The 72,089-nt window shown below is 35.1% G+C and overlaps 1 protein-coding gene across 9 annotated transcripts; it reads left to right on the top strand.

Annotated features, from left to right (window-relative positions):
• Window positions 1-31,674: 31,674 nt before the first annotated feature.
• LOC111879582 (transcription factor MYB36) lies at window positions 31,675-37,007 on the top strand. Of its 9 annotated transcripts, none has more exons than XR_002846176.3 (10): window positions 31,686-31,961; window positions 33,085-33,175; window positions 33,337-33,657; window positions 33,745-33,850; window positions 33,973-34,111; window positions 34,232-34,320; window positions 34,457-34,507; window positions 34,588-34,729; window positions 34,919-35,043; window positions 35,121-35,235. XR_002846176.3 is itself a non-coding variant. In XM_023876049.3 (10 exons), the coding sequence occupies exons 1-9, from the start codon at window positions 31,826-31,828 to the stop codon at window positions 34,678-34,680; spliced, it is 930 nt and encodes a 309-aa protein (XP_023731817.1). In that variant the 5' UTR covers window positions 31,687-31,825; the 3' UTR covers window positions 34,681-34,729; window positions 34,919-35,235. The 9 variants fall into 9 exon arrangements, 5 of the variants coding, with proteins under 5 accessions (XP_052621141.1, XP_042752398.1, XP_023731816.1 ...); XM_023876049.3 differs by having other exon boundaries at window positions 31,687-31,961; window positions 33,337-33,418; window positions 33,515-33,657; window positions 34,919-35,235; XM_023876048.3 differs by having other exon boundaries at window positions 34,919-35,235.
• The last annotated feature ends 35,082 nt before the right edge of the window (window positions 37,008-72,089 follow it).

The following is a 72,089-nucleotide window of genomic DNA, read 5'->3' as shown; positions in this document are numbered from 1 at the left end:
GAATATATGCATGCATGTCCTTTGTTATCTTTTGTTTGTAAAAGTAAAGTGAACGTTCCCAGAAAATCCAATACTTTATGATGTAAGAAAAACTGTAGTCTTAAACCCTAAGACCGGAAGTGTACGGGACTGAATACTTGAAAAATGATTTGCAGTTTTATAGTTTAATAAAACTGATGAACTGTAAGCTCCCCGTAAACCAAAATTGTATTGTTATTCCCTATGTGAGTCGCTATAACCATGCTTGATGTGACTGATATGTCTGTCATGACGTTCTTCAGGCGTCAGTTTCGGTAAGATATTTGTCACCCTAGGTTGGCCCCGTCTAGCTGTAGCGAACAACTCATGTGTGGGGGTGTCAACCTCCTATAGATCTATACATAATTACCTCGCTTTTCCTCTAGGAGAATCTGGTTATAACTACAGGACTTACGGTGTACGCTAGGTAGGTATAGTGAAGGAAAGTCTCACAAGAGCCTTTACAGAATTACGCGACCTTTGACTCCCATTACTGAATAATGAAAATGACGGTACTAGTGTAAATTTATGACTGAATTTTTATGATACGCGTTTTACAGCTTTATGACATACAACTTATAACACATGCTTTAACTGCTTTATGATAGACAGGTCATGACACACGAATTTTTCTGTCACGAATTCCGATTTGTGTACCATTTTGGTTAAATTATTTATAATACTTTTTATAAATAATCATTAGTGAACATATCTAATTGTAACATAAGTTGTGAAAATAGCATAATGACTCTGATTTTAAGCCATCAAAATAGTGGGTACAAGTTTACGACTATTTTATGTATAAAATCATTTTTAGTAAAATATCACGTTTTGTATTTTGTTTTATATCTTGTTATCGGCTTGAAATTTTTGTGCCAAAAATATTTTTATGCTGATTTGACTCTAGTTAGTCATGATTTTTGACGACACCACATTTGATAATTCCAAAGATTTATTTATATCAAACATTTGTGTAAAGTTCAAAAAGGTGAACATACATGAATCCATTAGTTAAACATGCTTGAACCTACATATGCATGTTTTTGCCATTTTTGAGTGAACAACCCTAACCACGAAATTTTTGTGTAACAAATATGTTGTCAAACACGTACACCATGATTTTATGTAGCTAAAACATGATAAAAACCTTCTTACCCAAGAATTTGTTCCGTTTTCAACACATAACTAAGATGCATGAAATTATCCAAAGGTTAAACACATAACACATAGGTGCATGCAAATATCCAATGGTTAAATGAGATTTGAATTGTATCCTACCCCCGAAAAGTATGAATAACACGAAAAGATGGGAGTATGAAGCTCACCTTGAAGATTTTGTGTGGTAGAAGAGAGGAAAGTGAAGAGGTTTTGAGCCTCGTCTTGCACCTCTTGAAGGTATTCTCGAAATTTCAAGTGTTTCTAAGCACAAATGACTAAGATTTTTCCTTGAAGTGAACTCCTTCCTTAAAGATGGTCTCGAAAATTCTAAGGAAAAAATGAGAGGATTTGAGAGAGTTTGGAGTGGGATGAATTGCAAATGGGTGTTGTGTGTGTGGTGGGGGGTTTCGGCCGAGAATAAGAGAGAGAAAGGGGGAGGGTTTGACTTTGTTGATTAGAGGCTAGAGATGATATTTTCTTGGAAGCATGGAGGTTAATTTCCTTGTTATTTGAGGGATAAAAGTGAAGTGGCAAGGGTTTTCTCATTTCTTTTTCTCTTTTTTTTCTTTTTTTTTTTATTCAAGCCTTTGTCGAAACTAAGGGGGTTTGCGGCCTTAAGGCCTCTCAAGGGTTTTCAGTTTTAAGGGTGGCCGAAAACACCCTAATTCCTTAATGCATTTGTGGTTTTTGATGTGTGTATGGGTCTTTAGGTGTTATTTGATCCAATAGAAGGGTTTTTGTCCCAATGGAAGGCCCATAAGAAGTTTTCGACTCAATAAGGCCTAAAGAAATGCTTTTCGGTCCAATAAGGCCCAAAGAAAGGCTTTCGTCACAATAGGGCCCAAGGAGAAATTTTCGGCCCAATAGGGCCCAAGGAAGGATTTTCCGGCGCAATAGGGTGTTGGGCCGAGAATTCTTGGACCAAGACCAAAAATTGATTGGGCTTAGGTATTGGATCAAGTTTTTGGGCTTGTATGAGGCTATTTCAAGTTGAATCACAATGTATGCACATATGAATTCGAATAACATTGTAGTTTGAATTTTATTAATAAGATGCAACAACATTACATAGAAGAATTTGTTGTGAACAAACTTCACAACTTAAACCCGAAATTGCTAGTTGTGACATCATCCCCCCGATAGAAGGAATTTCATCCCGAAATTCATTCAAGAGTAGCCTTTAAGAGCTAGAGAAGAGATGGGGCTACTTTTGCATCATCTGGTCTTCGCGCTCCCATGTGAATTTCGTTCCACTTTTGGCACTCCATCGAAATTTCACAATAGGAATGTTGCTGTGACAACCCAAAAATTTCCGTTAGTTTTAACATCGAAATTAAGTACGTCAAAAATTAGCCAAATTTATCCCAAAATATTTTTGACCGGATTTAAACCCGTTGGAATATTTTAAATAATATTCGTCAAACGAACCAAAATTTAGGAGATATAATTTTAAAATTTGCCGCGTTTAACCGTAGTCGTGAAAAACCCCGTTCGCGGTTGGTGTCAGGTGGACCCCCAACCAGGCCATAAAGTCCACCCTATATAAGGGCTGAGTGGGTTTCATCCCAACCTTTTTCCCACCTTCTACACTTTCTCTCTCTACTTTCTCTCTCTACAAATCGGGTTTTGGTCAAAAATCGCCCCTTCGAGCTTCAAATCGGTAAGTTAACCTTCCTAGCTTGTTGTTTATCTTATGTAGCTTGCAAATTCGTGGCTTAAACATCCAAAAACCCCAAGAACAATAGTTTATGGTCTTGGGAGCATCCCAAAACCGTAAACACCTTGAAAGAGGGTTTTGGTGCAAAAAAAACCCTTCCAAACCACTTTTAATGCTTAGCAATGACTTAGAGGCTTGCATGAAAGAACTTAGAACACCAAAATCGTAACAAATGGGGAGTAAACATGAGTTTACGGTCTAAGAACATTCTTGGACCGTAAACCCATCTTCAAGGACCTTAAACACCTTTTTGAGTGTTAAACTACTCCTTAAACACCTCCAAAAACTTATATGAACTTCCTTGAGTGCATAGAACCTTATATTCCTTCTTGAGATGCACCAAAACATACACAAGTGAGTCACACTTGAGTTTATGGCCCAAGAAGGTTCTTGGACCATAAACACCCTTTCTTAGACCATAAACACCCCCAAAGGGTGTTAAAGTGCCCTTAACACTTTGTATGGCTTAGAATTGGACCTAGAACTTTGTATGCTTAACCTACAACCACCAAAACACATGATTCATGAACTAACATGATTTTACTACCGTAAACTCATGTGTTTAAGGTAGTAAACTCCCCAAGAACACCTTCATAGACCGTAAACACCTTTCCAAGGTGTTTAAGTGCCTTTAACACCTTCCTATGCATATATAAGTGACTAGAACCTTGCCTACATAGCCTAGAACCACCAAAGCACAAAAGAAATGGACTAACATGAGTTTACTACCATAAAATCATGTGTTTACGGACGTAAAATCCTCAAGGAGTGGACCATGGACCGTAAACTCCCTATTGTGTCCATTTTGAGCCCCAATCACTTCCTTAGTCCTTGATTCGACTCTAGCATGATTCTGTGAGTGAGATAAGACCTTTAAACATCCCATGACACCACTACCATGAGTTTACGGTCGTAAAATCATGGGGGAAATGGTCTTGAAACCGTAAACACACATAAGGGCCATCAGTTGAAGAGTAAACTCCAATGTGAGTCCATACACACCTTATATGCAACCCTTGGTACTCCTAACACTTGTAGCAAAGTGTTTTGATGTATTAGGACTTCATTACTTGCTTAATTAGTTATTAAATGACTAATTAGATACCTAAATGTATCATTACATGTTAAATAGGATTCGCGTGTGTGGTCAAGTCCTCACTTGACACTTAGCATCCTATACCGTCCATTCATCCGAAACGGCAACGTCAGGTGAGTTCATACCCCTGAATCAACCTTTTAAATGATTTTAACTACTTTTATAGGGGGAATACAAGTTGACCTATACAGTTATTATATAAATCACATGTGATTAATAACTGTATAGCAAAATAGATTTTGCATACTGAACTGTTTATCCAGCTTAAAGGTTTCCAAATCATGTTTTCAACTCTTGATAAAGTATGAAAGGTTTTTCAAAGGACTCCAAAGATTTTCAAAACTTGTTTTACAAACTGACATCAAGTCGTAAATTTTTCTTATGTGTAAAGGTTTTCATCATAGTTTTCTTCTATGTTTTTATTTCGTTAAAATACATGCTTATATTTGTATAGTTATATAAATAATGTTTAAAAGACTTAGGAAGGCTAGTTCACCCTATTTCCTTTTCCTCGTTGGGATGTGGTCTGGTGGGTATCCGTATCCGTCCGAAGGTCATTTAAACATTAGTTGTATATTATGTATACATGTATAGACATAAAGGATTCCATCGAACAGCTCACTTCCCTTGGGTAGCAAGGGCATTCTTCCATTCATCATTCATAGACTTTTCGTTAAATGCATGCCTGTATTGGTATAGTTATATAAATAATGTTTGAAAGACTTAGGAAGGCTAGTTCGCCCTATTTCCTTTTCCTCGTTGGGATGTGGTCTGGTGGGTATCCGTCCGAAGGTCATTCAAACATTAGTTATATATTATGTATACATGTATAGACATAAAGGTTTACATCGGCCAGTTCATTTCCCTTGGGTAGCAAGGGCATCCTTCCATTCATCATTCATAGATCAGAGACACTAGTAACTATTATAGGAATAGTTAGGAAGCTCTATTTACTCTTTCTAGTATGAGAATTCCAAAGGAGTCAGTCCATTGTGAATCTCTATCATTAGTCCAGTACCTACGTCAGAACTCACTATACAAGATGCATCTTCAGGACACGGATTTCCCCGTTGTCATGTTGGTAACCAGAGTCTCCTATAGGGAGAGCGGGCATTGTGTGTATAGATCTATACGGGACTGACACTCCTGCATCCTGACTGCTAGCTACAGTCCACGGTCTACCAAGCCAAGGGGTGACAAATGTCATATTTATTCTAACGCTTGCAGGGCATCAAGTACTCTATTGTCTATCAGTATGGTTACGACTATCTCGATGTTTACCTTATAATTCATGGCCTTAAGGTAATGAGAATCTAACACTGTATTCTTGAAACAACCCACTTAGGATTTTTCCCTTTGTTTTAGACCTTGCTAGTTGTATCTATCATTTGATATTGTCTGGGGTCTTTGTTTATTTGTTTTAGGCCTTGCTAGCTGTATCGTTCATTTGATACTGTCTAGGGTCAGTGTTTCATTGTTTTAGACCTTGCTAGCTGTATCGTTCATTCGATACCATCTGGGGTATGTGTTTCCTTTTGATAGACTGAGCCAGACGTATCATTCATTCGATACTTTCCTGGAGTCTATGATTTCTTTCGCCTTAGTCAGCAGTATTTCTGTTGAGGTATATGTTATTTTCCCCTAGTATTTTACTAGTAATATTCTCCTACTTTCTTTAAAGTCAATACCGTATTTTGGTAATGATAGTTTTTAAGGGAAAATTACTCTTTAAAACATAACTCTGTCGAGTCATGGTCGAAGACTGCTTTTATTTAGAAAATATAGGATTTTTTGGAAAGGACATTAATACACCGTAGATTCTAAACTACTACTTTTCATAAAGTTATTTTGAATAAAATGCTTACTTACACAAATGACACTAAATATTTATGAACTCACCATCATTTATAAAAATGTTGATACTCGCTTTCAAAATAACTTGTATTCTCAGGTCAGCAATAGACAGGTACACCCGGGAGCTTTTGTAAAGCCAGCCTAGAATCGAGCTGCATCTATACTAGTTTCTGTATTATTTTGATGTCTCTATAAAACGTAACTTATGTAAAACTATTACTATTAATGCAATGGTTGTTGTACTTTGATTAATATACTACATATGTTGTGATACTTGACATGACGTCATCCACCCCAAAACGTTTCCGCCGTTCCGGTTTTGGGGTGTAACAGATTGGTATCAGAGCATTGTTTATAGTGAGCTAAGTATATCAATTCATAAAAGAGATACAGCCTATAAATACATAGGGATAAAATACTCTGACCAAAAATTATACTTTAAAATATAACCATATTTTACCAAAGTATAAGAACATCCAGAACCTAAACACTCGAACACAAGTATCACAAGAAGAACAAGAATAAAAGTCTTCGGATGTTGAGCATTACCGTCAAACCTGGGCAGTTATGTAATCGTAAGCTGGAATAAATGTAACCTGATCAACTACATTTATTCGAGATGCGATGAACGTGTGCTTGGGAGTGATGGTGGTGTTGCAACGAGTCTGAAACTTACCAACTAAGAATAATAGAGCCAAACATAAAGTTTAAAATACTAAGGGAGTATTTTGGAATACTAAAAGACTCACATTAATCCCAGAATCATGTTCTAAAGTTAAGAAACAAACAAGAAATTAAAATACCATAGGGGTATTTTAGGATCCATAGATAACCTTGTGTGAAGAACTAAAAAGATCCTTATTGATATACCTACAATTACAGAGGGTATACTCCCAAGGTTATATATAATAAGGATCCCATAGAATAAGAATGTGTGGTTTCGCTCTACTTCCTTCCATCCCGACTTCAAGAAGACCATACCTAGGAAACCTTCCCTACTGCAGCAAGTGTAGCTACCATCATCATGGTATATGCCGAGAACTCTTTTGTGCTAGGTGCAACATGAAGGGGCATATTGCTCGCGTCTGCAGAACTCCGGTTGAGTTTATTACTGTTAGATTAATGTCTAAGTCCATAACTATATTTGGTATGTACTTGACCCGACCCGGCATGGTCCATTTGGGTTGCACTTCACCGACACAATTTATATGGATAATCTTTTGAGAATAGTATGTTTATGATTAATATTAATATATTATAAGTTCTAATATATTAATATGGAATCATATTATTTAATTAGTATTGATCAAGAATTAATTTATAATTAATTAAGTGATCAAAAGGAACTAATTAAATATGGACTCTTATATATATGGAATGGGCCAAGTTCATTTAGGTTGGGCTAAGATTTCATGGATATTCCATGGAGTGTTTAACCCATGGATCCTAGGAAATGAAAGGTCATGGGTATTAGAGTTTTACCCTAATCCTCCACACTATATAAAGATGTCCTTGGTTGGTGAAATGGGGACTAGTGTGGTACACTAAGAAGGGCTAGCCAATTTCACTAGAGAGAACCAAGTATCCATATTCTCTAAAGTCTTCCATGGTGTTTTGGTGATTTGTGATTCCATTTGAGGCTTCCACACTATTGGGGCTAAGCTCTTAAAGCTTGAAGACATCAAGCTACATCAAAAGGTATGTCATCTAACTAGTACTTTGTAGTATAAGAACTTCATAATATGCTAGTTAGGATTAAAGCCTTGGAGCGTGTGTGGAGCGTGTGTGGTTAACCGGCACATCGATTGAGGGGTAAACACTTAAGGGTACCAAGTAATTTGCATGGTTACTTCACACCTTGTTTTGTGATCCTCGGCATCCCAGTCACAAAACCTGAAGGGCACACTCGAGATTGAAACATGCCATTGAACAGTTCAATGAATCTCAAAGATCTAGGAGTTTCAAAACCAATTAAAAACCTAATTATTATTTCGTTTTTCATGGTGGAAATTGGTGAATCGACATTCACCTACCTTCAAATATTTTATAGTTTGGATAACGGCATCCCTCTTCTAAGTTATAAAATAGTTTGTTGGGTCCTAGCCTTAATATTTCATATTGGGTGTCATATTAAGGACTTTAAATCAACTGTCTTGAATATCTCCCAAAAACATGTCTGGTTTAGACATTTATGATCTTCCCAAATCTCTTGAAACAAGCTTTCCTAAATGAAGATGATGTCCCTTGGAAATCATACTTCTTTCACCTCCTCCAATTATTCTCCCTAACCCACAAGTTCTTGAAAAGTTTAAGGTCACTCAAGCCCTATTGACAAGTCAAGGTCTAGGTGTGGTCACATCTTGGAGGTGTTGTCACATATTGACAAGCCGGGAGAGTTGGGTGTCAAAGTCTTGAGAAAGTTGGTGGTTCAATCACTTTCTAAGTCACATAGTGAGTTCCTTTGGGACACCTATGAAACAGACTATGACAAGACCCTTAATGATCTTATCTATTTGTTAAGATCAACTTCCTTAAAACTTGATGGACATTGACAATAGTGACACGGTAAACCCAGAAAAGCATTATCTTCCCAATGGAAAGGGACCGGCCATAGTCAGCTCGGTTGACCAAATGGTAAAGAGAAAAACTAAGTCTGTGATAGTCCCGTGTACCATTATCAAAGGGTCCATATGTTTATATTGCCAAAGAAAGGGGAATTGATTGCGAAGCTGCCAAATTTGCCTAAGGATGTTAAAGTCAATAAGCTTGACTCTACTTCAGGTAAAGTCCACTATCTAACTCTGCTAAGTTTCTATTCTGAGATTCTTGATACATGATGTGACTGGGTCACATGGTGATGTTTTAAGAATCAAAGAAAAGTGAAGAAACTTAAAGAAAGAATATGCTGAATCTAATGGCATAGATGGATTTCTATCGCATAGTTTGAAGATCGGATTCTTGAGCTACTTCTTAAGAGTTAAGAGATATTGCTTAGGAATAGATAACAACAAGTTTTCATATGGATTTTAAGGATACGTTTTTCCGCATCGTTTTAAAATAAAAGGAAATTTTTGATTTTATTTATTTTAAAATATCCTTACAATGGCATCTGAGGAAAAAAAATTGTTGCTTATATGATTCCATTAATAGCAAGAGTGGAAATATGAAATTGATTCTTTCATTTGCGGTAATGTCTAAATTTACCAAATAAGGAAAGATTCTCATCACCCAAGTTTCAATTGCAACGGAACTTGGAATCATGCAAGTTGTATAGCATGATGAATGAGAACTTTCAAGTATTGGAAAACTAAGACTAATTACTTGTTCACATGGATGTGTGAGTCAAGTGAAGGACTAAGGGATCGAGTACACAGTCTTGTGCACTGATTAAGTCCACCACAAAAGATCGATAAGATTATTCGTCATAATTTACTATAGCTTAGCAAATATGGTTATACTTACAAGCTTAAGTGTAATTCTGAGACATTGGAAAAGGTTCCAATGTATGGCAGAGCGAATAAGAAGAATCAAATTAGGCAGAAGGATAAAAGTTTCTCAAATCTGAAAAGATGGGAGAGAGTACTTTCGTATCAGTTTTGTGATCATCTTAATGATTTAGAGACCTTATCACAATTCATCCTCTAAGAGCCTTCTTATAGCTAAGAAGAGGAGCTTGAATTGTTGAAGTGGTTAAATCAAGAAGATGATTCATACTTCATTCCAAAAACAGTTCTTAGAGTTATACTCTAAGATTGTAACTTGAGTGACATGTCTTAAAGAAGGTTTAAAACACTTGTTAAATGTAAGAGTAAAAGTTTTCTACTCTTGTACATTTGAAATTGGTAAGTTGTTATGTTTTGGATAAAACAAAGACCAACTAAAGCCAATTGTGTGAAGTGTTTGTCTTGATTAGAATCCGCACTATCTCTTGGATGTTTGACAAGGGAGTCTTATATGTCAAGAGGACAGTGGGAGTCTTAAAGGTCTTGAAAGTCTCAAGAACTAATCAAGAATAAACCTGAAGTTCTTCACTAGCACACGACTTGAGGTTTATAACCTATCGTGTTGACATATTCTGTGCCCATTCCAGTTAAAGTTGACTTTGCATATGAGTTCTTAGAGTTCTCAATTTGTTGCACAACAACTTGGAAGCAATGGTAGGCCCTTGAGCTGCCAGGTGGCAAGAAATTAAGATTGAGTTCAGTCCATATGAGTTTAGATTTGTCATTATCCTTGTCTTGCGACTATGGTTTTGATAATTCACATGGATATCACATACACCATTAAATCTAAGTGGCATAAGGTTTCTCTCCAATTCATGAAAATGATGGTGAGGAAACACTTTCACTAAGTAGATTTTAGCTTAGATAGCAATCGTGATATTTGCATTCTCAAAGTCGTTAGTGGAGCGTGTGTGGTTTACCGGCACACTAACTTGGACTTGTGAGAAGTGGCAAAAAGGTCTAACCATTATGATTACGGCATCCCTCTTCATAATTGTTTAGACACACAAGTGTGCTATCTAAGGGAAGGTGTATGATTTTGATAAAGTTTTATCAAAACAATCTAGTATCAGAAATCTGAACTTTGGTAAGAAAGTCAGCTGATTTCTGAGTACATGTCAAAGCTAGTGGGAGCATAAGTGTTATGTGAATAATCATCATGTTAGTGGGAGCATGATAATTATGATAAAGGTTGCAAGTTAGCAATGTTAATTATAGAAAACAAAAGGTTTCAATTGGGAAAAAGGTTGTTTTGCTATAATTAAGGGAGAGGAAATTATACTTCATCTCAAATCTATAAGCTTAGATCGTGAGGTTTTAATCATTTAGTCAAGGATATATATATGAATTTCATGTTGGAATGGCTCAACATAAGGAAATTCTATATATGGGTCCATTATTTGCGTTCTAAAATTCGATTATGATTACGGCATCCCTTTTCATAATCTGAATTATGAGAACTTGGCAAATTGAAATGGTAATGGTATAGCAAAAGACTGGTTCAGTCTTTATGTGAGACATCATGAATCGTTTCCCATATGCTTTGGATATAGGATCGATTATATGTGCTATATTCATCCTTTCTAAAATTTTCCAAATGCCTGGGGCATTAAGAAGGGAAAAGGTTTAGAACTGGATATGACTAAAAGGATTCGTTGCTCAAGGACAGTTGGAAGTATAGTGATAATTCTGGAAGAACCATATTGACATAATCTGTAAGGAGGCAACTCTTGTTCAGAAGTGATAGTCAAAATGGAATCTGGAAATGTTTCAAAGTTAGAATTTTCAATCTGTTTAAGATTAGGAAACTTAATGCAAGAAGGATGTTCCCAAGGAGCTGATCTCCTTTGGAATGGTCTGTAATGGTTGTTGTCAAGTCCTTCTGACTTTGTGCATAATCATTACAAGAGGTTCAATGCATATAAGTTTAGAATCTGACAGATTTCAGTAAATGGCATGAATTTGGAATTCTTGTATTTGCAGTAAGGATTTGGGAGTGTGAAAAGAGAATCATTGAAGTTATGTTCAATTGATCTAGTTCACAAAGTAAAGATCATAGACAAACATAGTATGCATACTTGGTGTGTGGCATGACTAGTGTTTACAAAACATAGTGTACATGCTTGGAGCATAGGACAACTATTGTTTTAAATTCAAGAATAAAGTTGATAGCTGAAACAGTATAAAATGAATAATGTGTAATCATATGGTGATAAATAAAAGGTGTTTTATTTATGTTCATAGGTTTTGATACCATATTGGATTCAATTATTCTTGTGTTTCATTTTGCATGTTTTGACTTCCCGAATAAACTAGGTTATTCTTTCAAAATGACTATGTTATTCAAACCATCCACAGTCGGTCATATGTTGGAAGTAGATATGAATTAAGACTGTCATGGGTTGGCTTGTAGAGGTCTAAGGTGTTGGACAAAAGGCTACAACACTCATGAGTGCTCATAAGTTCTGAGTATTGGATTCAACCCGCACTCATTGGAATCACTTCATGGATTTTATCACAAGTGATCATGAGACGATAATATCTTATATTCTTTAAACCTAGAGATATGAGTTGTTACTATGAGTTGGTTGTACATTGATTACACAGAAACGCATTCGGTAACTCGGTGTTATAAAACGTGCCATTGTGTATGATTCAACAAATAGTAGAACAAGCCATATGAGTCGAAGTTTATCCATTCCTTTTACCTTCGGGATAAAAGCGATATCTGTGGGCCCCTCGATGATTTGATGATGACAAATGGAAGTGCTCGGCCGGGCCAGGACTGATTTGATTTGTTCAATTAGTCAGTCGTCATAAATCGGAAATCGGGAAACAACAAATGGATAGAGAGAATGATTATAATCCATGTCTCAGTCCATATGATATCTAGAATGGAGGAATATATGACCCCTTATCTAGTGGACAAGTTGGTTGACAAGATCAGAGTTCGACAGTGGCTTTAAGAGCTACGATTGCCAGTTAGGTTTGAAGTCATACGCAATAATAGTTTTAGACTTATCCAAGTGGGAGACTGTTGGATTAATGTCTAAGTCCATAACTATATTTGGTATGTACTTGACCCGACCCGGCATGGTCCATTTGGGTTGCACTTCACCGACACAATTTATATGGATAATCTTTTGAGAATAGTATGTTTATGATTAATATTAATATATTATAAGTTCTAATATATTAATATGGAATCATATTATTTAATTAGTATTGATCAAGAATTAATTTATAATTAATTAAGTGATCAAAAGGAACTAATTAAATATGGACTCTTATATATATATATATATATATATATATATATATATATATATATATATATATATATATATATATATATATATATGGAATGGGCCAAGTTCATTTAGGTTGGGCTAAGATTTCATGGATAGTTCATGGAGTGTTTAACCCATGGATCCTAGGAAAGGAAAGGTCATGGGTATTAGGGTTTAACCCTAATCATCCACACTATATAAAGATGTCCTTGGTTGGTGAAATGGGGACTAGTGTGGTACACTAAGAAGGGCTAGCCAATTTCACTAGAGAGAACCAAGTATCCATATTCTCTAAAGTCTTCCAAGGTGTTTTGGTGATTTGTGATTCCATTTGAGGCTTCCACACTATTGGGGCTAAGATCTTAAAGCTTGAAGACATCAAGCTACATCAAAAGGTATGTCATCTAACTAGTACTTTGTAGTATAAGAACTTCATAATATGCTAGTTAGGATTAAAGCCTTGGAAAGTTCTTATTTGCATGTATTATAGAGAAAACATAGATCCAAGGTTTATAGGGTTGCATGTACACCATAGGAGTGTTAGAATGCTCAAAACCCAACAATTACATCAACCACCAATGTGGCGACCAATACAGTTTGCCGTCTATGTGGTGAGATTGGACACTTCAAGAAGGACTGTCCAACGGAAAGAAAGGACAAGGACATAGGAGGAGTCCAACTCTAACGCTTGGGGAGAAGCATCAAGGAACCCGATAGATTTTTGGTACGTCTCTCAATCTCAGATAACTAACCAAAAACATTAAAAAGGCTAATTCTAAATGTAAATACTTCCCCATTAAGGCGAAAGTCGCAGCACGGTTATAAAATTTAAAATTTCATCAGGTAAAACTATAATGGCTAGACATATACGTTACGGCCATGTATAATTGAGATGGATAGACCTAGAGTGAGTGATGCCGCCTCATTTCATGTTCCTCGTTTGGTTGTGGATTTAGGGCGGAGTCGCTCAGTCAACAGTCCTTCCCACCTTAATTATACATGACTAGTATATGTTAGGAGATTATAGAAAGGCCTCGTGAGAATTCATTCATGAAAGGTACCCTATTCAGAAACACTCAGGACCCTCTATAGTTCTGCGTTGACTCTATCGGTCCAAGTATCCGCGACAGGGATACACGGAACAAAACCCGAGACGCCAAGAACTTTGTGCCCGTTCAGCACATGGCCCTATTGATCCTCATTCTATATCATGTCGAAGTATGCCAACTTCGACGCCTCTATCAATCATGGTTCGACTTCGTGCAACCATGTGTAAATCCTTAGTGTTGTGTAAAAAGAACTTTCACCGTAGCCATTTCGGCAAATAAAGGTTCTTCCGAACCTAAACATAATAAAATATAATAAAGACTAATGCGATCTGTCAGTCGTCACTCTTATTTCAAACCTTCCGAAGTACCCAGGAGAAGGGTATCGTGCGTTGTTAAACAACCCTTCTTAGACAAATAGAAACTGAAGCGAAAGACACTACAGGCATTCCAGAAGACGATAACCACCCGAAGCCTACTCCGTAGATCTTCCAGAAAGACCCTTCACACCTCACAATCAAGTTCGTGAATCAAGAGGATAGAACTCATGGGACTGACTACTATAACTGAGTATATGCATAAGGGTGGTATATAATTGAGATCAAAAAGATTTAAGATGTGTGCTTCCTCCCTACTCCCTGTTCCTCATTGGGTTGTGGATCTGGGGTGGAGTCGCACAACAGAACATCCTGCCAACCTGAATTATATATGGCTTGTATACAACAAGTATTGGTGGTTAAGCCAAGTATGAGCTCTACCACGAACCTCATAGTAAAACCCTTAATCCTATTCCATAGAATAGGAGCTAGAGTCAAGAGAACCACGGCGGGTTGAGCTACTATAATGACCACAAATCCGAAATTTGTTGTCGTCCCAGTTAAGCCAATATAGTACCTAACACCCTCGGTTGGTAAGGAAATCTGAGTCGTAAGAGTCAAGGACATTGACTACAACCATCCACTCACGCTTAATCCCCCGAATTAAGCATCTCAGCGGATATCCTGGAAATCCAGAAGCTGCGATACGTTAACTCTTGAGAAGAGTGGATGAAGAGCTTAAAAGTTCTGAGTGACGGAACCCTATACTTCTAGACTTAACCTAAATCAAGAAAACTCAGAACCACTGGAAGAGTAGTTGCAGAAGATGTTCGCACTACTCAGGCATTTCGTCCACCCCGTTACCGACGAGAAGTGCCCAGGACACTCCGCCCCCTCACGTGGAAGAAGTCACCGTCACCTTGTAGACGATAGAGTGCATTCTCCGAAGTGAACACTAGAATGCCAAGAACCACAGGATAACCTCGACAGCCAAGAATACTTGATTAAAGTGCGAAAGTAGGTTGCGTTAAGCCCTATAACCCAGATCCCGAAGAGATTATAGACTTGACACCAATCTAGGTGTTAGTCGATGGGTTATACAAGAGCACGCGCTTTCTGCAACTGGAATAAACCGTTACCTTAGAGAATAGGGCATGTCTTAGAGATTCACTGGACTAATAGGTGTTCCAAGGATACTATCTCGCGTAGAAATAGTAGAACAACCTCCCGAGATAGTCCAACACTTCAGAAAATCTCTAAGGACTAAGTTAGCCTGAGAAAAGGCTACTATCCATGAAATAGCGAAGCAAGTAAGAGCGTGATTCCTTCCAAGTTAAGAATCATACTGTGAAAGCATCTGTTAGATGACAAAGAAATCTAAAACCCTCTAACCATCGTCTGATAAGGCCTTATCTCATTAACTTTGAGAGTTTCCGTTAGAAACGCCTCAAGAATAAAAAGTGCAAGTCCATTTTGCACTAAGTTGAGATAGATTCCACAAAACCAATTACATGCCAGTGTGTAGCCAATACATCCGATGATCCAGAAAACCTCCAAAAGCCAATCAGTAGAAACACAAACTACACCCCCAGTATAAGAGAACATTTGGAACTTCAAAATGGCGATCACACCAATGATGATCTCACCATATAAGTGTATATGCTCTGAGAACCGAAAAGCTCTATCTTCCCAAGAGCTTAGGACCATCCGAGATTCTCTATAAGAATTGGTCCAACCCTTGTCAGACCACAACTACTTTTGAAATTCCATAAATTCCACCATGGTCTATTCACGTCCCCAGCATGGACAAAGTATTTGTCCGATGTGATTTTTATAAACCCACTTGTCTTAACAGCAATCTTTGGGAACCCTAACTTCGTAGAAAAACCCGTAGGAAACTGTGTACCGAGGAATCAAGCGAGCGTAACGAATCTGCATCCCACTAGTGAAGGTTCGCTGGATCGCCAAGCGAAGACTAGACTTCACTTGGGAGCATGAGGACCATTCAAATAGGAAGTACCCTCATCTCATTAATCGATCGTTCATACCTACTTCTTTGCCTAAACTCTAATTTCGGGACGAAATTCCCTCTAATGGGGGGATGATGTGACAACCCAAAAATTTCCGTTAGTTTTAACGTCGAAATTAAGTACGTCAAAAATTAGCCAAATTTATCCCAAAATATTTTTGACCGGATTTAAACCCGTTGGAATATTTTAAATAATATTCGTCAAGCGAACCAAAATTTAGGAGGTATAATTTTAAAATTTGCCGCGTTTAACGGTAGTCGTGAAAAACCCCGTTCGTGGTTGGTGTCAGGTGGACCCCCAGCCAGGCCATAAACTCCACCCTATATAAAGGTTGAGTGGGTTTCATCCCAACCTTTTTCCCACCTTAGACACTTTCTCACTCTACTTTCTCTCTCTACAAATCGGTTATTGGTCAAAAATCGCCCCTTCGAGCTTCAAATCGGTAAGTTAGCCTTCCTAGCTTGTTGTTTATCTCAATCTAGCTTGCAAATTCGTGGCTTAAACATCCAAAAACCCCCAAGAACAAGAGTTTACGGTCTTGGGAGCATCCCAAAACCGTAAACACCTTGAAAGAGAGTTTTGGTGCCCAAAAACCCTTCCAAACCACTTCTAATGCTTAGAAATGACTTAGAGGCTTGCATGAAAGGACTTAGAACACCAAAATCATAACAAATGGGGAGTAAACATGAGTTTACGGTCTAAGAACATTCTTGGACCTTAAACACCTTTTTGAGTGTTAAACTACACCTTAAACACCTCCAAAAGCTTATATGAACTTCCTTGAGTGCATAGAACCTTATATTCCTTCTTGAGATGCACCAAAACATACACAAGTGAGTCACACTTGAGTTTACGGCCCAAGAAGGTTCTTGGACCGTAAACACCCTTTCTTAGACCATAAACACCCCCAAAGGGTGTTAAAGTGCCCTTAACACTTTGTATGGCTTAGAATTGGACCTAGAACTTTGTATGCTTAACCTACAACCACCAAAACACATGATTCATGGACTAACATGAGTTTACTGCCATAAACTCATGTGTTTAAGGTAGTAAACTCCCCAAGAACACCTTCATAGACCGTAAACACCTTTCCAAGGTGTTTAAGTGCCTTTAACACCTTCCTATGCTCATATAAGTGACTAGAACCTTTCCTACATAGCCTAGAACCACCAAAGCACAAAAGAAATGGACTAACATGAGCTTACTACCATAAAAATCATGTTTTTATAGCCGTAAACTCCACAAGGAGTGGCCCATGGACCGTAAACTCCCTATTGTGTCCATTTTGAGCCCCAATCACTTCCTTAGCCCTTGATTCGACTCTAGCATGATTCTATGAGTGAGATAAGACCTTTAAACATCCCATGACACCACTACCATGAGTTTACGGCTGTAAACTCATGGGGGAAATGGTCTTGAAACCATAAACATACATAAGGGCCATCAGTTGAAGAGTAAACTCCAATGTGAGTCCATACACACCTTATATGCAACCCTTGGTACTCCTAACACTTGTAGCAAAGTGTTTTTATGTAGTAGGACTTCATTACTTGCTTAATTAGTTATTAAATGACTAATTAGATACTTAAATGTCTCATTACATGTTAAATAGGATTCGCGTGTGTGGTCAAGTCCTCACTTGACACTTAGCATCCTATACCGCCAACGTCAGGTGAGTTCATACCCCTAAATCAACCTTTTAAATGATTTTAACTGCTTTTATAGGGGGGAATACAAGTTGACCTATACAGTTATTATATAAATCACATGTGATTAATAACTGTATTGCAAAATTGATTTTGCATACTGAACTGTTTATCCAGCTTAAAGGTTTCCAAATTATGTTTTCAACTCTTGATAAAGTATGAAAGGTTTTTCAAAGGATTCCAAAGATTTTCAAAACTTGTTTTAGAAACTGACATCAAGTCGTAAAATTTTCTTATGTGTAAAGGTTTTCCAAGGTTTTCATCAGAGTTTTCTTCTATGTTTTTATTTCGTTAAAATACATGCTTATATTTGTATAGTTATATAAATAATGTTTAAAAGACTTAGGAAGGCTATTTCACCCTATTTCCTTTTCCTCGTTGGGATATGGTCTTGTGGGTATCCGTATCCGTCTGAAGGTCGTTTAAACATTAGTTGTATATTATGTATACATGTATAGACATAAAGGATTCCATCGAAGAGCTCACTTCCCTTGGGTAGCAAGGGCATTCTTCCATTCATCATTCATAGACTTTTCGTTAAATGCCTGCCTGTATTGGTATAGTTATATAAATAATGTTTGAAAGACATAGGAAGGCTAGTTCGCCCTATTTCCTTTTTCTCGTTGGGATATGGTCTGGTGGGTATCGGTTATCCGTCCGAAGGTCATTCAAACATTAGTTATATATTATGTATACATGTATAGACATAAAGGTTTACATCGGCCAGTTCATTTCCCTTGGGTCGCAAGGGCATCCTTCCATTCATCATTTATAGATCAGAGACACTACTAACTATTATAGGAATAGTTAGGAAGCTCTATTTACACTTTCTAGTACGAGAATTTCAAAGGAGTCGGTTCATTGTGAATCTCTATCATTAGTCCAGTACCTACATCAGAACTCACTATACGAGATGCATCTTCAGGACACGGATTTTCCCATTGTCATGTTGGTAACCAGAGTCTCCTGTAGGGAGAGCGGGCATTGTGTGTATAGATCTATGCGGGACTGACACTCCCGCATCCTGACTGCTAGCTACAGTCCACGGTCTACCAAGCCAAGGGGTGACAAATGTCATATTTATTCCGACGCTTGCAGGGCGTCAAGTACTCTATTGTCTACCAGTATGGTTACGAGTATCTCGATGTTTACCTTATAATCCATGGCCTTAAGGTAATGAGAATCTAACACTGTATTCTTAAAACAACCCACTTAGGATTTTTCCCTTTGTTTTAGACCTTGCTAGCTGTATCTATCATTTGATATTGTCTGGGGTCTTTGTTTATTTTTTTTATGCCTTAGTAGCTGTATCGTTCATTTGATACTGTTTGGGGTCAGTGTTTCATTGTTTTTGACCTTGCTAGCCGTATCGTTCATTCGATACCATCTGTGGTCTGTGTTTCCTTTTGATAGACTGAGCCAGGCGTATCATTCATTCGATACTTTCCTGGAGTCTATGATTTCTTTCGCCTTAGTCAGCAGTATTTCTGTTGAGGTATATGTTATTTTCCCCTAGTATTTTACTAGTAATATTCTCCTACTTTCTTTAAAGTCAATACCGTATTTTGGTAATGATATTTTTTAAGGGAAAATTACTCTTTAAAACATAACTCTGTCGAGTCATGGTAGAAGACTGCTTTTATTTAGAAAATCTAGGATTGTCTGGAAAGGACATTAATACACCGTAGATTCTAAACTACTACTTTTCATAAAGTTATTTTGAATAAAATGCTTACTTACACAAATGACACTAAATACTTATGAACTCACTGGCATCTATAAAAATGCTGATACTCGCTTTCAAAATAACTTGTATTCTCAGGTCAGCAATAGACAGGTACACCCGTGAGCTTTTGTGAAGCCAGCCTAGAATCGAGCTACATCTATACTAGTTTCTGTATTATTTTGATGTCTCTATAAAATGTAACTTATGTAAAACTATTACTATTAATGCAATGGTTGTTGTACTTTGATTACTATACTACATATGTTGTGATACTTGACATGACATCATCCACCCCAGAACGTTTCCGCCGTTCCGGTTTTGGGGTGTGACAGTTGCTTTGTTTTGTTCGTTTTACTTCTCTATCCATAATTTCAACTGGTTCCTCGACGAAGTGAAGGTTCTCATTCACCCCAATCTCATTAAGCGAGACAACGAGAGTTTCGTCAGATAGGCATTTCTTTAGGTTTGACACATGAAAGACATGGTGTATATTGCTGATTTCAGGCGATAGTTGGAGTTTATAAGCCACCGGACCAATCCTAGCAAGGACTTCCAGGGTCCGATGTATCTCGGGTTTAATTTCCCATGCTTTCCCAAGCATATCATCCTTTTTCCAAATGAGAGACCATTAGCAGTACGCGATCACCGACTTGGCATTCCAAGGGCTTCGATCGCTTAGTTATATAACTCTTTTGTCAGTTTCTAGATGCCTCTAGTCGTGCTCGAATTTGCGTGATCTCTTTGGTTGTCTCTCTGGTGGTCTTGGGCTGGTGACAGTGCCGTCGGGTACTTGCCCTTTGGCTAGCTATGTGTTGGTCATCTCAACCCAACACAGAGGTGGTTTGCATTTGCGTCCTATATAGGGAAGTGAATGGATAGTTATGACTAATGAGGATTGTGTACTTGACGCCCCAAAAGCAGTGTCTCTAAACCTTAAGGCAAACACTATTGTAACCAAAGTTAAGGTCGCGTGTCGATTAGTTGGCCTTGCAATTCTTAGGTTGTCTTGTTAGTTCCTTAGTACGGGGTTCTGAGCTAGTGGGATGTCGACCTTTGCTTGTTTATTAAAGTTGGTCAAATAAGTCTTGGATTTGGGATAGGGAATATCGATCCTTGAGGATTGGTTTGTTTGATTCTTAGTAGTCTGTGGTCCTATGGACAATTAGCCTTTCCTCTTTATGAGTCGAATGGGTGTTCTCTGAAGTTCAAGTCTTGGTCCGATAATTCCCATACTTATTGGATTGTTCCATCATACGGACACTTTCTGGGTTTATGTTGGAGCTAAGTGACCTAGGGGATTTGGCTATGGAAATGGCTCCAAGAGTTAAGTCGATTTCTAAACTGAACTTCGCACATAAGTGATATTTCCGAAATGCCTTCTGGAAACTACTTTAGAAAGGTTTTAAGTCTCTTGGTTACCCTCGACGTCTTTTGCTCCTTGTTTCTTATTTCTATTGTGGGTCAGGAAAACGTGTGGTACCTCTTATATAGATACTTCTGAGTCTATATGCATAGGATGGTTTGAATGGTTGTGTCGGTTTTGTCGCTATAGATAACACGAGTTTCGTTATTTAGTGAGCTAAGCCGAACGGTTTCTTGTAGCATATGATGTGGATTTGGCGAGGATTCACAAAAAACATGAAAATTGTCATTTTTGAAGTTTCCTATTGTTACCGACACTAGGCCGTCTTAGAAGGAATGTTTGCTTAGAGCTTAGTATGCATCCTAGGTGTGTCAACGATGGTTTTGGTTTTTTCCCCTAATTATCTCTACCGGAAATATTTTCATGAATGTTTGAGGGTTTTGATTAGTATGCAATTATACTTCGTGATTTATGAGTCTCCTTTTTGTACCTCTATTACAAAAGAATGCATGCGAATGAGTTTGGAGGGAAGAAGCATACCGATAATCACAGTAGGGTCTTTCGTTGCCTCCTCGTGTTCTATGCTTCCGACATTTCTGACATTTTTTTTTCTTAATCTTTGGACACTCCCTCTTGAAATTCCCCGTCTCCCCACATTCGTAGCATGCCTGACTTCTCCTAACATTAACGGCTTGGGTGGCTCGTCGAGTTGGCATTCTACAATAGCGAGTGGTATGCCCTTTTATGTTGCACTTCTTGCAGTGCGACTTTCGACAGGACCCTTGGTGATGGAAGTTGCACTTCTGGCATTTTGGGAGGCTTCCAGCATATGGTTTTTTCGGTGTTGAGGTAGTAGGGTCAGTGGGGGTATGGGTTGCTATAGCTTGTGGCCTTTTGGTAGGTCCTCCCTCATTTCTTGTTCTCTTTCTATTGTGACTATGATTTTTACATTAATGGATTTTATTTTGTGATTCAAGTTCATACCCTACCTCGATATAGCTACTAATTCCTTTGTTTACTTCACGCGCAACGATTTGGAGCTTCACCGAAAACGTACACCACCATATTTCAAGCGAGTTCATTTGTATGGGTAACTAACTATCCCAGCTTATTTTTTGACATTTAGTGTGTGTGTGTATATACACACACACACACAACAATGTATGGATATGTATGTGTATTTTCAATGTGTATATGTAATTTTGTATGTATATTTGTATGTGTAATTTGGAATTGGTGTTAGAATCATATGAGCATGTTGATCTCTAAAAGTTTGGAATGTGTATGTGTAATTTGGTTTGTGTATTTGTATATGCTATTTGGAATGTTTTTATTTAATTTGGCTTGAATATTGATTAAAAATAATCTTAAAAAGATTGTCAAAATCTTTTTTTATGTGTATGTTTTATTTGGTATACGCATACATAAATGGAATGTATATGTATATTTCTTATGTATATGGGTAATTAGTATGTGTATTTGGTATATGTATGTGTAATTTGGAATGTGTGTAATTGGTATGTGTATATGTATTATATATTTGGGATATGTGTATACATGTATTTTTTATGATTTAATAAGAAAAAGCCCTCAAAAGTACATAATGTGTAAAGTATGATTTAATAAGAAAAAGCCCTCAAAAGTACATAATGTGTAAAGTAGAATTCTATAATAGAATAAAAAGAAAAGTAAGACGCTGTGATTCACAATGCCATATAAAAAACAATACTACAATTGGAAAAAAAACATAATATAATTGTTTAAAGTTTAATGCTATATTAGAAATAAAAAACTATAAATAAAAAATATATGCTAAAGTACAATGCTCAAATAGAATAAACAATTTATTTACAATACAATGTTATTATAGAAAACTTAAAACAAAATGAAATGTCATAAATATTAAAAGAAAGTACAAAAGTAAGATGCTATAAATGACAAAAAAAATCTTCCAAATTATATTCGTTTGTGTGTCTTCTTTTTAATCATCATGTACTTAGAAATACCCACCTAAAATTAATTTAGAAACTAATTTCGGTTTGTCCCCATTTTGGGACTGATTTGGAGTACTTTATCTCATCTAGATGTAAACATGTACTATATGATTGTTTGTTTTAAGGTAGATTCGATTGTCATTTTATCTTTGCTCTTCGCACGTGTATGTGTCTCTCTCTCTCTGACTCTTTCTCTCTCTCTCTCTCTCTCTATATATATATATATATATATATATATATATATATATATATATATATATATATATATATATATATATATATATATACTTTGGAGCTAAGGGGAAATGCTGCCAAAATTTTCATAAATATATAATCATGTAATGTCGTCGTCACATATGCGATAATGTATTTAAAAAGTGTGTTTAGAGACCTACCCTTCCGAATACTCATTCATTTCTTTCGAACTATTGTTCTTTGGGGATACTTTTGACTCGTCTACTTTATGATAACTTTATCTGGTTTTTGTTTTCCACAGAGTAAACCCTAAAACCTAAATTATGTTTTAGTTGCATCATATCTATTGACAAAATGTGGACTACTAATCCACATCATAACTATCTTGAGTTCTAACGATGACTCAACTCTTTTATCGAGATATCTAAGTCTGATGCTGATAGTAATGGTAAAATTTGATGTTCGTGTGAATAATGTGATAACCATAACTTCAAGTCTTTAACAATAATGAAATGTCATATATTTATAAATAGTTTCAATAAGTTATACAAAATGTGGATCTATCATGGTGAACCTTTAAGTCCTCTAATTTTGGATGCCATATCGCCATGGAACGAGATGGCTGATGTTATCGACGATATTATGTGGGAGTCGAGAGAAAATGATACCAACCTCAATGAAGGGACCTCAAATACAGGGGGTAGCGGTGTGGATGATGATTTTGTACAGTTGTTAGAATAATTCCAAATTGAATTATATCATGGTTGCACTTTTACTTCCCTTGATTTTTTAGAAAAGCTAATACATATCAAGTTGAACAAAAAACGTCCTGATAGTTCTTTTGATCAACTCGTTGCCAGAAAGAAACTGAAGAATATTGGTTTGGGTACGAGTCAATAAAGGTTTGCAATAACGATTGTTTTCTCTTTTGGAAAGAACACGATTCATTGCAGATTTTTCCTGTTTGTAAAGAGAGTCAATGGATAGATAAAAACACCAAGGGTAAGAAAGTAGCTTACATGGTGTTACGGTACTTTCGTTTGACACCTAGACTATGGTATTTTTATTGTTCGAGGTACACTGCCAAAAATATGATTTGGTAGAGTACCAGATGATTAAAAGATGGATCTCATTGGAAAGATTTTGATATAAAATAGCCTAAATTCTCGAAAGAACCCCATAACGTACGCTTAGGGCTTACAGCTGATGGATTTAATCCATTTGGTAACATGTGTAATCCAGAAAGCACACAGTCGGTTGTACTCACCACATACAATCTACCACCATGGCTTTTTATGAAAGAGTCGTCATTCATGTGTTCTTTGTTAACTCCTGACCCTAAATCACCTCGTAAGGATATAGATGTTTTCCTTAGGTCATTGGTGGAAGAACATAAACGTTTGTGGTACTCAGGCGTACGTACTAAAGATGTGGCGAAAAACACATTCTTCATGATGAGAGTTATGTTGGTGTGGAAAATAAACGACTTTCCAGCTCGTAGTATTCTATCGGGATGGAACGGGCAATGGTACAAAGCATGTTTGACTTGCAATGAAAAAATCTTTCATACCATGTAACAAATAAAGTCGTATATCTTGGGCATCACCGTTTCCTAGATGACAATGATCCAAGAAAGAGGTTGGACTTTAACTAGCTAGAGGAGACAAGACCCACATCAAGACACTTTAGTAATGACGACATACAAGAGCAACTAGGTCGTCTACTAACTAATCTACCAGGTATACATCCTAACTTTGCGGGTAAAATGATTGGGTGGCAAGATTTCGAGTTAAACTGGTTGAAACGAAGCATTTTATTCGAACTCGAGTATTGGTCTTCTCTACAGCTGAAGCACAACATAGATGTGATGCATGTCGAGAAAAATATGAATCACAGTGTGTTAGGTACTCTTCTAATGAACGATAATAGTAGTATACACGAGAGGACTTGAGAAATCTAAATATTATGAGTAATGAATGGTTGCAGAGAAGGGGTGACAAGTTTTATAAATCCTTGACAACATACTCTTTTCTATATCCCTGATCGAAAACTCTGTTGTCAATTTCTAAAACATGTTAAACACCCAAATGGGTTTCGGTCTAACATCACTAAGAAAGTGGAAAATACCAATACTAACATTATTAGGTTGAAATATCATGACTACCACATTCTTATGAAATCTTTAATATTGATTAGAGTTAGAGCAGTGTTAGAAAAAGACATTTATACACTAATTGTAGACCTTTGTATGTTTTTCAAGCAACTTTGCTCTATAACACTAAAGGTGGAGGATATATGGAAAGCAAAAGTAGACAATGTTGAAATCTTGAGCAAGTTAGAATTGATTTACCCTCGAACAATTTTTGACATTATGGTACTAGAGGAGACACTGAAGTATACGAGGCCTATACTACCAGAAGCAATGTAAACCCCCATATTTGTATTTGTACTAGAAACTGTATTTGTATATCTTATAATTTTTCAGATAATATCATCTATTTTTATCTTGTTTCATTACGCCATGGCTGTTGTTATGGACAAAAGAGTTCGTCCTGCACTCGAGCATCTAATGAACAAAGTCGAATCATGATTACTCTAGACAAATCCAAGAGAGGTAATTACTATGGAGAATTTCTCAAACCAAGCACGAGGTGCTTGATTGAGACCATACAAAGCTTTGCGAAGCCAATAAACCTCACCTGACAGGTGCTGAATTCCTGGGGTAGGAGACATCTAAACCTCTTCATGGAGGTCACCATTGAAAAATGCATTCTTAACATACATTTGAATGATTTCCCACTGTCAAAAGGATGCAACTACAATCATAATATGGACTGCCATATTTGCCAGTAGGGCAAAGGTCTCCTCATAGTCAAAACTGTATTGTTAGGAATACCATTTTGCTATAAGTCTGGACTTGTACTGCTCTATAGACCCATCAGATTTTGTTTTTATCTTGTACACCCAACAAAAACGAATTGTATGTTTCCTAGGAGTAATGGAAATCAAATCCCACGTATGATTCTGATGAAGAGCAGTGAGTTCCACAGCCAAAGCATTCTGCCAAAGGGGATCTAATACAACTTTTATATATGATCCAGGTTCAGACAGATGATGGATGCTCACTATAAATGAAGCAAATGATCCTAAGTATATAGAGTAAGAAAAATATGGCAGCATGGTGAACTTGATAGAACGAGTAGATCTCATGAGGGGTGGTGGAGCTGGGTCGTCAATCTCCACAATCGTAGGGGCAGACTCAGGAATAGGAGGAATTGAGGAACTCTGCAAAGATGTGAAGAATATATGACTTTGTTACATCATGGGTTGTAGCAGTAATCAAATAAAAAGGAATATGTTCCAAAAAATTGAAATGTCGGGAAACATATAACTTCTGACTTATAGGATCATAGCAACGATATCCTTTCTGTCAAACACCATAACCCAAGAATACACAAATAACATATTTCAGTCCTTCCTCTCAACATGAGGACGAAGAAGAAAACAAGAACATCCAAAGACTCATAGAGCAGAGCAGTCTGGTAGGTGACCAAATAGCTTCTCAAATGGAGACATTACTGAATTCAATGCAGTAGGGATACGATTGATGATATAAACAATAGTTAAGATTGCTTCTCCCTAAAGGCACTAGGAACCTGCGTAGACAAGAGCAGTGAGTAGGTTATCTCAACAATATGATTGTGTATGTTACCATCAGAAGCAAGTAACTGAGTAAAATCATTAAAGGTATATTCACCTCTAAGTCACACTGAAGCACTTTATCGTAGCAGAAAGTTGAGTTTTAACAAGAGCTCCAAAATTGTTGTAAATACAAAGAAAATCATATTTGCGTCTTATAAGATAAACCTAGGTATAACATGTATAATCATCTATAAAAGATACATAATAGGTGGACCCACCCTTAACGGACATTGGTGCACGACCCCACACTTCAAAATGAATAATATCAAAAGGAGCAATATAGAGAAAGACATACTTTTACAAAAAGGTAAAGTAGAGAATTTTTCCATTTTACAACCACTACAAGCAGAAATATCATAAGTGTTCAAATCACCCAAAACACCACTAGAAGCTAGAAAACTCAAACATGATACAAATACATGTCCCAAACGAGAATGCCAGAGATAAAACTGAGACGACAAAAGACTAAAATGAAAAGAAGACAAATCAATGTCGGAGGCAGCAACAACAGACACTTTGAGAACCTCCAAGACATAAAGTTATCCCACCCTACGACCGATCCTAATCACCTTTTGTGTGTTGTTCTTGTATAAAACAGACAAAATCAGAAAAGAAATCCCAATTACCAAAACTACACAATTGGCTGACTGAAATTCAGAATGAGTTTAAGAATGTAATAAACATCATGGAGAGACATATAGGGAATAGAAATAGACCCAAAACCCCCAGCTGTCATAGATGTGTCACTAGCATACATAACAAAGATATATGAAATGCATGAAAAGGAAGTAAATGATGACAAATAAGGAGACATACGATGGGTTCCACCAGAATCTAAAATCCATAAAGATGAAGATATACCTAAGGTACCAGATGAAGTAGGTACAATGAGACATAGATGCAAACATGGCAGTAGGATTAGAGGCTAAATACTATCTAAAACTCTCAAAAACCTTGTGATCCAAATGCAGAAGGTGGCAGGTTTCCAACTAACTCATTATCAATTGATGGAGAAACGACTGCGAAATGTGAGGGCGAGGTGAACGTGGCTGAAATTTCTGGTGACCATACTATAATGTTGTCCAGACTGAGGATGACCAAATTTATCCTTGTTTACTAAAAATGGACACTGAGCTTCCAACGATTTTTCTATTTGTAGAATGCACACTCATCATAAGCAAACCTTGGAGTTTATCGAGACTTATTAGAGGAAACAACAAGCACAATAGGAGTAGAAGTAGGAATGGAGGTTGCTTTAAACCCTTTATCTGCATGAGACTTGATATGAGTCTCTTCAGCAATCAACTCATGAACAACAGAATCCACTAAGGGAATAGGGAGCGAAGAATAATCATTCCACGTAGGCCTTCAAAATTAGAAAGCAATGCCAACAAAAACTGAACCAAACGTCGTTCTTCCCTCATATCAATATAAGGCTCAAAATCTTTTAACTATTTAAATTCAGTAAGAGTCAATTTATCCCACAAATCAGGCATAACAACATAGAAATCTTGATTACTCAAGTCATTTTGTTGAAGGGCACGAATATCATATTCAAACTGATAATGTTTAGCAAAGTTGGACTGAGTATACAGTCTCCTAAAGTGATTCCAAACTTCTTTTGTTGTGTCAGAATTAGCCAGCTGCATACCAATAGATTGAGTAATATAATTGTTAATCCAAGTAATGACCTTTGAGTTATCAGTCTCCAAAGCATCAACCAACAAATCGAAATTCTCAGCTTTATGCACTGAAGGTTTGGCTTTAGTCCCAGTGACATAGCCCCACATATTCTTCCCACAAAGGAAGTTATTCATAACATAGCTCCAATACGTATAATTTTTTTCCATCAAGTTGAGTACTGATTGACTAGAGGGAATCATCATTTCCAGTCATGTTGGCAATGGACAGATAACCACAATAATAGATAAGAAATCAGAGAATGGGAAGTACAACAAACTAGCAGAAGATGCCAATCGAACTGCAAGAGATCGAACAACAACAACAAACTAACAACAACAGTGAACGAATACCAACAAGCAAATGAACATCAACTGCGAAGGAGTATAAAATACATTAGAAACAAAACAACTACAGTAACCCTAGAAATTTTCGTTTGGGGCTCCACCATAGATGACTTCCCCCCATAACCCTGAAGATGACTATTATAAAACCTTTTAACAATGCATCAAACCACCGCTTTGATATCATGATAATATTTTCATATGATTATTGAAAAATAGAAATTGCAAAGTTCACAATGAAAAGTATAAAGACTACATAGAAAGAAAAAGAGTAGAAATACTAGCTAAGATCAAACCCTAATGGGCTGAATCCTAAAGGGCCCATAAATATATGGGCTAACAACATATATATGCTAACACTATCGTTATTAATAATTTTTAATTTTATTTGCGGCTGTTCCACGAAAGAAAAGTATAAGAAAAGCTACGAATATTAAGCTTGAAAAGGTGTTGTTAAAAAATAAGGGTAAACCAATAGACTTGGCTTTTGATATGGATCTTTCATTTGATCTCGTAGAGGAAACTAAAGACATGTTTTCTCATCAGATTAGGAAGATAATGTTATCGTTAGTCCCCTTTGATAGAATAAGTTGGAAGAAAGTTTCCCCCGTGTTACAGGATGTCATAAAACAGCATATCAAAGGAAATTATTTATATCTGGATATTTATTATGTTTAATTATGGCTGGTTTTTCCTTAACTAACATTTTTTTTAGACAAAGTTTGACTTGGATCGGGTTTCCTTGGATCCAGAGAGTGCTAGGATATTAGAGATTTTTTATTCAGATTTAACAAAACGTTTTAGAGATCATAAACCTGAAGCCAAATAGATATGGGTAGTGATAATTGGGAGAAAGTTGAGTATTTCCAAACGGACAAACACAAAAATGCTTTAGAAAGAAACAAAAAAGTCCATGAACTTCAAAAGTACTCAAACTATGGAGGTTCGAGCTCGAATAGTGTTGCTTGCTATAAAAAGCTAACATATTATATATGTAATTATTTATTTAAAATATAATATAATTTTTAATGTTAGACAAAATCTGAAGAAATATGTAAGTATTTAATTACAATTTTATCATATAATTAAATGATTATTTATACTTAATTGTTAATCATTTTTGGAAAACACAGAATCATTAGTGCACGAGCTCCTAGAACAAACTCAAGGGTTAAACGAAGAAAGAGATCTAACATAACCTGGAGAAAAAGCTTGTTTTTATAAAATATTAGGTTCTCAGAATGACCATATTAGAGGCATGGGATGAAAAACTTTTGTGTGTACGACCATCACAACCATCTTTGATAAAACAATATTGTTTAACTTCAGAGTCTCTTATATATATATATATATATATATATATATATATATATATATATATATATATATATATATATATATATATATATATATATATATTGGTATTTTGTAAATCGGTAATTTAATAGTTTGGTAGTTTGGTTGATGTTTGGTTGTTTTAACTTAGAATGTAATTAAATATATAGTTTGTTAGTTTAGTAATTGATAATTTGATAGTTTACTAGTTTGTTTGTTTGATAATTATTGGTAATTGGTTTATGTTGGTAATTTTAGTTTGCTTACATTTTTGGTATTGTTATAGTTTGGTTTATGTTGTTTAACTTATAAGTTTATATAAGTTTATATGTTGTTATTTATTATGTATTTGGAAAATCTTCAATCAGTGGTCAATTTTTTGTCGTGTATTACAGAACTTCTAGCATGGATTGTGGCGAATAAACCACCAAGTGATTTTGGAGGAAACGAGATGAGTCAAGATGATAAACTTTAGCGACATTTTTTGTCGCAACTCATAACCGGTTTTATTGTAGCGTGATATGTATTGTTGCCAAAATAAAGCGAGACATATTGGCCTTGTTAGATAGCCAATCACCTTAAAACTATTTTTCTACATCGCTTCTAGCAATGCTAGATTAAGGCTTACATACGATGACAAGGGTATCCTTGCCTAACTCCTTTTCTATGCTAAACTCTTATGGAGATATTCTGTACGAGTACCACCGAGAAGAAAGTCAGCTAAAATTTCTTATGCTAGTGTGTCTTGACTATAAAAGGATGCCAACTAAAGCAACCAAAAGTTTATCATGTCTCATGGAGTAAATCGACTACCAAAATAATTAAATCATTTTCAATTTACATTATTTTCAATTTGCGCTAATACAAGTAACACTTATTTTGCATTTCCTCTTATACAAGTGACACTATCTTCAGTTTCAAGATAAAGGATAAATCATTTTTAACTTATTTGAAGTGAGAAATGAACCCAACTTTAATTTGTTCAATTTTTATCAAAAATACAACTGTCGCAATAATAATGAAGTACAATACACAGGAGGTTGGCGACAAACAAATATGATGGAGTTTTCTTTCTTGATTTTACTTGCACCATTACCTTTAAACATAAAAGAAACCATTTTCCCCAGTCTGCTTTAGAATATTTATATCTAAAGATAAGGAAGATAATTGCGCAGTTGTTTGTCTGGTTGCATCATTTATTATTTTCATTTAAAAACAAAACCCCAATGTATTAATTAATTTTCAATCCGAAGTTTTAATGTATTAATAGTTTTCCAGTTTTGAACTTATTACATTTATTCATATAATCTATTTAGTAACGTACTAATTACGTTGTTTATTCTCTATTGTTTGATATCTTTAAGTCATTACAAGTAAATTTAAAATATGATAAAAGTACTGTTTGAAAATTTAATAAAATACTAAAACATTTTGGATTAAAAAGCTAAGTACTTTGACAAGGAGTAGTTATTAAATTATTATCAAGAACAGGAATATATCATAAAACATTGAGAATTTAAAAATAATTAATTAAATTATGTATTCTATGCTCGAGTTGTTAAACACACCAAAACCCTAGCAGAAGACTTTTTTTTCTTTAAAAGGAACCACATCCAACCCTAATTGGCATTCCCACTATAAATCTCAGGTCATCGCTTACATTTATCCAAAGACAACCCAGAGACGCAAAGAGAGAGAAACACAGAGAAGACTAATTTGATCGAGCCCAAAGATACAGGAACTAAACAAAGATGGGAAGAGCACCTTGCTGTGACAAAGCAAACGTGAAGAAGGGGCCATGGGCTCCCGAAGAAGATGCTAAGCTCAAAGATTATATTGAAAAATATGGTACTGGTGGCAACTGGATCGCTCTTCCACAAAAGATCGGTATGCATCTTCATCTTTTGCTTACAATATTTCGTTTTCTAGCACGTTCGTTTTTCTGACAATAACCTACCACTACTGTAAAAAGGTTAATACAATACACCATAATATAATACGGATATAAAAAAACCCGTACTAGAAAGGGATATATGTTTCTAATTAAAGGCGTATTATATATACACTTAAATCTGGGGAGGCTTGTCTACAGTAGCTTTTCCATTCACCTTCCGCCATCTGCTGCTTCTTCGACCCTTCCGAGTGTCTCCCACCGCCGTCGACTTCCAATCAAAGACGACCATTCTTCCCCAGCACCATCTATCTTCCAAATTACTAGATTAACCTAACCGTCTTTGTTCTTTACAGTTCAGAGCCAAAACCCTGTCACCACCACCGCCCTATACGTTGTTGCTCTCCGATTATAGGATATCTTTCCAACTACGAAGCCTCCACAAACGCAACCGCGACTCCATTATCGTCTACTTCTTCCCAACGCCCATTCTTTGGTTAAGCCCTAAATACATTCCACCGCTTACTGCTTCGTCTTCCTCCTCAATCAAATTGAGAGCCGCTGGTGTCGTAGAAAGACAATCCTCCACCGCCTGTGTCATCAAACTCAGAGCCGCCAGTGTCGTAGAAAGAGAATCCACCACTGCCATGTCGCCACCTTTAAAGGCTTCCGGTTCGTCTTCGTCGCCAATTCGAAATCGTGTTCTTAGGCCACTCGAAAGGCACTCATTGTCGATGAAATCAAAATGTGAAATCATGTTCTTAGGTCACTGGAAAAGCACTCAAGCTCGATGAAATCATCAATTACGTTCAGTCACTACAAGGTCAAGTTGAGGTAAGTCGATGATTTCAAATTCTTGTAAATAAATCCACCGATTACCATCAAGATGATTGTAGTTCTTCTTGTAGATATTTGAGAAGCTTTTTTTCACCTTTCTACTTTGAATATCATTCGCCTTAAGCCGCCTCCGACTCCGACTCCGTCGATCACCTCACTCACGAGTCACGTCCCTCCAGCAAGTTTCGTCTTCGTCTACATGTGTTCTGCAACTCAATCCAACTTATTTGTAACCAATCTTTAATTTCGTTAAGATTGGTTTACTTTTCTGCTGAATTGCAGTTGCTTCCAATTTCCATCAATGGCATCTCAAGCCGACTCATCTCTGCAAGCCATCTGTTATCACCGTGGCTCACTTTAACTACTTGATCAGGTCCCTTTTCGCCTTCATATTCACTTCATTTCATATAATTGTAACTGTTGTTTTGAGCAGAGAAAACTTCCTCTTGATACGATCTATTTGGAGATTCGAGATGCTGCTGAAGTGTAGTGTTTCCTCAGAACTTTTTCCTGATTTGTTCTACTGTTTCACAGTTGTCCAACAGCTGTGAATCTTTCAGATGCTGCAACTAAACTTACAGAGATTGTAACGAACTCTGCTGCAACTGCTACAGATGTTAATCAAGCGTTCCTTGCAATTCCTCTCTCTCCTTGTAATTCATATCATGTATTCATGTTTGATTTAGTTGCTTTTTGTTCTTTGCTTTTTCAGGCTTACATTGAAGTTGCTGAAGTAATGTTGGAAGATGATGTTGCTTCCAATAAAGCAATCGGGTCATATGGATCTTCTTTCATTCAAATTCAACAAAAGGAATCTAAGAAATTTCCTGTTTTGACACATTGTAATACTGCCAGGTTAGTCATCTCCCTCTCCACATGACAAACTCTAGATCTTGAGCTACATGTTCTTATGATTTGTTCTTTATTGTTTCATTTCAATAGTCTTGCAACAGCTGAATTTGGAACTGCTCTTGGAGTAATCCGTGCACTACATGATGATAGAGTACTAGGAAGAGCTTATTGTACAGAAACCCGTCCATTTAACCAAGTAAACAATCTTCATTATTACATGGAAATATGGAATAGTTCTTTAGTTGTGTGTGCACCCTAAGTGTTCGATGAAATGTCTGACTCGATCAATACTGCTTTTATTCATTTGTGAAAGTGTAGGGATCAAGATTGACAGCTTATAAATTAGTTCATGACAAAATACCCGCGACTCTTATAGGAGATTATGCAGCTGCTGCTTTAATGAAAACTAGATCTATCCATGCTATCATTGTTGGAGCTGATCGTGTTACTGCTAATGGTATGTTATTACTATTTTACCCACAAATCTTTTTTTACTTTTAATCTAAAAAATTAAATTTGATTTTAGGTGACACTGCATAAAAAGTGGAGTTTCTTATTGTTTTATTGCATAAAAAAGGTGTTAAAGAGAAGTTAAAGAAACAGATTAAAGAAGTGGAACTTGCACAATCGAAAGAAGTGTCATTACACTGGTATGGCATGGCAGAGGTGTGTGTATAACAATACAATAGATCATCTTTTTTCTTTATATATTTTTAAATTTCTATTTAAGTTCTCTTAACATATAGTAATATAATATAAGTTACTAACTTTATTTTATTTTTTTTTACATTTTGGTTTTAAGAGTGTTCAAGTTATTGGTGGAATCTATGTGTCCTTCAGCCACTTGGGTGAGGTTAGTACACATATATCTTTAGTTTACCAAATTTTGAAATAGAAATATGACATCATCATCATGTTCTGTTTAATCCTTAGATAAGGACATTTGGCATGTTACATTCAAGATTTAAATGGGTTACTTCAGCTCTCTGCGAACACCTTGTGCCAATGCAAAAAAGAGGAGCCTAAAAGATATCATGGAGATTATCGCACAAGATGTTATGAATGATGGTCACAAGTAAGTCTTATTTTGGATTGACCTTTCAATATTTTGTTGTCTTTTTGTGTCCTTTTCTAGAATACTTGAAAGACTCACGCTCATCATCCTTATAATGGAAGGAAAATGTATTTTCTGCCCTCTGGCGCACACACACACATGATTTTGTTCTTATTATTCCTTTTTTTAATTTTCTATCTGTGCCCCTAGGTGGTGAGGCTTTGTTTGCTTTTGACTATCAAGAATCTGCAATTAATGTGCCTAGAAATTTGAAGTATCACCTTATATATGAGAATATCAAATCCCCCAACTGTCGGTAACATGGTCTCATATAGGTTAGTAATTTTCCAACTATTCACTTATTTCATTCATCATTGTCCTTAAGATTAGATTTTGTTGGTTGTGTAAACAGGACAGTGTTTTGACTCCATATGTTCTCTATTCATAAGAAGGAAAATAAAGATGAAATTTCAATTATATTTTACCTCTAGAAGTTAGAAAATATATCCAGGTGTCTATTGATATTACTTTTGACTGTTGTCCCTTTATTTAGAATCAAAGAACATGAAGTTTGTAATTGGATGCTGAATAGAGCTGGAATGCAATTAAGAATGGCCACTAGGAAGGAGTCTGGGTTTGGTATCTTGACATCTAGTACGGTTTTATGAGTAATCTAGTACGGTTGTATGAGGAGATCGTATGGTGTATTAGATGGGTGTGTGTTTGAGAGGATTCATATCAAGTACGGTTGTGTATGGGTGTATTAGATGTGTATATATGTCGTATTAGATGATTGTATGCGATGGCTGTAAAAAGTAGATAGGATACATATAGTACGGCTAAATAGCCGTACTCTATTAGGCATGTAATCTAATACACCCATCTACTAATACGGCCTCTATGTACGTACTATATTCATAATTTCAACCGTACTCTATTAACCTTTTTCTAGTAGTGTACCTTGCGTTTTAACCTAAACGATTGTACGTATACAGGCATAAAAAGGTGTGGAAAAAGTTGCAGACTCAGGTGGTTGAATTACCTTCGACCTAATATCAAGCACGGAGGATTCTCTGAAGAAGAAGACAACACCATCTGCAGCCTCTATATTAGTATTGGCAGCAGGTATTACTCTCTCTCTCTCTCTCTCTCTCTCTCTCTCTCTCTCTCCCGTTTGTCCTTTGCACTTGACCATGATGCTCTTGTTCAAAGAATATAAACTGCGTTATAACATGCTCAAATTTCTTATTGATTTATGTATACATGCTTTTGTTAGTTCGTGGTTGTTATATGTATGAGCTAATATTGTATCTGAATCACTTTTGCAATTAAATAGGTGGTCTATAATTGCTGCTCAATTGCCTGGAAGAACTGATAATGACATCAAGAACTATTGGAATACAAGATTGAAGAAGAAATTGCTTGGAAGACGCAAGCAGTCTCATGGTAATAAGCTCGATGGTTCAACTCAAGACTCCAAAAATGGGAACGAAATGGAAAGTCTAAGCAATTCTGCCATTGAAAGGCTCCAACTTCACATGCAACTCCAAAACCTTGAAAACCCTAATCACTCTCCTAATCTAGCGATGTGGCCTTTCAAGTTGAACCCAATCCAAGAAAAGATGATGCATCGTCTCCAACTTCTAAGTGAATCATCAAACCCTCTAATGATGCAATATGCTTTACCTGATGCACATCAAAAGGATGAACTTTTTCGACCATACAATAACATGTATTCCCTACCAAATAATATGTTGATGAACCAAATGGAGAATTCCATCGATGGAATTAATGTTCCCGAATCATCATCACAAGTACAAGAATCAGTTGTTATGAAACAGCCAGGCATGGAATTCCAGCAATATTGGGCACTACAAGCTGAAATCGATGAGTTCTTGAGCAACAAAGGAGCTAATTCGATACAAGTAGATCAAGCACAGGCAAATGAATTTGACTATTTCAAGGAAATGGATGGTTCCAAGGACATGATGACTTGGTGGTCTAATGAGTTCGATGCAAATTCAGCTTCCTCAAACTCGTGGGATTCAAATGGCGTCCTTGATCACCAGCAACAAGGATACGAACAGAGCGCACTGAAAAATTAAAAATGAGGTACGAGGTATTGGTGTTAGCGAAGGTTTATTCAGATTTAATTATCATGATAAAGTGGAGGCGATGGAGGAGAACTGAGTCTAAACGATGTAAATTTGTGTAATAATGTTGTCTTTCTAGTTGTTCTATCAATGTATACATTCACAAAAGCAGTTCTCTTATGTTGTTATACAAAATTTCGATATAATGTTTATGGCCATACCATATACGATTAGTGGTGTTGGTTAACAAGAAACAACGGATATCATATTCCTTTGGACCATTCTTGGATCTGTTGCGAATTCACAAGTTAGCCTTGCGAAGAATCCATTAGAATAGTATTCTGAGAGAATATCCCTATGTTGGAAAACATCCTTTTAACTGATTAATGATTGGACGTCTCAGGTTGACTTCAACTAATTCATACGTATATATGATCTGGTTGGCCATACTTGTTATCCAAAGTAGGTTCTAAAATCTAAAGTGAAAGCTCAAACCCTAAATTCTTTTAGGGGAACCGATTTAGCATTATATGTGCAACAAGGACCGATAGAGTTCTCACGATTTTAAATTTTAATAGAAAGAAATAAAGGTTAGCAAGGATAGGATCAAAATTATTTTCTTTATAATGCAATTTTAATAGAAAGAAATAAAGGTTAGCAAGGACCTAGGACCGACAAAAGTGAAGTGCAAGCTTCGGGGTGGAAGCAACACTAAGGTGCTGTTTGTTTTTTCGAAGTGAAAATTTATGAAGTCTGCGGACCACCTCTGCAATCCTCTGTAGCAGAAGAGGTGGAACAAACGGCTGCAGCCTATAATAAGAAGCATGTTTGTTTTTTAACATCTGCAATAAACTGAAATTTAAATAAACTAATTTTATAAATTGAAAATAGTTATCAACATCAAAATTTAATAATTCTAGTTTTAACATATTGAAATAATAATAAAAAGAACATATAAAAAACAAAAATATAAAATTTTTTTTAAAAAAAAAAAAACTTAAAAAAATGTAAAAGAAGCTAATAGTTTTATTCTAGAAAAAAAAAACTAATTTTAAAAAAAAATTAAAAAAGAAAATAATAAAAATTAAGAAAATATTGCAAACGATGTCTACAAAGTTCGTAAAAAATTATACACGTTAAAAAGATACAACTGAATTGAAAATATTATTAACAAAACGGTAAAAAAAATTTAAAAAATCATGTTAAAAAAAATCATGGAAATTATAAAAATAAATTGTATCACATCCGTAAATAAAAATTTAAGAAAATCAAAGTTTAAAAAAAAAAGTTATACAAAAATTCTTAAAAAAATGAAAGTTGAAGAGGTTAGAAGAGGCAAGTCAAGTGCTGCGCCATGCAGCACACGCGCAGAGGTTTTGTAGTCTGAAGCCTTCCAAAAAACAAACTGCTGCGAGAGGTAAAGTGATGCGCGTGTGCTACGCCGCGCAGCAATAAGTGGTTTGCAGAGGTTTTTATAGAAAAACAAACAGCATCTAACTAATCCACTTAATGGCCTTACTACATTAGCTCTACCTGTAACCCTGATTGAAAGTAAAATACACAAAGAATCAAGAATAGCAACACATGAGATACTCACAGAGATCTAACTTCAAATCAATGGCGTCATCCATTGTCGAGACATTTGATCAACTACCGTAACATACTGATGGGTCATGTTCTAGTAACCTCTCATCGTATGATGCAACGATTTGACTTAAGTCTCTTTAGTGTCAGACTTTAGCATGGACGCTACCTTCCTATATGATTTAAAGTGATGTAATCACATTCTAGCATGTAAATTTTCTAGTTACAGGCTGCTTAGTCTTAACGAAGATTGTAATACCTCTATTAATCGTTTCGATTATCTTTTCCTTTAATCTAAATTCGGGCGCTACATTGAACTTACTTTGTAGATTTAGTCGGACTCAATTCGATATGACCACTAAGGTTGAAATAATTTTTGCAGTCATTACAAAATCAAAGGGAATGATGGAAATTAACAAAAATGGCCCAAGTGCTAGAGACTTAGTAACCTTGTTGCTTTCCCTGATCCAAGTACGACGCATGTGCTTCTGGTAGTATATGTCTCTACTACCTTTCACACCTACTCCTACTCGTCCCAAGCATTGTCTCACAGTTCACTAAGCAACTATTCCTAAAATCATAAAACAATTTAACACATAGTAATGTGTCCAAATAAGCAACTTAGTAACCTTGTTACTTTCCCTGATGGAAACGCCAGATGAGGGGATGACTTCAGGAGTTACAACAAAAGTTCTATTATCCTACCAATCGAAGATGTACTTCAGACGTACTGCACTCCTCTAGACGTACTGTTATTTTATCAGATGTATTCTAAAGAAAAGATACCACTTATGATATCTTCATAGGTATCATTCGCTATCGTAAGCCTTTTCATTTCTCTATTTTCTCAGTCCACCACGAGTCCTTATCATAACGTTTTGTACACCAAAACAGGTATTTGGTGTGTTGAGACGAGAATATAGATATGGAAGGTTTAGACGCGTAATCCTCTTAATTACTTTGAAATGTTATATGTCAGTTTTATTACATAATTAAACATTTAGAAATCTGAACACATAAAATTTCTTAATTCTAGGTCGGCAACAAACTTAAACCTATTAATAGCATTTTAGATAGGCGACCTAAGGCATGTTATTCTATAAATCAATTAGAACATAAAAAGCAATTTAGGAATCTTATCTTAATTGAAGTAAGCTAGTGTTTGTGTCAATTCAGGTGTATTACCTAAATTATAATAGACACCTATCTCACAACCATTAGCATTCTAGTTTTAGTCTAGAAATCCACTAAATTCATATTTCGCTTAAACAAATGCTCTGATACCAACTGTGACATCCGTAAATTTATGACCATTTTAAAAAGTTTCATTTATGGTTATTAAAACAGGGTTCGTTTATAATTGCATAATAGGTCCTATAATGTATTTTAGAAGAAATGTTTTTCATTGATTATAAAAATCTTAGGATGTCATAAATTATACAAAACATAAGCATAAAGGATACAGGCCATACATTATCTTATTGTACTAACGGCCTAAAACTCCTCGAATCTCTCAGTGGATTATATCTTCATATCGCTACCTGTGATACACAGAATCTGAGTGGGTCGGGTTGGGAAACCTAGTGAGTACATAGAGATTCCAATCCCACAATGTCATTATATATATATATATATATATATATATATATATATATATATATATATATATATATATATATATCTTATTATTAAAACCAAGTGTTTTCAAACAATATATAGATGTGTTTCCGACTAGGATATCTATAAACCCTCATACCTAAACTTACCCACCCCAATCGATCCTCACATATCCTAGTCTAAGATTATCAAGAAGGATTATCATGCTTGATGGATCATTAAGAATAATCAAGAGATTGTGTAACGCCCCAATTGTTAGGTATCATTATTATTCAATTTAAATTTCATGTTTTAAGACTTACTCGACGAGTTGATGCTATGAATCGTCGGGTAGAAGCGAGTTGGGACACGTCATTTAATGAGTTGACTCGACGAGTCAGGAAGGGGACTCGACGAGTAGGAGCTGGCAGAGGAAACCCTAAATTTCAGGGTTTTCGCACCTTATATATTGGACCATTAACGCCTCCCACTGTCCCTTATCACCCCTTGAGAGCCAGAAACCCTAAATTTCGTGTGTGTGAGCTTTGTGAGTGTTTTGGAGCTTTGGGAAGTGATTTAGTGAAGGAAACTTGTAGATCAAGAGGCTTACATCAAGGAAATTCGTGTAGATCTTGAATCCATCTCAGTTTGGGCATGTTTTGGAGGTAACCAGCTGTTACTTTGATCTCTTTCTTCTTAGAACCTCTCATGGATTGAGTTAGGGCTTTCTTTAAGCATATTCATGAAGGGAGTGTGGTGTATGAGCTAGATCTGAAGTTGAAACTTCAAATCTAAACCTCCCTTGGGTCCTAAGTTCATAAATTTCCTTGTATGGCTATGAAAGAACCCTCTCTTATGAGTAGAGGTTCATTTCAAGCTTGGATTTGGATTTTGAGGCATGCAAATACGTAAAGGTAGCAACTTTACGTTGCTAATACACTCTAGGGACTTAGATCTACTGTTTAGAACGAAAGAATAGTTCTGTATCGCTTAATCATGGGAATAACCATATGCACTCGGCGAGTCTGGGAGATGACTCGGCGAGTCGAGTAGGGTTTTTGTCTGAATTGTTCCCGTGTGGACTCGGCGGGTCTGGGAGATGACTCGGTGAGTCAGTTGGGTCACGTATTGACTTGACGAGTCTGTTAGAGACTCAACGAGTTGAGTCGGGTAATGCTTGAATCAGTAGGGACTCAATGAGGGGAAAGTTGCACTCAACAATAAGACAACATGGATTGTTGACCATTGACCAGTGACTTTCACCTTGACTGGGGATTGTATTGTGCCTTCCAAGGGTATTTTGGTAATTTGAGTAATTTTGAGTGGACCACTTGTGGGTACAGGCGAGGTGGTTGAAGCTATATCTGAAGGGGTGGACAGTATTATCCCGAGCTGCTAGCAAGGTGAGTTATCCTCACTATATCACTAGGGTCTAAGGCACCAAGGCCGGCCTTTTAGGTTGTTATTCTGATTCTAGTATGTTATATGTGGTTATGATCTGTTAGATCAGTATCCAGATAGACAGGATGTTGTTATGCTTTATGATCTGTTAGGATCGGTATGTTAGTGGTCGGGTTAGGTCAGTATTCTGGTTAGAAGTGATTGCTATGACAGATGATCTGTGAGATAGTTATATCTGATATATATATATATATATATATATATATATATATATATATATATATATATATATATATATATAAATGTTATTTATGTGCACATGGTTATTTGTTTGATGGTTGGGTTGAGGTGGTCTTGCTTTGTGTTGAAGGCCAACACACCCGACGAGCGGTCCGGATAGACTGTGGGCCCTGCATGACGGTCCAATCATACCGAAGGCTCGAGATAGGTCCAGATAGACTGTAGGCCTTGCAAGGCGGTCCAGTCAAGCTGAAGGTCAAGTATGCATGTTATTTTTATCTGTTATTGATATGGTGTTATCGATGTAGTATTGGTAGTTTGGGGGTAACTCACTAAGTTCTCGAGCTTTCAGTTTTAGTTTATTGTTTCAGGTACATCAGGAGATTGTGCCAAGGCAAAGGCGTGACCGTACCGCTCTTCATCCTTATGATTTTAGTTTATGGGACACTCTGATGCATAATATTTTGAAAACAATTTGTATAACACTATTTGGTTTTAATGGTTGGAAAAGTTTATATTTGGCTTAAAATTTTGGATGTTACAGATTGTCATCTGGAAGATGACCAGACATACTTTTATTATTATCTGATCTAGTCCCACCATTTCTGGTCATCCAAGGGATTATGTAGATATACCATTACTTTTTCCTGATCAGGTCCCACCATTTCTGGTCACCGAAAGGAATAAGCAGACATACCGTTATAGTTTTTTGATCTGGACCCACCATTCTTGGTCATCCAAAAAGGAATACAATTCGAGCTCTGGTATGTATTTTGTACCATCAACACCTAAAATTCTCAAGGAACAGAATTATACCCTCCATTCCTAGCCTACACACGCATATCCCAATTAAGACTATCCGATATCAAACTTAATTAGACTAGGTATCTATAATAAGTTTTATCTTTATTAACGGGCATAACTAATTAACTCCCAATACCACCTATATCTAGACAACATTATCCTATCTTCGTGTATATACTTAGCACAAAGTATTTTAGGCATTATTATACTTTTATTCTTTTCCCTAATAATATTGTTATTATATATATATATATATATATATATATATATATATATATATATATATATATATATATATACATATAACCATATCTGGTTCGCATATCGTATATCCTCAAATACACTTCTAACACATAAACCAGGCAATGAGCATATAACTCACATATAAACTTGTTAACAAATATTTAATACTTTAATTAATACTTGTATTAAAACCATGTTATCAAAGGGGTTATGCACTCACCTCACTTAGATAGGTGACTGGAGAATTCGGCTGCACTCCGCCAAACTCCTTGACATTTTTCTTCTAACGTGACCTAGATAATAATGTCACTAAGTCTTACTCTAATTATTTACTGACGATAATGGTAGTCTAGATTCCTCACTAATCAAAATGAGCACTGAGAGTTCTATCAAATAAGGATCAGTCGGGAAGGATAGTTGGGAGGCAGGATTGTTTCAGCATATAGCTTTTTCTGAAATTCGATAACTAAGCCAACGTGACCATTTTATATGGGTGGGGCTATGTGGTTGCTTCTAGAACCTCTTTACACACCGCACACGTGTGCTACTTTTCATATTTTCAAAATTATGTAACTTCTTCATACGAACTTAGTTTTTGATGTTCTATATATCCTCGCAAAGCTCTTAACGAGATTTACAACTTTCATTTAGACGTTGTTCGCTAATTTTGATTTAGTTTTTCTTTTTACACAAGCTTAGACTGTTAAAGCCCATATAAAATGCATAACTTTGTCATCTAGATTCCGTTTACAACTTTCCTTATTTCGTTGGGATCCTATTAATGAGATATTCAATTCTCTTTTAGATTGTTTTGGCTAAAAATTGACCGATCTAAAATCCGATTTCTGAGATGTATAATACTACGCTGAATCTTAGAAAAATCATAACTTCCACTAATGAAGTCAGATTTAAATGTTGTCTAGATGAACGCTCTCGTTTTAACGACTAATACGACTTTTGTTTAGATCACTTATGCTAAACAGTAATTTATCAAAAATTTACTTTTTACGATACGTAGAGTTGTGCTGGTTTAATCGCGAAACTTCGAAGAAACATAACGTTTTCATACGAAGTCGGATTTCATCATTCTTTATATATATGGAATTTTTGTCACATATATTTTAACATGGTTAACATTATTTATCCTAAATAATCATCTACATAAATGGCATTTATATAGTTTATTGTATTTAATTCACTAGCCCGAATCTACGGGTGTTACAATGAGTTAATTTTAAAACCACTTATTATGATAAAAAAAAAATTATCGAAGCCAAAAGTTTTAGTATAAAGTTTTCTTTGGATTTATCTCATATTAACTAACCAATTTATATATTATTAGAAAATTTGAAGGTCATTAGAGTTTATTGGAAATTTGAAAGGTTATGGGAGTTTCAAAGTAATATGGTGCAAGTGATTTTTCTCTTTTGTTTTGGAAAAAAATGGATTATAATAGAAAATGCGGGTAATTTGTAGTTTTACATTATTGCACATTTTTAACATTATTAATTAATTTTAAAACCACTTATTATATTAAAAATTATAGAAAACTAAAATTTTGGTATAAAGTTTTCATTTTTATTTATCTCATATTAATTAATCAATTTATATATTATTAGAAATTTGAAAGGTCAAGAGACTTTCAAAGTAATGTATGGAGGTAATTTTTCCTCTTTTACAATATATTATAGATTATAGACTATAGATTAGGTGTATGTCTGCGCGCTGCGTAGAATAAAACTATATAGTTAACTTTTTTGCATATATTATATTGAAAATAACAAGTCATTAACTTTAGAATAATAACTCTTACATTAACTTGATATATAAGCTTATAGTTATGTTGAACCATATTATAAAATATACATCTTTCATAATCATATCAATCAATTGTTTTTACCCGCAGTTTGCATTTAAATAAACGTAAACATGGTTTTCAATTTATTATTATAATTTAACGTTATAACTGATTAATTTAGAAGTTACTTATCTATTGATTTTTTAATTTCGATCATGATGGTGAACTTTATTATTCTCTAATTTAGCGAGCCAAAACAAGTTAAACATCAACAACCCTTTATTTTTTAATTTCGAAACCTCAAGGTTGATTTTCGAAATTGTAAGATTCAGTTTTTTTTCTACGATTTTAAGCACTCAAAGCTGATTTTCAAGAATATTGTAGAGTTGTTACTTCTTATTTTCAAAACGAAAGAAGTCAAAGAAGTAAGATTATAACAAATTATTGCCTTTAAAATCGTTTGATATTAAATAAAAATGAGATCTTAGCTATTAAGGATTGGAGATCATGATTCACTAGCCATCATTAATATCTGCTTCATACGCAAATCAAAAAACAAGAAATCGAAGCGTTTTTTTTCTTTTTGTGATTTAGATTTTCCCGCTCACTCCCTTTGTACGTGTGTATCGCACATACTGAAAACTGAGATAAATGTTAACCTAATTTGATTTGGGCCTTGATCTTATATGCTAGATTTTTTGGGGCCCTATTTTCTTAGTGGGCCATATTTAAAGGGACACTTTGAATTCCCCTTGGGACGGCCCTATGCATAAGGCAATTAAATACATATGATTATTAGGTATATGCATATGCATAAGAATAAGTATATGACATGTGCATACTCATAAGTATATGCATATGCATGTTAATAACTATATGTATATTCATAAGTATATGCATATGCATATTTATAAGTATATGTATATGCATATGCATATGTATAATAATAAATATATGCATAAGAATAAGATATGCATAAGAATAAGTATATACATAATAATAAGTATATGTATATCCATATGTATAAGAATAAGTATACGCATATGGCAATTAAATACATATGATTATTATGTAAATGCATATACATAATAATAAGTACATGACATATACATATTTATAAGTATATGCATATGCATATGAATAAGTATATGCATTTTCATGTACATAAGAACAAGTATATACATATGCATAAGAATAAATAGACACATAAGCCAATTAAATACATATAATTATGCTTACGTATATACATATGGATATGCATATGCATATACATAAGATTAAGTATAAGCATATCCATAAGTATATGCATATGCATATGAATAAGTATATGCTGTATAAGAATAAGTATATGCATATGCATATGAATAAGCATATACATATACATATGCATATGTATAAGAATAAGTATATGCATATTCATAAGTATATGCACATGCATATGAATAAGTATATGCATATGCATAAGAATAAGTATATGTGTATGAATATGAATTAGTATATATGCATGTGTATAAGAATTAGTATATGCATAAGGCAAGTAAATACATATGATTATGAAAAAGTTCCCTTGTTCTAAGGTCATATGACGAAGTTATGTGTGTTCAAAGTTGAATTAAAATTTTATAAAATTTTGAAACAAAAACTAAAAAACCCAACAGCTCCTGTTTAGAGTTGTATAAGTTGGTAAATTCTTAACAGATTAAGATGATTTTAGAGCTTAAAAGATAGCCCACATAGAGTACTACAATCTAGGAAAAAATAACCTTGTTCTGAGATCGTATGAGGAAGTTATGTGTGTTCAAAGTTGAGTAAAAAATTTATAAAATGCTGAAACAAAAACCAAAAACCCAACATCCCACATTTAGAGTTGTATAAATCATTGAATTCTAAACCGATTAAGTTGTTTTTTGAGCTTAAAATGAAGCCTACATAGAGTACTACAATCTATAAAAAAAATAACCTTATTCTGAGTTCATATGAGGAAGTTATTTATGTTCAAAGTTGAGAAAAAAGTTTATAAAATTATGAAACAAAAAACAAAAAACCCAACAGTCCATTATTATAGCTATATAAGTAGGTGAATTATTAATCGATTAAGGTGTGTTATGAGCCTAAAATGAATCCCACACAGAACACTGTAATCTAGAAAAAAGTTACCGTGTTCATAGGTCATATAAGGACGTTATGTATGTTCGAAGTTGAGTAAAAAATTTATTAAATACTGAAACAAAAACAAAAAAATCCCAACAACCCATGTTTAGGGCTTTAAAATTCTGTAAATTCTTAACAGATTAAGATGTTTTTTGAACTTAAAATAAAGCTCACAAATAGTACTACAATCTAGAAAAAATTGACCTTGTTCCAAGCACATGTCAAGAAGTTATGTATACTCAAAGTTGAGTAAAAAATTTATATAATGCTAAAATAGAAACCAAAACACCAAACAGCCCATGTTTAGAGCTATATAAACAGACGAATTCTTAATAGTTTAAAATTTTTTGAGCTTAAAATGTTCCCACACAGAGTACTACAATCTAGAAAAAAAAGGACATTGTTTTGAGGTCATATGAGGAAGTTATTTATGTTCAAAGTTGAGTAAAAAATTTATAAAATGTTGAAACAAACATCAAAAAACCCAACATCACCTGTTTAGAGTTTTATAAGTTAGTCAATTTTTAATAGATTATGATGTTTTGTGAGCCTAAAATGAAGCCCACACAAAGTACTACAATCTAGAAAACAAATAACCTTGCTCCGAGATTTGTGAGGAAAGTATGTATGTTTACAGTTGACTAAAAAACTTATGTAATGTTGAATCAAAAACCAAAAAAACACATGCATCAATTCAATGCATATGTTTACTTGAAAAAAAATATATATAATTTAATGTTAAAGTAATAGGCGTTATGCATTTGACATTAAGAAACTTGTTAATTAGTTATATCAAATGCTAATTAGGTAATTATATAATATGTCATATGCTTAAGTCAATTACCAAATCCTATTTACTAATTACAGTGAACCAATGCATTGTACATTTGAATTTTTTTTCAAGAAAACATATGCATTTGATTGATGCATATGTTTTTTAAGAAAACAAAGTAAGCAGACATTATAAACCAAAAAAATTAACAACAATAAAGATAACAACCATAATACAGCATTTATGGACTAAAATAACTCATTTTTTGCGTTGTATAGTGTCAATTCTTTCTATTTTTGTAGGCTCTTGGATTTCTTTGCAAATAAAAGTCAAATTTTAATATACATGATAAAAACAAGTTGAAACACGAAAATTGCAGAATAAGTAACAAAGAAATCAAAATTTTAATATGCTTGAATTCGAAATTACTATATATTCAAAAATGAAACGTAAAGATACTACTCGTGTTGAAGTCTAAATACATAGAGTATGTTTTGTTTTTCCTACAAAGAACCCAAAATCTGATCATTGTTCTTATGAATGTCTCATCAAGAACAAAAAATGAATTATCCTTCCATTGGAAGCTTTTTCTAAGTAAGGCGAATTCAATAAAACGAAAATAACTTTAAAAAAACAAATATCATTTACAAATACAATGATCAAAATAAGGACTTTTTCACCAACATTTTTTCGAACACCTTGTGAGTATCCGTCTTTTACATGTAACCTACTGAATTCTATTTTTTACTTTAGTGAAATTCACATGAAAACAAAGATGAGTATGAACATCTGAAAAAATGAAAACAAATGAAAAGCTTCATCCGGAAAGCTTACCCGAAAATTTGTGATAGTTGAAGAATCCAAAAATTGATAGCTGCCTTCAAGACCTCGTCGATAGATGCTGGAATTGATAGAGCTCAAGTGGTGGGGTGGTCTCGAGATAGATCTTTTTGCATAATTAACTGATCTCTTGCATTGTAGATATATGTGGCTACTAAGACAACAAAATAGGGTCTGCTTTTTTCTTTCAAGTAAAGTTTTAAAAGAAACATATGCATTTGATTGATGCATTGCTTTTTGTTTTCCTATTTTTCACATTCAATTCAAATTGACCAACATTCATGACAACGATTTGAATATGGATTATAAGCATTTTGAATGTTGTTAATTTATGTAGCAATCGGAGATTGTTTTGGTTTTTCTGTAAGATTTTCCTTGTAATCACGTAGTTCGTTGGTTCGCTTCATAAAATGGAGTTCGCTGTTGAACTTGATATCTATATATATATATATATATATATATATATATATATATATATATATATATATATATAACTCAACGGGTAGCGTTTCCAAAAAAATACAACCGACGGTTCCAAGGCGATTTCGGTTCTGATATCGGATACCCAGTTCCGATGCTCACACCTACTTATTATTATAAAAAAATTATAGAAGACTAAAATTTTGGAATAAAGTTTTCTTGTATTTATCTTTTTGGATTAGTGTCTAAGTCCATAACTATTTTGGTATGTACTTGACCCGATAGTGCATGGTTCTTTTGGGTTGCCTTCACCAAAGCAACTTGATAGGATGAATTATGGAGAGAGATGATTAATTATGATTTATTAATATATTATGAGAATAATATATTAAAGGAGAAATCATATTGTTTAATTAATATTAGTCAAGAATTAATAAGAATTAATTTTGTGGCTAAAAGACATTAATTAAACTTAAGGGACTAGAACTGTCAATTGTGTGATAGTTGAATATTGGGCTAATGGACTCCATATTAGAGGGGTGGACGAATTCTATGGGGAAAACCATTAGAAATCGTCCTAGGCCTCAAAGGAGGGAGTTCATGGGTTGCTTAGGGCCTAAGCATTCAAATTAGGGTTTCCTTGTTAGATAACCCTAATAGCCTCACTATTTAAGGATCCCTAGAGCACCAAAAACGTGGTGAAGTGATTCCTTAGGGTTACTACACGTTTTTTGGTGCCTCCTCTCTTATCATTCTTCATCCTCTTGCTCTTGGTGTTTGTGAACCATTAGAGGAGTGACACTTGTGACTCTAAGCTTTCTAAAGCCATTCAAAGGAGGATTTGAGATTGTTATTGCTACATAACAATCAAGGTAAGATCTAAAACCCTTTCTTATGTTAATATGATTAATTGTATGCTAGAACTAGGGTTTAAAGTCTTGGATGAATTACATGTACAATAGAGAAACCTAGATCCAAGCATTAGGGTTTGCATGAGCACATAGGATGTTCTTATGGCTAAAACCCATCAGTGGTATCAGAGCCTTGATTGGTTTCTATTGTATTGATGCATTGGTTATTTGTTAAAGCTTCAAAATTGAATTTTTGGCTCCCTGACTGATGAACTCGGCGAGTTCCAATGTGGACTCGGCGAGTTGCTCCAACTCGACGAGTCCATAGAGGAACTCGGCAAGTTCGAGCGTCAGTAAGAGCAGATTTCAGGATTTCTTGCTGTTTTGCTTGAGGATACTTGCCTTCATTGTTTTGGGTCTTTAATATTCGAATTTGATCTTATATTTGAGTATATCCATGATTAAACAAAAGATAATTACCAAGTGATTAAATAATAACTTCCTTATATGATTAAAGATTGATTATTTGTATTAATTGGGTAGCTTATCTTGCAAGAAATTGAAATTTGGTCAAATTTAGATAATCATTAAATTAATTGTCTAATTTAAATTATTTGCTATTTCATCCTTGATGTTTTGAAATGTTTCAAAACTTGCCCTCAAGTTTTGGAATTTAAAAGTTGATTAAAAGTTTAATTTAGAAATGTTAAATTCTAAAACCCTAGTATTGTTTTGAAAAGTTCAAATCACACCCTTATGGTTTTACTAATTAATTAAGGTGTATAATTAAAGGAGATTTAATAAATCCATAAAGTTCTGGTTTACAATTTAATTAAATTAAAAGTATAATTGTTAAATTTGACCACCTAGTATTTTAAAAGTGTAAAATACACCCTATACTATATATAACATTAAAATTCTAATAATATATATATATATATATATATATATATATATATATATATATATATATATATATATGAGTAAAAGTCAATCTTATCGTTAGTAGGCCTCATTCACGAAGCTGGTCTATAAGGGGTGTTTAAGGAAATTTCCTATAAAATGGCGATTGAATGGGTATCCACTCTTACCCATCGCACTCTTGACTGGTGGAGGGTCGTTAGCCGAACGGGTAGGATAGGACAGAAACCTTCCATTATAAGTATAATGAAGTACAAAAGTAACTAAAATGCTTTTACAAAATTCCCAATCTTAGTTACTTTAGACAAAAGTGAATTGATGCAATTCCATGAAATTACACTTTGTGCCCTTGCGAAGACGTTAGTGGAGCGTGTGTGGTTAACCGGCACACTAAATGGTTCTAAGCAAAGGTAATAAAGGGTGACTCATTGTTTGTCATTGTTCGGTGGAGCGTGTTTGGTTAACCGGCACATCGAATAGGTGATTGTAACATTAAGGGCACCATGTAAGTTTGCATGGTTATTCACACCCTGTTTTGTGATCCTCGGCATCCCAGTCACAAAAATCGAGGGGCATATCGAGATTTAAACATGCCATTGAAAAGTTCAATGAATCTCAAAAGATCTAGGAATTTTCAATAGATTTAAAACTTAAGTTTACTTTTCGTTTTTCATGGTGGAAATTAGTAAATCGTCATTTACCTACCTTCAAATATTTTGCAACTAGATTACGACATCCCTCTTCTAGGTTGTAGAGTATTGTGTTGGATCCTAGCCTCGATGTTTCATTTGGGTGTCACATCGAGGATTCTAATCAACTAACATGAATTTTTTTTCTCTCCCGTTTTGTAGATGTCAAAGTATGACAACTATGGTCTTCCCAAATCCCATGGAACAAGCCTTCCACATGAAGATGATATTCCACGATTTGATCGAGGAACAAGAGATCATGCTTCACTTCCTCCACCTCCTCCAATTATTCTCCCTAACCCACAAGTTTGAAGGCTTGAAAAGTTCAAGCTCACTCAAGCCCTTTTGGAAAGTAAACATGAAGAAGGAAAGTCGGTGTGTGCACACGTCCTAGAGATGAAGTCACACATTGATAGGCTAAGAATGTTGGGATCCGTTGTATGTGAGGAGCTGGCTGTTGACTGGGTTATTCAGTTACTTCCTAACTCATATAGTGAGTTCGTAAGACAGTACTATATGATGAACCACGACGTGACCCTTATAGATCTCACCTACATGCTTATTGCTGCTGAATCAGCAATGGTTTTGCGTACTGGAAAAGCAAAGTTGATTGGTGAATCTGTCTTCCAGACCTCTATGGATATAGGCAATGGCAACGAAATGCATGCCATGATCGAAGAGTTTAATCATAAGAGAAAGTCAAAGTCTGAAGTAGTTCCATGTGCTGTTCCAAAAGAGTCAATTTGCTTTTATTGCCAAGAGAAGGGGCATTGGAGACGAAGCTGCCCTATTTACCTAAGAGATCTAAGAGATGGGAGAGTCAAACATATGGCTCTACTTTAGGTAAAATCCATTAACTAACTCTTCTAAGTTCCTATTCTAGATTCTTAATACATGATGTGATAAGATTACATTTGGTGTTTTGTAGGATCACAGAAAAGAGAGGAAGCTTAAGGGAAGATGTGAGCGGAATCTAATCGTGAAGAAATGGTTTTCGATCGCATTGTTTGAAGATTAGATTTTGAGCTACTACTTGGAGTTAGAATAGATTGCTAAGAAATATGTATTAACATAGTTTTTCGATTGAATTGCATTGTAAGGACAAATTTTTCCGCAATAAAATAAATTTTGATTTTATATTATTTATTTATCCTTGCAATGGCGTATATGAAAAATTGATGTTTGAAGGTTTCTATTATTAGCAATAATGGATTTGATTCTTAATTATGTTGTTTGTGGAAATGTCAAAAATTTACCAAATAGGGAGAGTTTCTCATTGCCCAAGTTTCAATTGGATAGAAACTTGGAATCATACAACTTGGTTGCATGATGTATGAGAAATTTTCATATTTGGAAATTAGACTAATTCGTTGACAAAGTGTCAAGTGAAGGACTAAGAGATCGAGTACACAAAGTTGTGTGTTGATCAAGTCCACCACAAGAGTGACAAAGATATTCATCATGATTTACTAAAGGTTTAGTAAATATGATTATACTTATAAGATTAAGTGTAATTCTGAGATGATTAAAAAAGGTTTTAATCAATAGCAGAACGAATAAGAAGAATCAAGTAGGCAGAAAGATAAAAGATTCTCTATTCTAAGAAGAAGGGAGAGTATATTTTATTATGTTTTATGATAGTTCTTAATGATTAAGAACCATATCTCAATTGATCCTCTAAGTGAGTCTTAATACAATTGTATATCTGAGAAGAGGAATTAAGAATTAAAGAAATGGTTAAATCAAGAAGTCAATCATACTTCGGTCCAAAACAAGTCTTAGAGTAAGATTGTGACATTGAGTGACAAGTCTTAAGAAGGTTTATAACATTCATCAAATTTGGAATTTGAAAAGGTTTTCTTATTACTGCACATTTGAAATTGGAAAGTTGTGATGTCTTGGATAAGACAAAGACCAACTAGGACCAATTTTGTGAAGTGTTTTGTCTTGATAAAAGCTACACTAACTCTTGAATATTTGTTTGTCAAGAAATGTTTATTGACAAAAGAATCTTATATGTCAAGGAGTCAGTGGGAGTCTTAATGGTCTTGAAAAGTTTCAAGAACTAATCAAGAAAAAACCTTATCGATCATCACTAGCACACGACTTGAGGTTTACAACCTATCGTGTTGATACTATCTTGTTTATGTGTCGTTCCAATTGAGTTAATTATGCATGTGAGTCCTATGGATTCTCATTTGAATGCATAAAAGGCAAGGACCTTGATCAATGAAAAGTACATTGATAGGAAAGAGTGAGCTGCTTAACTACTTGGAAGACATGGTGGGCAGCCGTGTTACCATAAGGCAAGAGATCAAGATTGAGAAAGTTCGGTCCATATGAGTTTGGATTTGTCGCAAACGTTGGTTTTTGACAAATTCGCATGGATAGGAACACATACACCATTAAAATCTAAGTGTCATAAGATTCCCTCCTTCATGAAGATGACTGTGAGGAAATGCTTTCACCAAGAGAGATTTTAAGAAGATAGTGATTGTGAAAATTGTATTCTCGAATTTGATTATGGTTACGGTATCCCTTTCCATAATTCGAATTGTGAGATTTGGTAATTAGTCTGAATTTTTTACACACACATATGAGCTATCTAAGGCAAAGGTGTATAATATTAAGAAGCTTAGATAAAAGATTATCAAAAAAATTAGGTATTAGAAATATGAACTTAAGAAATTCAATAAGTATTGTTTTTCCTAGAAGTTAAGTTGGTTTCTGAATACATTTCAAAGTTAGTGGGAGCATAAGTGTTATGCTTATATGATAATAATCATCATGATAGGGGGAGCATAAATGTTGTGCTTGTAAGATTATTAAGACAAGTATTGCAAGTTAGCAATATTAATTATAGAAAACAAGAGTTATACTTTGCAAAGTCGTAAGGGCTGAATAGTTGTTTTGCTATAATTAAGGGAGAGAATATTATGCTTCATTTCAAATCTAAAGGCTTAGGTTGTGGAATGTTAATAAATTTAGTCAAGGATACATAGTGTGTTCTCAAATTTCGATTATGATTATGGCATCCCTCTTCATAGTTCGAATTGTGAGAACGTGGCACATAAAATATTATGGCAGAAGATTGATAAAGTATCAGATCTTTATGTAAGACATTATGCATTGAGTTCCACACTTCAGGTATAGGATCGATGGCAAATGCTATAATATTTGACCATTCTAAAATTTTCCAAATGTCTAGCGCATTAAGAGGGAAAAAAGACAAGAATCAGTTTTTGACTAAGATAATTAAACAACTATCAAAGGACGATCCAAAGCTCGCTGAGGATTGGTCGCTTGTGAGTAGTTGGAAGTATGATATTAGATGTATCATATCGACATTATTATGAATAGATAAGATTCTATTAAGAATGAGTTGTCATATGGCAAATATGGAAATGTTTCCATATTGGGAGTTGGATATTGAGAATCTATGTCTAGATTAGAAACTTTTATGCAAGGAGGATGTTCAAAGGAATGTACTTTGAGTGAGAAACATCATATCTATAGAATTGTTTCTGATAGAGATTGGCCAATCTTAATGATTTTGAGCTATGACTTTACAAAAAAATCATTGCATAAAGTGCTAGAATCTAGCATAAGTAACAAGAATTTGATATTCTTATACTTATGATAAGGATTGGGAGTTGTGAAATGAGTATGATTAGAAATGTGTTCATTTGATCTATTTCACATAGTAAGGACTGTAGATAAACATTGTGTACATGCTAAGAGCATGGGACAAGTGTAGTTATAATTCAAGTACGAAGTTGATTACCCGAAACAACAAATAATGAGTAATCAATATGGTGATTAAATAAATTGTTCTATTTATACCCAGAGTTTGGGGCCATATGGGATTAGTATTATTCTTGTGTTTCACTTTTCATGTTTTGACTTCCTGAATAATTAAATTGGTTCAGAACAATCAAATTATTCGAACGGGCCATAGTCGTTCATATGTTGGAAGTAGGTATGAATGAAGACTGTCGTGAATTGGTGTGCGGATTGTCTAAAGTGTATTATACATAAGCAAATGTTTGATGTAACGTTCATGAGTGCTTATGAATATGAGTTTGAGCATTAGATTAAATCCACGCTCACTTGGATCACTTCATGGATTTTATCACGAGTGATTGGTGAGACAATAATATCTTATATTCTTAAAACCGAGATGTGTGAGTTGTATCTTGCGAGTCGGTTACACATTGATAATATGTAAACGCACCAGTAACTTGGTGTCATGAAACATATCATTGTGTGTGATTTGATGAGTAAGTACAAGCAAGAATTGAATCAAAGTTTATCCGTTCCTTTTATCCAAATTAGGATAAAAGAGATATCTGTGGGCCCCTCGATGATTTAGTGATGGCGTCTAAGCGCTTGGCCAAGCCGGGACTAATTTGATGTGTTCAAATGTATTCTGTTGTCAGTCATCATAAATCGGAAATCGGGAAACAGTATAGAGAGAATGATTGAAATCCATGTCTCACGTCTATACGATATCTAAAATGAAGGAATATATGATCCCTTATCCAAAGGACACGCTTCTGATAGGATCAGAGTTGACAGCGGTTTTTGAAAGCTACGATTGCAGATTAGGATCTGAAGTCATACGAAGAATAGTTATTAGACTTATCCAAGTGGGAGACTGTTGGAATAGTGTCTAAGTCCATAACTATTTTGGTATGTACTTGACCCGATGGTGCATGGTTCTTTTGGGTTGCCGTCACCAAAGCAACTTGATAGGATGAATTATGGAGAGAGATGATTAATTATGATTTAGTAATATATTATGAGAATAATATATTAAAGGAGAAATCATGTTGTTTAATTAATATTAGTCAAGAGTTAATAAAAATTAATTTTGTGGCTAAAAGACATTAATTAAACTTAAGGGACTAGAACTGTCAATTGTGTGATAGTTGAATATTGGGCTAATGGACTTCATATTAGAGGAGTGGACGAATTCTATGGGGAAACCCATTAGAAATCGTCCTAGGCCTCAAAGGAGGGAATCCATGGGTTGCTTAGGTCCTAAGCATTCAAATTAGGGTTTCCTTGTTAGACAACCCTAATAGTCTCACTATTTAAGGATCCCTAGAGCACCAAAAACGTGGTGAAGTGATTCCTTAGGGTTTCTACATGTTTTTGGGTGCCTCCTCTCTTTTCATTCTTCATCCTCTTGCTATTGGTGTTTGTGAACCATTAGAGGAGTGACACTTGTGACTCTAAGCTTTCTAAAGCCATTCAAAGGAGGATTTGATATTGTTATTGCTACATAACAATCAAGGTAAGATCTAAAACCCTTTCTTATGTTAATATGATTAATTGTATGCTAGAACTAGGGTTTAAAGTCTTGGATGAATTGCATGTACAATAGAGAAACCTAGATCCAAGCATTAGGGTTTGCATGAGCACATAGGATGTTCTTATGGCTAAAACCCATCACATCTCACATACACTAATCAATATACGTATTATTAGAACATTGAAAGGTCATGAAAGTTTAGTAGAAATTTGAAAGGTTACGAGAGTTTCAAAATAATATGGTGCAAGTTATTTTTATTTGGAAAAAATGAATTATATTAGAAAATAAGGTGATGGTTATGTAATTTGTAGTTTTATGTTATTGCAAATTATTATCATTGTGAATTATTTTTAAAACCACTTATATATATATATATATATATATATATATATATATATATATATATATATATATATATATAACTCTTAGGAACAATGATTTTTTGGGTTTGCTATTTTTGGCTTTTAATTTGTTGAACTTATCAGTTATCACTTTATGTCCTTTATATGGTTTTCTTTGATTTTACAGTATCGCCTTCCTTCCTCTTATGTCTTCTCCATCCAATCACCTTCATATGTTTGTTCTCCCCCACTTTTGATGGATACGTGTCATTGTTGAAAAACATGGACAATCCATGTTTCTTCCACTAACAACGTTCTCAATCTTTTGGCCCTTATTTTTTTATATTCTCCTCTTCCGATTTATCACCGTCTTCTTACCCTTCTCTCAGTTCAATGCTTACAATGAAATCTCATTCTATCTACAAAAATCTGAAATGGTTTTCAGTCGTCGATTGTTTTCCGGTCTTCTTTACCCTTCTTGTGTGATTTAGGGTTTTATGGGGTCACTGTAGTTCAACTAATCTTCTTTTGGGTTTTGTTCAAATATTTTGGTCAATTTACTTGGAGTATGTTCATATTCTATTGTCATATTGGAATCAATGTGTTTTGTTATGTGGAAGTCACTCAATTTTTGATTGACTGCAACTGGTAAGACGTATTTTCGATGTTCAAATTTCTGATTTCGTATTCGAATATGTTCAATTGTTCATATTCAAACGAAGGGTTCAAATACGAAACCAGAACTCAAACAAAATGGATTCATACCTGATTTTCAGAAGCATATAAACCGCCTATCGGATCAGTAAAAGAACCCCAATCAATGTTTTTTTTATTATTTCAACTATCGTCTTCATCTTCCTTCTATTTCTTCGGCCCACATTTTCAAAACGATGGTCTACTCAGTGGTAATCCTATTTTTATAATTATCTAAACCCTAATTATTTCACCCTTTTCTTTACCAATTTAACAAATTCATTTTCATGTTGCAGAAAACCCCATTGACATGGTTATCACAAACAAAAGTTGTGGTTCCATTGGTGTCACCACCACGTCCTTCGACTCCTTGGACGGTTTTTGTCCTTCGATATGTTACGTAGCCTCGTCAAAATGGTGTAGTTTCATCCCCTCTCTTTTCTACACCCTCCAATTGTATTTCCCTAAAAAAATACACAAAATTTGGTAGGATGTTGTAACGCCCGTGTTTCTGGGCTAAGCATTAGTATAGTGATGTAATAGTCAAGTCAACATTGTAACCTATTTTAAAGTAATAAAGATCAATTATTTGAGTAATACGTGAATTATGTGAATTTATGTGCTTATTACTTGTTAATAGTGATATAATAAATAAAGGATAAAAATAAGCATAAAAAATAAAGTGTTAAATAAACCCAATATCGATGAAGAAAGTTATATTGGTCGTGACAAGGATTCCGGACATATAACGAACGCCGAAATCCGAGTTATAACGAAGAAGTTATGACATGTCGAAGTTTCACGACAATACCAGCACGATGCTATGTGACGTAAATAGTGAATTTACAATAAATGACTTTTTGGCCTTAGTAGTCTAAACCAAAGTTGTTAATTTTCTAAGATTTGGCTTAGCAGTGCACAGCCCGAAACTCGAATTTTAGATCAAGCGGTTTTTGGCCTACGCGACCTAAATGAGAATTGAAGATCTCATTAATCGGAACTCAACGGTAAAAAGACAGACGAAAACATAGTCTGTATGTAGTAGTTACGAATTTTACGCGGACATTTAACAGTATAATGTCCTCTTACTGTTAAATTTAAGATCGGTTGAGAATTAGCCGATGGAGTCAAAATGAAAGTTGATCTTATTTTTACCTACGCGTGGATATAAAGAACGTCAAAAACGGAGCTCATATGTGAAAGTTACGGATTTTAGAAGTCGAAAGTGTGTTATGCAAAAATGGGTAACGTGACACAATCTTGGCCAATGCTTTCTCCCCCAGTCTTCCCACCAGATGGTGACATGTGGCACCAAGTTCAGCCATATTTCACCCCATAAGTAGAACCTCTCCCGCCCTCATTTTATTCACACATTTCCCATACTTTCTTCTCTCTACTCTCTCTCTCTAAACCTCCCAACCCCCCCCCCCCCTAAGCCCTAGGGAACTCCCCTAGCAATAAAAGAAAGCCCCGGAGTCCTCGACGACTCTGAGAAGAAGAGCTTTTCGGCTCAGGAACGCTACTCCAAGCAAAGCCCGGTTTTCGAGAAAACCCGTTGTAAATGAGCTAGGCCTACGATATTTTTAATATAGATTTTAATTAATTATAGTAACGTTATTAAGACCTTATAATAATTATTTGGGCTATTATTATGAGTTATATAAGTGTCGTTATAATATCGTTTTAACTACTCGCGGTACGGGACATCTGGTTTAAAGGGTCGCATAGGGTTGTTGGATCTCAGAAGTGCTATATGCCAAAATGGTCATGTCATCCGATGTTTTATGTATGGCCCTGTCTGTACATAGTGGTTGGAAAATATTGTTTAAACGGTTATATAATAATAATAATAATAATAATAATAATAATAATAATAATAACAATAATAATAATAATAATAATAATAATAATAATAATAATTAGTCACGGTAAATATTAGACTAAAATCTAGTTGTAATAATACTAGTTTCGTCGAAGGAAATTATTATTAAGAAGCGAAGCGTTGTCTGTGTTCGGAATCACCACCTTTTCAGGTGAGTACATAGTCACTTTCATCTTACACATAGATATGAAGTATTTTATATAAATTACGTGTTATGTGTGCATATTATCTTTATACTTGCTATCTATGTTGGATGAACGATTTTTATACATGTTTTAAATGATTTAAACTGTATATTGTAACAATTGGTAAAAATAGGAACGATCGTGCGATGCTATGTTTTGATTATTAAGCAATATGAGTATTTTATCAAGAATGGTTGAATGAATTTAACCTCTTTTACTTAAATAAGTTATTGTGAAATATAAAACAAGTAACTATTGATAAATTTCGTTATGATGTATGACTACGAACCATCACCGGTTTGTGAAATTAGCATATAACATCATTTAAACGCAACAAACTTAATTTTTTTATCAACATGTCTCTAGTTGATAAGTAAGTTAGGTTCTATGTAAAACGTTTGCTTAATAGATGTGAAGGATCTAAATTTGACAAATATACGAACCAAAGTGACAAAACGTGTTTAACGATATGGTTAACCAGTTAAATGTCACGAAATTATACATTGGTCAATAAATTTTATATTTAAATAAATAAAAATATAAAATGAATTATTATAAGGTATAATTAGAATGTATTTAAGTGTTTTTGAATAAAAAGAATAAAACATTAACATTAAAGTTCAAATACACAAAAACTACATTGTTATTTTATACTAAGTATACATGTATGTATTTGTATATATGTATTATTATCTAGTGAATGACTAGTTATGGGTCATGACTTAAAGTGATTTCATGTAAGTTTTATGATGTCTAAATCAATTAAGATAAGAGAATTGGTGGAGATAAGTGCCAACTTAATTAATAAGTGCTTAATCACTTAAGACATTTTACTAAGAATGCTTCTTAATCCCTCTTCTAATTTTCGAGATTAAGACCTTCCCTCTCCTTAACTAGAGCTCCTAACTAACTAAATAAGTAGTAGTTAGTTAGTTAACTAACCCTATCTCTAAGCAACCACCCAAGCAAGTGGCTAGACAAGATCACATCACTTAAACTCACATCCCATCACAAGCTAGTCTAGGTTTTGTCCCCTTATCCTCTTCCACTCTTTCCTCCTTCATATCCACGAAATTTCCTCTTCATTTTACCCTCATTTGACCAGCAAATACTCCAGGGAATTACTCTCAACCTTCATCTCATTTTCAAGCACAAGAACTTCCTTCCAAAGCCATCAAAACCATGAACTAAAGGGCTGTTGTCCCTTTTGTGTTTCAGCCACCATTTCACCCATATACACCTTCCTTTTGTTTGATATTTTTACCACCAAATACCCCTGGAAGTTACTTGTTATGATACTCAAAATTATTGATTCAAAACAGTGAGTAAACTACCCTTTTTCTTGCTCTTTTGCTGTGAAATTTTCGTGACAGCAACATAGCCAAAAGAGTGGCTGTTTTGGAGCATCAAACCAACAACCAAAAGTTCATCTTCAACCTTCCATTCTTCAAGTATTCACATAAGGTGAGTTCATACCCCTACATTTTCATGTTTTCTTCAAGTTTTAAGGGGGGGATACAAGTTAGAACACTAAACATAACTTAAATTTAAATGACAGCTTTCTACAGAAAAGTTGAGTCTTGTTCACGGACTGTTTTGACCATCTTAAACTTAATATCTTTCAAAACTGTACAATATGCAAATAGTTCAAGTTTATACCTTTCTAAGGACTAATCGCACGCATTCATATGATTTTTCTACAATTTATGGCGATTTTTATAATACTGCTTGTCATTTCAGAAGTGATTTCGGACCAGTCTGTGAAGATGTTCATTTTCACACTAGTTTGAGACCACTAAAAATCATAATAAAAATTAGGAACAAAGTAGACTCATTTTATAAACTCTCAGATGTGACGGATTCAGTTTTTGACTTACGATGATTTTTCTATGAGTTTTCTGAAAACAGGGACAATAAAGGGTAAAACTGTCAAAAGTGGTTTATAGATTTATTAACACCTTCTAACATTTTTGAGCAATGTTTATACATATAGGAAGTTAAAACACAATCATTTAAATATGTTTAATTACCATTTTTACAAAAGTGATAAGTACAAAAAGGTCTTTAGTATCAAACTTAAAGATTATTTCATGCAAAGTTTCTAATAAAAACGTAAGAATATGAACAACAATTACGAAACATACCAAATCATCTTTTAAAATTGATACATATATATAACCATATACATATATATGTTTTGTTTACAAACTTGTCTTCTACATCGAAAATATACATATATATGTTTTGTTTACAAACTTGTCTTCTACATCAAAAATATACATATATAGTTTACGAAACACTACTCCATTTGTATCCTGTTGAGCAAAGGGTAAAATAGTGTCAAATGCATATCTAAAGATTTCACGTCGTTTTTCATAGCTATCCCAGTCTTAGGGGATGATCATTTAAATGAACATTTTCACACGTAAATCTATTTTATACTAAGTTTTGTGAGACATCAACTTCACGTACGTTCGAGTACGCATTTCAAGTCCTGTATTATATACCAGAATCCCTTGGAGGGGGAGCATGGTGTTTGTGTATAGATCTATACGGGCTTGACAACCCGCGCCCTGACTGTTAGCTACAGTCCACCATTTGGGGTGACAAACGTCAGAACATTCCAACGCCTGAAGAACGTTGTGTATAGGCATTTCTAGTCAATAGCATGGTTATAAAACTCACATGGAGTATTAAAAACACATTGATTTACGGGGTTTTTCAGACGTATTGGAAATTTTATACGTACATACATTTTCTAGAAACAAACATTGGTCTTGAAAGAAGGCTACATTAATGCTAGTAGAAAATATAGGATTTTCTAGGAACAAATAAACAAGAACAAAACATTTCATTTCATACAAACATTGTCATTTAATACTTATGAAACACACCAGCTTAAATGTTGATCTACTCTTTCAAAACTACTTGTATGTCCCAGGGATTCAATAATTACAGGTAACAAACAGCTTTTGAAGAAGGGACGCTGCGGCGCCAGTTTAAATTCATATTTTGGCATCATATTGTAATTGGTTTTGAACATGTACCTTTTAACAATGTAAACTTTCAATTATATATATGATGGTTGTATTGCTTTCTTTACTATGTATTCATTTGTTACGTTACCACATGAAGTCATCCGCCCCCGAACGTTTCCGCCGTTCCGGTTTGGGGGTGTGACATATATGTATTTTATATCTACAAAAATGTTGGGGTAAAACATGGGTATATGTAATAGACGATGTGTGATAAAATGATGAGAGGCCTCGATGTTGTGGTTGTTGATTCTGTCATCTAGCGGAGTATCGATGACGACCACAGACTCTTCTAGATAGTCTGGTGGAACACTAGTGGGCTCGCAGCCTATTGGTGTTTGTGAACGATGTGTTCGCCGGTGTACTCCATCCCCCTCATGGTTGCCTTAAGGACATTTATTGTTGAGGAATCCCCTTAGCAGTAGTGTCCATCCCGATGATGATCCTTAGGCTAGGTCCCTTATGATAGGTGTTTAGGGACGTAAAGTGAGGATACCGGGAACGGGTAATCGGGTTATTGTTGGTTGATGAAATTAAATAACTTATTTATTATGGGTTGAAAACCCTATGTGCTCACCAGGCTCCCAAGCCTAACCCACTCAGTTTCATGTATTACAGGTAGTGGCGTTAGAGCATAGATGTGATGTTTTAGATTAGGGGTTATGGATATAGGCCTGTAGATATGAATAAATGTAGTAAGGCTTATACCAGTGGCGTGTGATTATCCGGAAGTCTTTCCCGAAGATCTTCCCGGATTACGCCTAATAGACAGGTAGAGTTCTAAATAGACTTGTTACTAGGGTGACACCAATAGCAAAAGCATTGTACCGATTAGCACCGACAGAGATGAAGGAGCTTATGACACAACTTCAAGAGTTTTTGGACAACGGTTTTATTTGACCTAGTTCATCACTCTGGGGAGCTCCGGTGCTATTTGTGAAGAAGAAAGATGGAAGCATGCGAATGTGCATAGATGACAGAGAACTGAACAAGGCAACGGTGAAGAACAAGTACCCATTGCCAAGAATTGATTACTTATTCGATCAGCTGCAAGGTTCGAGCTATTTCTCAAAGATCGATATTAGGTCAAGATATCATCGGCTGAAGGTGAGAGAGCAGGATATTAAGAAAACTACATGCATAACAAGATATGGACACTACGAGTTATTGGTTATGTCGTTTGGACTAACCAATGCTCCAGCAGCATTCATGGATTTGATGAATAGGGTTTGTAAACCATTCCTCAATAAATCCATGATAGTGTTCATAGATGACATTTTGATTTACTCGAAAAGTCAAGAGGAGCATGGCAAACACTTATGGGAAGTGTTAGAAGTGTTGAAGAAGGAGAAGTTGTATGCAAAGTTCTCCAAATGTGATTTTTTGATCCGAGAAGTCCAATTCTTGGGTCATGTGGTTAACCAAGAAGGGATAATGGTTGACCCAGCAAAGATCGAAGTTATGATGAAGTGGGAACGACCGAAAAGTCCCACGGAGATTCGAAGCTTTCTGGGATTAGCTGGATATTACCGAAGGTTTATCCAAGGCTTTTCTTCGATAGTTGCTCCATTGACAGCTTTGACCCATAGAGGAGCTACTTATGCATGGATTGAGAAGCACGAAGAATAATCCGAGAAGCTAAAGAAGAAATTGTGTAAAACACCGATTCTTTCTCTACCCGATGGAGTTGAAGAGTTCGTGGTCTATAGTGATACATCTGGAGTCGGGTTGGGTTGTGTCCTGACCCAAAGAGAAAAGGTGATAGCATATGCATCTCAACAACTGAAGGAGCATGAAAAGAACTACCCCACTCATGATCTGGAGTTAGTAGCGGTAGTTTTTGCCTTGAAGATATGGAGGCATTACCTCTATGGCACGAAGTGCAAGCTTTTCATTGATCATAAGAGTCTCCAGTATCTCTTTAATCAGAAGGAATTGAACTGTGACAACGACGCTGGCTAGAGCTACTCAAGAACTACGACTATGAGATACTTTACCACCCTGGTAAAGCAAATATTGTTGCTGATGATCTCAGTTGGAAAGTAAACCTTAAAAGGAAAAGGCCAAGATTGTTGAGAATATAAGTTGTCTTGACGATTGTGGAAAGTATCAGGAAAGTTCAAGAAGAAGCTTCAGGGAAGGATGACCGAAAGGAAGAACGTTTGGGCAAAACAATAGTGTTCAGTACAAACAGTCAAGGACTGAAGGTATTCCAAGATTGGATTTGGGTACCTAATACGGGAGGAATAAGAGATCTTCTGATGGAGGAAGCACACAAGACCATGTACTCAATTCATTCTAGCAGCACAAAAATCTATAAGGACCTAAAACCCTACTACTGGTGGCCGACGATGAAGCTCGATGTTGCAAAGTATGTGGCCGAGTGTGTAACCTGTGCAAGAGTTAAGTCACAACATAAAAAACCGTATGGGAGTTTAGAACCTTTACATGTACCCATGGGTAAATGGGAAGACATCACCATGAATTTTGTGCCTAAACTGCCTAGGACGAAGAACGGTCACGACATGATTTGGGTAGTCGTGGATCGATTCACCAAAAGTGCACACTTCATAGCAGCCAATGAAAGGTGGTCTATGGATTAGCTCGCAAATGCTTACGTGAAGGAAGTGCTAAGACTTCACGGTGTTCCTCTAACGATTGTATCGGATTGTGATAGTCGTTTCACATCACGTTTTTGGAGAAGTCTACAAAAAGAATTGGGTACGAAGTTGTGTTTGAGTACATCTTACCATCCGCAGACTGGTGGTCAGAGCAAAAGAACGATACAAACACTGGAAGATATGATGAGAGCATGTACCCAAGAGTTCCAAGGTAACTGGGATGAGCACTTACCTTTGGTAGAATTTTTCTACAACAATAGTTTCCACTCGAGCATCAAGACGGCACCTTCTCATGCTTTGTACGAACAAAAGTGTCGTACGCCGTCTTGTTGGCTTGAGGCTGGGGAAAAGTAGTTTATGGGCTGTGACATCCCCATTTTCACGGCCAAAAAAGACCGATTTGTTTATGCTTTGTTTTAAAATCAAAGTAATCGTTTACAGAAAACAGGTGCAGAATTTCTTCCTAAAACAAAATGTGATAAGAATTTATCAAAGCATTTCTTTAAAGAAATGTATTTTCATTAAATAACAAAATCTCGGGATGTCATGTTCTGATACAGACCAAAAGCATAAACAATATAAAATAGACTTTACAACAGTTATTTATAACTACTGATCTATAATCCAAAATCTCTCGTCAAGTCCACCAACTTATACCCTTGTGCCATTACCTATAATGCAAAGAAAACTGAGTGGGTCAGGCTTGGGAGCCTGGTGAGCATATAAGGTTTTCAACCCACAATAATATAATTATTATATTCAATTATCAAACAATTAACCCAACTACCCATCCCCATTATCTTCTTTACTCTTAAGGTTTTACCCTAAGAATCAACTATCCTTCATTCACTCATTCCTAAGGATTGACCTAAGGAATTGGCATGAAGTCCATTGCTGCCAAAGTTTCTCTATCATGTACTAAATCCATAGCTATCAGGCGCTAACTCCATAGTCACCAAGGTTTACTCAACAAGAGCTAACTCCATAGTCGCCAAGGTTTACTTAATAAGCGCTAACTCCATAGTCGCCAAGGTTTACTCAACATGCGCTAACTCCATAGTCTCCAAGGTTTACTCAACATGGATCTTTCATCACACATCAACTATTTCATCTATCCATGTTCTACCCAACATATTTGTAGACATAAAATATATATACAGGTTAACTCATTTAAAACCTATATAAAACATTCATTCCACCCATCTCAAATAAACAAACAATATATAAATACATAGCACATATTTCATAGCAAATACTTCGCATTTATGTGTTAGAAGAAAGTAACTACACACTCACTTGATTAGACGATGCTTGGACAGTACTACGGCTTGTAAAAGTAGTATTGAAGATCTTCACAAAAACCGGGCTTCTCGCGGGCAGAGCTTCGGCTCGGGAATTTCACTTCTCGAGATCTTCGGGACTTCGGAACTTGCTTCGGGGCTCGGGATTAATACCGGGGCTTCGGGATATTTCTTGCACGCAAAACAATGCAAAAATGAGAGAGAAAGGAGAATTTTTGGCAAAAAGATCGGCAGCCTTCGACTTCTATTTATAGGGGCTGAAACCCCGAGTTACGTTGGGCGTAATCCTCCGTTGACATGTACGCTGGGCGTACATCTAGGTACGCTAGGTGTACCGGGTGGATAAGGCCGGATGAGTCACGGGTTTGGTATTATCCGATTTTATAAAGATATTTTAATTATTTAAAAACTTCATAAATTCATATCTTCCTCATACGAACTCTGTTTTTGATATTCTTTATATCCACGCGTAGGTGAGACTATGCTCTACAACTTTTGTTTAGACTCCGTTGGCTGATTTTGAATTTATTTTTATTATATTATTTTTAGTAGGCCGGGACAGGAAAACTCTGTTATAAATTCATAACTACTTCCTCCAACGTCCATTATCGTCTGTCTTTCACCATTGCATTACTAATAACGAGATCTTCGATTCTCATTTAGATTGCTTCGACTAAAAATCACTCGTTCTCAAATTCGAGTTTCGGGCTGCACATTGTTAAGCTGAAACTTAGAAAAATCACAACTTCCTCATACGAAGTTAGATTTGGGCGTTCTTTTTATGCACGCTCTCGCTTTAACTAATTTTACAACATTCGTTTAGATCACTAAGGCTAAATATCGCTCTACCATAAATTCACTTTTTACGTCATTCAGCGTCATACCAGTTCTATCACGAAACTTCGACAGGTCATAACTTCTTCATTATAATTCGGATTTCGGCGTTCTTTATATGTATGGAATCCTTGTAACATATACTAAAATTTAGTTAAGATTACTCCTTCTAAATAATCTTCCATCAAAAAGTCATTTTTGACGCTTATCGTCTCTAAATTGACTAGCACTGATCTACGGGCATTACATGGGCCCCGACATAGTTCATGAGACTGCCGAAAAAATTAAAGTAATCAGAGAGAGGATGCTAGCAGCTCAGGATCGTCAGAAGATCTATGTTGATAAGAAGAGACGACCGATGACATTCGAAGTTTGGGATTTAGTTTTGCTCAAAGTCTCACCATGGAAGGGACTTATAAGATTTGGGAAACGAGGAAAGTTGAGTCCAACGTTTATTGGACCGTTCAAAGTTCTTCAGAGAATTGGGAACCAAGGTTACAAGCTCTAATTACCTGAAAAACTAGATGGTATTCGTAACACCTTACATGTGTGTTATCTGAGAAAGTTCGAGGGAGAAGTTCCCAACATAATTCCAATCTCGAAGTTAAGGATGGATCAAAATAAGAGGCTAATCGAAGAGCCCGAGGCAATTGTTGACTGTAAGACTAAGAAGTTACGACGCAAGATGGTCGGTTTAGTTCTAGTTTGTTGGAAACATTCGAACGGGCCGAATCTCACCTGGGAAACAGAGAGTGACATGATGAATCGCTATCTGCATCTGTTTGCTGATGCATGATTACGGGACGGAATCATCCTCAGGGGAGAGAATTGTAATGCCCGTGTTTCTGGGCTAAGCATTAGTATAGTTATGTAATAGTCAGGTCAACATTGTAACCTATTTTGAAGTAATAAAGATGAATTATTTGAGTAATACGTGAATTATGTGAATTTATGTGCTTATTACTTGTTTATAATGATATAATAAATAAAGGATAAAAGTAAGCATCAAAAATAAAGTGTTAAATAAACCCAATATCGATGAAGAAAGTTGTATTGGTCGTGACAAGGATTCCGGACATATAAAGAACGCCGAAATCCGAGTTATAACGAAGAAGTTATGACCTGTCGAAGCTTCACGACAAAACTGGCACGACGCTGTGTGACGTAAATAGTGAATTTACAATAGAGTACTTTTTGGCCATAGTAATCTAAACCAAAATTGTAGTATACGTTAGACCGAGAGCGTGCATCAAAAGAACGCCCAAATCTGACTTCGTATGAGGAGGTTATGAAGTTTTTAAGATTTGGCTTAGCAGTGCACAGCCCGAAACTCGAATTTTAGATCGAGCGGGTTTTGTCCTACGCAACCTAAATGAGAATTGAATATCTCATTAATAGGAACTCAACGGTAAAAAGACAGACGAAAACGGAGTCCGTATGTAGAAGTTATGAATTTTACGCGGACATTTAACAGTATAATGTCCTCGTACTGTTAAATTTAAGATCGGTCACGAATTAGCCGATGGAGTCAAAATGAAAGTTGTAGATCTTATTTTTACCTACGCGTGGATATAAAGAACGTCCAAAACGGAGCTCGTATGTGAAAGTTATGGATTTTAGAAGTCGGAAGTGTGTTATGCGAAAATGGGTGACGTGACACAATCTTGGCCATTGCTTTCTCCCGAAGTCTTGCCACCAGATAGTGACATGTGGCACCAATTTCAGCCATATTTCACCCTATAAAAAGAACATCTCTCACCCTCATTTTCTTCACACCTTTCCCATTCTTTCTTCTCTCTACCTTCTCTCTCTAAACCTCCCAAAACCCCCTTAAGCCCTAGGGAACTCCCCTAGCGCTAGAAAAAAAGCCCCGGAGTGCTCGACGGCTCCAAGAAGAAGAGCTTTTCGGCTCGGGAACGCTACTTCAAGTGAAGCCCGGTTTTCAAGAAAACCCGCTGTAAGTGAGCTACGCCTACAATATTTTTAATATAGATTTTAATTAATTATAGTAACGTTATTAAGACCTTATAATAATTATTTGGGCTACTATTATGAGTTATATAAGTGTCGTTATAATATCTTTTTAACTACACGCGGTACGAGGAATCTGGTTTAAAGGTCCACATAGGGTTGTTGGATTTCAGAAGTGCTATATGCCAAAATGGTCATTCCATCCGGTATTTTATGTCTGCCCCTGTCTGTACATAGTGGTTGGAAATATTGTTTAAACGGTTATATAATAATAATAATAATAATAATAATAATAATAATAATAATAATAATAATAATAATAATAATAATAATAATAATAATTAGTCACGGTAAATATTAGACTAAAATCTAGTTGTAATAATATTAGGTTTCATCGAAGGAAATTATTTTTAAGAAGCAAAGCGTTGTCTGAGTTCGGGAATCACCACCTTTTTCAGGTGAGTGTATAGTCACTTTCATCTTACACATAGATATGAAGTATTTTATATAAATTACGTGCTATGTGTGCATATTATCTTTATACTTGCTATCTATGTTGGATGAACGATTTTTATACATGTTTTAAATAATTTAAATTGTATATGTATTTTATATCTACAAAAATGTTGGGGTAAAACATGGTAGATGTAATAGACGATGTGTGATAAAATGATGAGAGGTCTCGATGTTGTTGTTGTTGATTCTGTCATCTAGCGGAGTATGGATGACGACCACAGACTCTTTTAGACAGTTCAGTGGAACACTAGTAGGCTCGCAGCCTGTAGGTGTTTGTGAACAATGTGTTCACTGGTGTACTCCATCCCCCTCATGGTTGCCTTAAGGACATTTATTGCTGAGGAATCCCCTTTGCAGTAGTGTTCATCCCGATGATGATCCTTAGGCTAGGTCCCTTATGATAGGTGTTTAGGGACGTAAAGTGAGGATACCGGGAATGGGTAATCGGGTTATCGTTGGTTGATGAAATTAAATAACTTATTTATTGTGGGTTGAAAACCCTCTGTGCTCACCAGGCTCCCAAGCCTAACCCACTCAGTTTCATGTATTACAGGTAGTGGTGTTAGAGCATAGATGTGATGTTTTGGATGAGGGGTTACGGATATAGGCCTGTAGATATGAATAAATGTAGTAAGGCTTATATTGTACTATTTATGCTTTTGATCTGTATCGAACATGACATCCCGAGGTTTTTAATGAAATACATTTCTACGGAAATGCTTTGATAAATATTTATCATATTTTATTTTGGGAACAAATTCTACAACACTTTTATTTAAAATGTTACTCTGATTTTTAAACAAATCATAAACAAAATCGTTCTTTTATGGCCGTGGAAATAGGGATGCCATAAATGTCGTCCGTTGATTCATCATTTTCACATTCTCCTTATTTTTTTATGTTTTGTTGATTCGAATTCTACGTTTCATCAATATTTATTTGTTTGTGTTGGATCATATTTACAAATAGCTATAGATACCCGATTTGTGCTTCAGGATTGCATAAGACATTTACATGTATAACTATTGATGCATTGTGTGGTTCTATCTAAAAGTAATTTATAGATATCAACTACCAGTGATCTAATAGTTGATTATGAGTTTCTTAATTATCAATCATGTATACTTGATCTCTTCAATTTCATTTCATGTGTATTCTATATTTAGTGTTTTAGGTTTCGTATATATGATTTGTATGGCTTTCTCATTTCTTTTTTGCATTGCAATTATGTATGTTTCGGGTCTTTAAGAGGAATAGTTTGTTACTGAGTTAAAGGCACACCATTCAAAAACCAAGGAGATGCATGACTTTTAGAACACAAGGTGACGACAAGTCATTTCATACTCTCCCCGTCACTTGAAGCCTTGAAATCCCTAATATATCCTTGCATATCCACATCTATCCAATTTTTTTTATGTTTTAACCAATTTCATGTAAGCTTTTAACTTGTAATTTTGGTATTAGATTGGGGTTTTGTAATCCAAATAGTTGTGTTTTTTTTCTTCTTAGTAACTAATTGATTTTGAAGCTTATATTGTGAATTCATTTTTAGGAATGAATCAGGTTTTTTGTAATTTAAGCATTTGTTTTGATTAAATTAGTTCAGAAGAATTGGTTATCTGAATCAGGTTACAATTGTCAATCAAGTATGAGATTTAGGCAGGTGTTCCATGCTAAGGATAACAAATATAGCAATAATTTTGATGAAATTGCATTGGTTTATGGTTGCTGATGATTATGAACCACAAAACTGTCCAACCCTACAAAAGATGAGCAAAAACTATCCCCGAAAACTGTTGACCCTTTCAAAGTTGTAAATTTGCCTTTTCTGATAAACGTGTTTTATGATCTCACCACACCAGGATTCATGTATGTGCTCGAATCACTAATGAAATAAATGTTGTTTACTTTATGCTTTGTTTCAAAGGCTATAAACATAAAAAACGAGATTGTTTTAGTTTATTCACCATATCATACAAACTGTTTAGGTGGCGAGGGGGGCTATTTTTATGATATTATGCCCAAAATCGTGTCACCTTGGTGAGGGTTTATTGAATTGTTTTTATTTAATATCCTTTTATTATATATTATATATAAGTTTCACATCCGATTAATTACATCTTCTTTGTTGGATTGTCTGCAAATATTCATCATTGGGTAAGTTGTATTTGTATGTAGATATGATTATTAATGAATTTAATTTCTTGCCCTTAGCACACACACACATACTGACATGGCAACATGGTAAAACGACACTTAATTGACATGTCATAAAAATGTTT

The sequence above is a fragment of the Lactuca sativa genome, chromosome 7 (assembly GCF_002870075.4).
Source record: "Lactuca sativa cultivar Salinas chromosome 7, Lsat_Salinas_v11, whole genome shotgun sequence".
In the NCBI taxonomy this organism is placed as follows: domain Eukaryota; kingdom Viridiplantae; phylum Streptophyta; class Magnoliopsida; order Asterales; family Asteraceae; genus Lactuca; species Lactuca sativa.
This window is presented reverse-complemented; position numbering and strand designations above follow the sequence as displayed.

What these genes read in the sequence shown, in the direction of transcription:
- LOC111879582 (XM_042896464.2), top strand. Translation starts at nt 31,826, where the DNA reads ATGGGAAGAGCACCTTGCTGTGACAAAGCAAACGTGAAGAAGGGGCCA. An exon ending in CGCTCTTCCACAAAAGATCG is followed by an intron (nt 31,962 to 35,703) that starts GTATGCATCTTC and finishes GTACGTATACAG; the next exon opens with GCATAAAAAGGTGTGGAAAA. An exon ending in TATATTAGTATTGGCAGCAG is followed by an intron (nt 35,834 to 36,044) that starts GTATTACTCTCT and finishes GCAATTAAATAG; the next exon opens with GTGGTCTATAATTGCTGCTC.